This window comes from Brachionichthys hirsutus, chromosome 13 (assembly GCF_040956055.1).
Source record: "Brachionichthys hirsutus isolate HB-005 chromosome 13, CSIRO-AGI_Bhir_v1, whole genome shotgun sequence".
Classification (NCBI taxonomy): domain Eukaryota; kingdom Metazoa; phylum Chordata; class Actinopteri; order Lophiiformes; family Brachionichthyidae; genus Brachionichthys; species Brachionichthys hirsutus.
Window position 1 is genome coordinate 6576627 of NC_090909.1, and position 71033 is coordinate 6647659.

The 71033-nt window shown below is 42.2% G+C and overlaps 5 protein-coding genes across 5 annotated transcripts; 2 read left to right on the top strand and 3 right to left on the bottom strand.

Moving 5' to 3' along the window:
* The first annotated feature begins 14306 nt into the window (after positions 1 to 14306).
* Positions 14307 to 17014, top strand: nrsn1l (neurensin 1-like). The gene is made up of 3 exons (XM_068747681.1): positions 14307 to 14366; positions 15008 to 15157; positions 16610 to 17014. Exons 1-3 carry the CDS (start codon positions 14307 to 14309, stop codon positions 17012 to 17014), a joined length of 615 nt encoding a protein of 204 aa, XP_068603782.1.
* A 12123-nt stretch (positions 17015 to 29137) lies between these two features.
* lpcat1 (lysophosphatidylcholine acyltransferase 1) lies at positions 29138 to 40592 on the bottom strand. The gene is made up of 14 exons (XM_068747213.1): positions 40506 to 40592; positions 35405 to 35544; positions 34848 to 35062; positions 34599 to 34711; positions 34460 to 34520; positions 33693 to 33751; positions 32909 to 32943; positions 32652 to 32706; positions 32431 to 32513; positions 32177 to 32302; positions 31306 to 31459; positions 30399 to 30497; positions 30181 to 30322; positions 29138 to 29352 (listed from the first exon to the last, which is right to left on the bottom strand). Exons 1-14 carry the CDS (start codon positions 40590 to 40592, stop codon positions 29219 to 29221), a joined length of 1503 nt encoding a protein of 500 aa, XP_068603314.1. The 3' UTR covers positions 29138 to 29218.
* Positions 40593 to 43920: 3328 nt separating this feature from the next.
* On the top strand, positions 43921 to 45386 carry ndufs6 (NADH:ubiquinone oxidoreductase subunit S6). Its single transcript, XM_068747369.1, has 4 exons — positions 43921 to 44079; positions 44369 to 44422; positions 44745 to 44867; positions 45264 to 45386. Exons 1-4 carry the CDS (start codon positions 43942 to 43944, stop codon positions 45330 to 45332), a joined length of 384 nt encoding a protein of 127 aa, XP_068603470.1. The 5' UTR covers positions 43921 to 43941; the 3' UTR covers positions 45333 to 45386.
* A 5780-nt stretch (positions 45387 to 51166) lies between these two features.
* On the bottom strand, positions 51167 to 53677 carry irx4b (iroquois homeobox 4b). The gene is made up of 6 exons (XM_068747646.1): positions 53633 to 53677; positions 53216 to 53404; positions 52807 to 52907; positions 52270 to 52426; positions 51839 to 51992; positions 51167 to 51744 (listed from the first exon to the last, which is right to left on the bottom strand). Exons 1-6 carry the CDS (start codon positions 53675 to 53677, stop codon positions 51167 to 51169), a joined length of 1224 nt encoding a protein of 407 aa, XP_068603747.1.
* Positions 53678 to 65924: 12247 nt separating this feature from the next.
* irx1b (iroquois homeobox 1b) lies at positions 65925 to 69212 on the bottom strand. Its single transcript, XM_068747202.1, has 5 exons — positions 68976 to 69212; positions 67986 to 68228; positions 66851 to 67655; positions 66591 to 66651; positions 65925 to 65973 (listed from the first exon to the last, which is right to left on the bottom strand). Exons 1-5 carry the CDS (start codon positions 69210 to 69212, stop codon positions 65925 to 65927), a joined length of 1395 nt encoding a protein of 464 aa, XP_068603303.1.
* Positions 69213 to 71033: the final 1821 nt, after the last annotated feature.

Genomic DNA, 71033 nt, shown 5'->3' on the forward strand with positions numbered 1-71033 from the left:
AAATAACAAAAAAAAAACTTACTGACGCTCTGTATGTTTTTTATGCTGCACAGATAAAAGGGGATAATTCTTATCGAACTCTGAGCTAGGAAGCAAGTTTGCAGATGTTCAACCTGTCCTTTGTTACAGATGGAGAATCACTTCAAGATTTTCATATTTATCAGTAAGACTGTTGGGCTATGTTTGCTTGTGCTTTCCAAATTAGCAAATACATTCGGTAATAAGCAACTGCTCCTCCTAGAGTCATTTCTAATTGGCTTTATTGTGAGTCTATTCCCAAGCAGGCACAGAATTAGAGGATCTTATCATAACTGAGCGCTTCAGAACTGCTGAAATCGGATATATCAGCTTCTATCAGCAGACACTTGGAAGGATTAGTCTCTGACTATAATTTTATATATTGACGGTCTTCTATATTTGACATACTGAGCAGTATGCCCTTGCATTACATTAATCATAATGTAAGCTTACCTCATAGAGAGATTTAGCTCTCTGATAATGGCTGCATACACACTCACAGCTCCCTGCATTCAATACTTCCCCCCTAGATGCCGCGACTTGTGCGGCCCATCAATCAGTGTGAGATGGCAGCTATGGCTAATGCCCCCTTTTTATTTGAGCATGTTTCATAGTTTACCTTTACATGATTGGGTTAAGCTCAGCATACAGCATACGTTGCTCTGCTTTCACTGCCTTTTTTTATTTTATTTTTTATAGTAAGAGCTGCAATATACTGTTTCCACCTGTGACATAAACAGAGTCAATATTAGATACTGATCAATGTAAGTGCACCTTATGGGATCGAATTATGTTACTGTTATTAAAGCCTAAACATGAAGCTAAATGTCACCTGAGAGCAAAATGCAATATGTGGATTTACTCTAAGTGATTTGCCACAACATCTGTGCATATGTATGTTAACAACTTTGACAGCCACGCTGCATAATTGGCAGATATGGGTTTACTTAGTTATTCAGCGATAATTAGGATAGCTCTCTGTCTCTTTCTCTCACAAACACTCACACGCATCCATATTGTGCAGATGTTCAACAGAAACGGCGATTTAAGCCCATCGGTTTCATCTATCTTCGGTATGACACGCACCCATCCATCTATCTGAGAGGAATCATCATCATCATCTTCATCAGCAGAATAGGTGACTTAACGGGAAAGCGTGGCACACGTTTCACTCCGGAGCTGTGAACTTTAATTGACCTCTCCGTTCAGTTTGGATCTATCATTTTAACTGAGGCGATCTGGAGATGTCAGCCCTGAACATCCGTCATGAGAACTGCTGAGCCCTGACGCACACGGAACCTGAGACGAAAGAGTCCGACCTGATAGAGCAGAAGCCTTTAAACATGATATGTGCCACAATCCAGCTCTTTCCACCACGTAAATCAAACATACACGACTTTGCTTCGACTTTCACAACCTTACACACACACAAAAAAAATACATATGGAAATATAATATTCCTCTGCCATACCCTGTGTTAAATTTCACTCTACATTTGAATAGTTCCCTCCATTCTAGCAGATCTATTTCTTTATTGAACCCCCCCCCCCCTCTGTTCTGGCTGCTGTATCTCTCCATATAGAAAGGTTAAACACACCTAAGCGAAGGCAGTGTGACTGATGCTGAGGCTGTTTCTAAATGTTAATGACACCCTCCGGGCAGGGAGCCGTGCGCCATGGTATCCTACTGTAGACTTATAGCATGGCGGTTATGCTATACTGGCTCCATCTGTGCACGCAGACATGAGACTGTGTGTGCCAGCGCTGACACACACACACACACACACACACACCAGGGACAGCCGCTGTACAGCTGGCACGCAGCCACGAGTCCTTACACTGAGTGGACAGGGAGAGAAATCAATCAAACATGGTTTGTCAGGCCCCTCAATCCATTATGGCAGGGAGAGTGGTGGGGCTTGAGTAAACAGGGATGACAAGGAGACACAATTAGCACAAATTCAGGCTGCAGTTAGAAGCAAGCTTTGGGATTTGGTCGTCCCGCTCGGCCTAGATTGGCCCACCTCGGCTTAGCTCCATCAACAGGCTCAACTCGTAGCTTTATTGCCGGTAATTCACTAGCTCTCGGTGTTTTATGCCCTCTCTCTTTACGGCCTAAGCAGGACAGATCCATTTAAATAAACACTAGCGCTGCAGAATGATGGCTGAGGTGTTTAAAGGCACTGATGCAGGACTGGCACATTCACTGCATCACAGCAGGGACCATGATGGCATGTCAGGCCAATGTAGTGCACAAATATGAGCTCAGACGAAGGAGAGCACCGTCAAACACGATGCAATACACTGATTTCTGCACAGGAGTTGTTCGCTCAAGATTTTTCTCCCTCCCTGCAAAAATTAATCGAAAGATGGACTGCATTCAAAGTCAAAGCGGAGTGGAACTGATTTAGAAACAACATGCACAGAGCTCACTGTGTGAGTAAGTGTGTGGCCATTACTCATACGTAAACTCATTACATTGGCCTAATAGCTCCGTCTCACGGCTGCGCGTGCCTGCCTATATGGAATGAGCATTAGAGTGGCCCACGTATATGGAACACGGAGCTGAAGTTCATTCATTCTTCTCTATGGTATGGATCAGACAGATAATTAACTGCAGAGACATGAAGTCATTGTTCAGTTAGAGCTATGGGCTCGGCCTAATGAGAGCTCGCACTGGAGCGGCGAGGAGAGAAAAGGGTTTAAATTTCATGGAAGTGCCTGCTAATGTCTGAATGGCCTAACTTTTTGCAGTGAATGACACATCTTATAGTTCCTGTGCTACATCATTACCGACTATTGAGCAAACGTGAGTTCACATGCATAATAAAACTGGAGCTTCAAGCATTTACTGTGAAAAGCATTTTCATTTTCATTCATGGATTTTCCAATGAGAGGGGAAATTCTCAGGGTTTTAAATGAAATAATTAAACATATTTGTTGAAAGATCGTGGCATAATTGAAGGTTTATTTAAATCATTTTTTTCCTTCTGTGAAATAAGCATGCCAGCACCAGAATCATGAATTGCTAAGAAACACACTTGGAAAGCAGAATTGAAATTATGTTTGTCATTGGGTTTTTGTTTTTAAACAGAAGCTGATTTGAAGCTGCGTCCGATAATTGAGGCTCAGTATCTCAGCGCTTTAGCGGAAGAGAACTTTGTGTCTCGGTCAGAACCCATCTTTTATACACAGTGCACTTTACAGAGCGCGTGTGAGAGAAGAAAGAGGAAAAACAGCCAGTAAAAAATGGGATGCATTCGACAATGTTCTTCCTTAAATGGAAATTACATTTCTTAGAGTTGAACAAATTCCCTTATTAAAGTCAAATTTACGTCCCTCTGCTTGGGTGTGTCTGGGACTCCTACTCAAGGCCCGGCTTGTGGTTGGCCTGAGCCGTAAATCCTAAACAAAGAATGTTTTAATGCACTTCAGTGCGGGACCCTGGAACCCCTGTCTGTGAGACTGCTGAGGGAGGGTCCCAAATGACAGAACTTCCAGGAGCGGCCTTGTAAGAAAACAACTGAGAAGTTTCTCGCGTCATTCCAAGCACTAAAGGGAAACTCTTGCAGTGCACGGAGGACCATCTGTTTATTTGGTGTGGCTGCACGAAGAGTCTCAAAATCCATGATTGTACGTCTCAGAGTGCATGGCTGCTACACGCAATCTGTCCCTATGGGATAGCATGCACGTGCATGGGTCTCAGTGGAATAGATAATGTATATAAATGTGGCGTTGGGGATATGGGGCCAAACGGCCCGACCTTTGCCGACAACGCCACTTTAGGACTTGCAACCTAAAGATCTATTTTTTTGTTCCTTTGGTCCCCAGCTCATTTTAGCGGGCGTTCCCAACCACAGGTCCGCTCACAGTGACGACCAGCACGGCATTCAACAATTCAAAATATTTATTTAACACTCTAAAAACACTTCCTTAAAAACACTCTGCAAACAAAAGAAAAGGAGAGACAAGGCAGTGACAGTCTACGGCCAACCTGCCCTCGACGGGGAAAACACAAAGACAGGAACGAAGGAGGGGAAACACCTATATACGCCCCCCCCAATCAGTGGCAAATGGGCCACAGGTGCTCCCTCCCACACCTGCCTGCTTAATTACATCGCAACCATCCGGTTACATATATATATACTGTATGTGTGTGCGTGTGTTAGAATATTTATGAGAGGGAAAACGCAGAAACTAAAAGCATCAAATAACAGAAAACCCCATACTTTTACACAAATGCTCTCATCCTATTGGTCGGATTATTCTCCACACGATGCACAGAGACGATATGGAACAAGAGAAAGATTATTCAAGATAACATGTATGTCTCTGTGGGAGTCCTGAGGAAAGTGAGTGACAGCTGCAGAACAAAATGTGATGAAATGGTTGCTTCACGCCATCTGATTGCCATTTCTATACCCGGCATCCTCACATCTATGATTCATATAGATGCATGGAGGATTTCTTCAAAGCTCTCACGTGTTTATTAGTCCATAACATCTGACGTCTTCGTGTTTACGCTCCCAAGCCACATTTGACATTTTCTCGATATGATGAATCATTAATGATGACCTCAATAGGCTTTCACATCTTTGGCCCACACAGATCAATAAAGTGGTTAGGGGAGTAGGTCAGCGGTTCTCCAGAGGTGGCTGTCAGTGTTGTGCATTTTGTGTGTGTTTTTGAGTGTGGCTCCAAACAGTTGCACCCAGCAAGCGACTGTAAAATGTTGGTGCTAATTGGCGGCCAAGTGCGGCCCTGTCTCCAGCGTGACACTCTGGGGCTAGCAGAACTGTGGCTGGTTTTCCATGTTTTTTTTTTTCCCACAAGCAATCCTTGCCTGCAAGCTGTGGGAGTTCCATCCATTATTGATCTGATCCAAGGATGAAAGCAGGAAAGCTCAGTGGGAACTGCGCATCTTTGGCCCCACACAGACTAAAAAAACACCACACACAACCTTGACCACCAGATCTGTTTGCTAAGAGACAATATCTTTTTTTTTTAATTCATATCAAAACTCAGATGAAAAACACAGCAAAAGTAAATTAGCCATTTTTCTGTGAAATGAATTTGTCACGGTGTAAACCATTACTCACCACTAACATTTGGAGGCGCAGTCCACGCTGTGCTTATTTTGTACCCAGATGATGACATTGTGTTATGCTTTACTTTGCCAGCCTTGGCAACAGCTCAGCTCAGCGCTGTTCAATGATTCAGCTGTGTAGAGTTGACCTCGACCTCACCTTGGCAATACTCCCCAACCAAATGGACGTCTGGCAGTCACAACGCACACTGGATATGCAGACATGTGTGCTCGCCAGTGATAACACACACCGACTCAGAGAAGTACACACACTGGCGCGCACACACATTCTGGTAAAGGTTACAATGCTGCTTGAAACAAAGGGGCAGATGGTTGACAATGATACAATGCCAGTTCTGGCACGGTGGATAAAAAATGCATTTGCATGTGCATGTGTGTGCGTGTGCGTGTGTGTGTGCGTGTGTGTGTGTGCGTGTGTGTCCAAACCCCAGTGAACTACTGTATAGTGGTTACAAATATGAATCTGAAGGATCATAGCTATATTAAGTTTGAATACACCGGCTGAAGCCCCTCCCCTCTGACTCCACCACCTGATTCCTCCACGCCATGTCATTGGCATATTCGATGGCCATCCACTCTCATCCATCCTGGGTCGTTAGCGTTGTCTGGCACAGCTAATCATCATCTCCTCTGGTTCGAGTTAACCAAAGAGGAGACCATCACCAGAATGAGAATAAATATGCATGTCTCACTGTGGCATAATATCCTCCCCAATGATGTTTGAACCTCCTGACCTGAGGTAATCGGCAGTAATGACACGGCCACGCAGAACAGGGATACATTTGATCAGTGGACGATGGAGTTTGATGGGCTTCCGACACCTCTGGGCGCTGCACATCAGGTGAAGCCCAAACTATGACCGCTGCATCCGGCACACATACACACCGACTGTTCCTCATGACAGACAGCTCGCTTCACCCTCAGGCATGTAGGTATGACATCATTCGATTAATAATTGAGCAATTAATTATGACCTATTAGACTGATGAATTAGATTAGATAGAGGAGAGTCATGTGATAATATTACACCAGGATACATTAATGATTTCTTGGGGCGGGTACAGGGGTTGAATTTATATATGCCAGTTTAGAATGACATCCAGCCGTTCTCTAATTATATCAATGATAAATGCTGTTATTGATTTAATTACTCCGACATGTTACTGTAATATCACACTGTTGTTATTTGATTACACTAAAACTCAGGGTTCTATATAGTAAGATTCTGATGTCTCGCAAAATGTGACAGCAGACGCCATTCTATGAAAGTTTAATATTGATGACACACTTAGCCTCGAAACCACTGATGCGTTCAAGGTATCTCAGAAGTAGCTGCGTGATTTGAAACATTTATGTAGTTGCTCCTTCATGCTGGAAAGACAAGGAAACTTCTAGCGACAAACATGGCGATTTAGCTTTGATCTCCACAAGAATGGCAGATTTAAACAAAACAAAATGACATCGTAGAAATTGTTATTAGAGTAATGACTTCCCATGAAATAATTAAATTAGTTTTATGTTGTCCTCTTGTTTTATTTGTGACAACAGTCAAATTTGACTTGGTAAGTCAACTCCTCAACGTGTGAACACCCGCACTGTCGCTTCACGAAAATCCTCCTCGAGCTCTGAGTGAAGCAGCTGCATCGACAAAACACATCGACTTTAAATATGTATGCTGCTGCTATTCAATAGTGAGCGGAGGATTTGAGAAACAAAGGAACCTGCCCTGAAACGCTGGAGCTGACAGAGAGCCCTGTGCTGCATTCTACCGACATCTAGTGCCTGATATAAGAACGGAGCTACCGCCCTGCATCTGACCCTGCCACGGTGTTTATCGGCGTAACCCAGGGACACGCAAGACGTTACCCACTTCCTCATACATCAGTGTTGTCTTATTGATCTGCCCGATTTGACCTTGAATGATCAGGCAAAGTGGAAGCGGCTGGTTGGAATGAAAGCCATCCATTCCCGTTGTCTGCTCGCTCGCCCTGTAATGACTTGAGGGGAGACGGGGAGGCAAAGGAGCCCATTGAGATGGACCCCCTGAACCAGTCAGCTCTGCAGTGGCCTTATGTCGTGGACAGACTCTCTTCCAGGCGCAGTCTGCTCCTGCTGAAGGAGGAGAAGTGGGTCAGTCCGTAGGAGGCGAGAGACGAGATGGATGGATGGATAGATAGATAGATATGAGTAGTCCCTTGTCTGAATATGGAATGGAGTGAGTTAAAATGGTAATCACTGGCTGAGTGATGAAATCCATCCTCTGGGGGTGAAAGATAAAGAGGAGCCATGCTTCAGGGTTTTAAGGAGGAGCATTTAATTTGCTTGTGTTTCATCCTCTTACATGTAGAATCTAACAGGATTTGTGAAACATTTTAGCCTGCAGCTGGAACATGACTAGAGCTGTTAATAATGATGATTTTATCTCATCTCATCGAGAACCGCTTCCATGACTCCTGAAAGCTGCATGTATTGTAAAGATTCCTGTCCAGTGTGAATTTCTATCCATGATAAAAAACATAAAAATAAAAGATCTGGGGCATTACACGCTATGAAATCGCATCTTTATCTCACGGATATTTAATTGACAGCCATGGACTCTTTTGCAGATTAAAAACTATCTACATGATCTTATAAATGATTGGTCAAAATTAGCTCCCGCCACATCTGCACATGAAGCAATCCGAGTCAACGAGCCAGTCTTGCATACCAGTGTGTGTCTAAAGCCTGACGTTGCGTATTTGTCTTTGCTCAGAGAGCGTCTGCTCTCCTTTGATAAGATTTTGCATCATGTTCAAACAAGACCCGTTCTTATTCTGATTCATTCCCACAGACACCACCCTGCTGCAAGCAAATACTGGAGCCCCAAATTTGTGTCAATCCACAGCAGAAAACCAGTCGCAGAAAGATTCAGTAAAACACGGCACTGCTGCTGACCATTCATCATTTTAATAGGGGTCGGCATGATTTTTGACTTAATGAGATTTTCTCAGGATAATTCTAATTGTAGCCTTCAAAATGCTGCGTCCTCAATCACACATCTGCAACAGGAAGCCATTAGAATATCGTATAATAGCAAGGCATTCAGCCTGAAGGAGACATTAATGTTTGATAGTTTAAGAATGTGCTGCTCATGTTTGAATGAAGTAGCGCCAAATTAATGTTAACAAGTGTTCAACCACTGACGACAAAAAAAAAGACTATATCACTAGATTGGACCCAGGGCATAGCAAACAATGTCACATGAGCGTCACATAATCCCAAATTAGGTAATACAGCCTAATTTCCATGAAGCCTCTTTCTAGCATTTGGAATCATGTGTTTATCAACATTGGTTTATGATTAATCAATTAAGAGGCTATACTTCATAATGTGACTCTAAATGTGGTATCGGTGCCGTGTCTGCACCTGTGCTCAAAATCTATTTTGTAATCTCCCAGAACCTGATTTTGAATCCAGTAAATTCGTTCGTAATTCACTGAAGGCATGTCATCATGAGAACAAATGATTATACAAACAAATGTGGGTGATGATATAACCTAATAGCAGCGATAGCAACTTCAAATAATCATCCTAATAATGATCAGTGACTGAGTTGAAGGATTTTTAAATAATCTGGATCCTGCCAAGGCATGGTCAGACGATGACATCTTTATTTCTGCCTCTCCTCTCCTTCTGGCTTCTGCTGTCTGGAATGAAAATTACGATGAATTCTGCACGCATACTTCTTACAATATTTTCAAAAAGAGACTTTTCCCTACTGACAAGTGCAGGCGAAGAAAGCCCAGAATGAGAATAAACTTAAAAAGGTTTTATAGCTCATGCTGAACATTAACGAGCACTGCAGCCATGCAAGAGCACATCAACACACACTCACACACTGCTCCGGCTCTTCATCATAGGATGTGACACCTGACGGCCCATTAGCTCACAAAGTGCTATTATATTCTATGAATTCCTCTCCTTATAGAATATTTAGACTGTGTGTTTCCCTCGGCTTGTCAACATGGGATGCATTATTCATGTTAATGTGCCATTATCTGACGCTCTGCATGATGTAACGCAATCGCTGCCTGCCACCCCACCCACCAGCAGATCTAGTGACCTTCTGAACTGTGCGCTACCGTCACCCTGCCTATAGCACTGCAGCAGCTCTGCTTCATATAAAACACACAGAGGGAGAGGGATTGTGCCTTATGCAGAGACTTTATTATGCAATTAAAATGTGTGCGTTCTAAAAGCGTAGCTACACTGAAGATAAAAGGGAAAAAAGACTTGAGGTTTAACCACAACCATATCTGTGCATCTGCAATACGTGCTTTTATGAAAGGAGGTAGAAAGCAGCAGCGTGAATTTAACCAGCATTTAATGATGCAATTAAAAAGGTATTCCTGTATTTGAGATAGGCTGGCGTATCCTGATGATATGCTGGAGTTTCAGAGAGATATGACACAAAGAAGAAAAAGAGGAACTTTGACTTAACAAGCATTTGGTGCTATTAAAAGATAACTCAAAGCCTGGTTTCATTCAAGACAATGATAGAAAGGTTTTAAGTTGTAATGTGCTTTTTATAAATCCACATGCATGGTATGAGACAGATAGAAGAGTGTAAAATAGACTCAAATATATGTGTGTGTGTGTGTTTGTTTCATTTATTTTACAAACCGCCTTTACCGGGGCGTGGGGCGTGCTGGAGCCTATCCCAGCAGTCAGCGGGCGAGAGGCAGGATACACCCTGGACAAGCCGCCAGTTCCTCGCAGGTTCCACACATAGACAGACAATCATTCACACACACTCACAGGCAATTTACTGCAAACAACTCACCTAATTTGCATGTTTTTGGTGGTGGGATGAAGCCGGAGAACCTGGAGAGAACCCACTTAGACACAGGGAGAACATGAGAACTCCTCACAGAAAGGCCGCAAGTCGGATTCGAACCTGTGACCTTCTTGTACCACCGTGTTGCCCTTAAAAGGCAGAAAAATGACCTCCTATATGTTATTTGGAGTTAGATTACTAATAAAGGCGCACATAAAAGTTTTTGTCTAGTTCGGAAAGAATAACCTGAAGATGTTTCCTGGGGTTGACCTTTTGTAATGTGGAAGTTCACTCTCAACACTTGCAGCCACTTGAATTTGAATGGCCTCCATAATAGCCTCAAAGCAAAACATATTGGAAAGCTTCCCCAATTTGACCAAGGCAGTGCTGTTCTCGCCACAGATCTTTGTTAATTGTTCTGTTCATTTAGCACCTCCTTAATATAAATACATGTTTAGCAGCTTTACAGTGAGGAGAATAAATGTCTCACAAGGAAGGACTGTGTGATCAGCTGACTGCGCACAGAGTATTCACAAGAGAATTCACAATTGGCACCATGCATCTACACTAGCATTTTGAGAATGACTTGTGAATTTCAATATTGACTACAAGAGACTGAAAGGAACAATTGATGGCCTGGCTCTGTACAAAGCTAAGAAATGTACATTTACTTGCACCAAAAACAATAATTAGCATGTCACGTGTTCGTTAAACCAGTAAGATACAGCATGTAGGAAAGCTTGTAGCTGGTGTGAACATAATTATTGTCAGGTTTCACAGTAGCTTTCTGTTTAAGCTTTCTTTCATGCTAAACAGAAATATCATGTTTCCCTCTGCAAGAAACTGAGCGAGCATATTTTTCATTTTCATTCTTTTTTTTTTCACATTTTCACTGTATTCCAATTCTTAAGTGGAAGTTTCAAAATGAAGTAAAAAAAAATAATAATATATCTCTCAAGCATCACTGCACTGAACTGCCAGCTTGTCAAAAACAGTCCTCCCAGATAACGAGCACCATCCTTACCCTGGATTAGGTTGGACAGGTGTAGAAAAGGAAAGACTGAAACTGGCGTCTGTCATCAAACCTAAATATTGTGGCTTTGGAAAATATTTCCACCCTTTCTGTTTGACAAGCCAATAAATGAAAGGCTTTTCAGAAATAATTAACATGATGGGTTGGATGCTCCACTGTATTGACAGTGGTTTATAGTCTGGTGTGGGTTGATGCACAGGTAATTTTTAAGATACCAGACAAGTACAATGCATAATTTATCACACCACATAATAACCCTAGCAAGCGAGTGAATAAGGAAGTAATAAGGGCACCAAGGCGTGCAGCTGAAATAACTGATAATGCTTTACAATGGCTTCCAAATAGAGCAGATAAAAAAAAAGTCCTGTTTGCATATCATCTTAAAGGGAAGTGTAATTATCTGTCAGCCAATCAACACCTAGCACTCACTTCCTGCGACTGACCTTGCTGGACTCGTAACCATGGAAATGATTTCCTCTTTCTGATAGCGCTATGCTTCAAAAACACCAGTGAGTGTGAGAGAGTACAACAAATAGAAATGTCTTTCTTACAACGGGGCACCTTGGAAACTGTCTAATCCTGCCTTTTATGTCTGTATAATAAATATGCAAGGATGATGAGTCTCTCTCTCTGTCTCACACACACACACACACACACTCACACACGCACACACACACAGTACAGATCTATGTTCTGCCTAGAAGCAAGCAAACAAACTTTTCGCACACACAGTTGGGTAAATATGTGAAAATGACAGTATTTGCTTTCTTTTCATTTGGGATGTGTTTTGACAGTCTGCATAAATAATGCATCTACAGAAGACATTGAAATATTTAAAGAACAAGAATGGAGCGTATCTGTGTTTTTGTGTGTGTGTGTGCAAGGTTGTTTATTGTTACACCGGTTTAGCTGCGAATCATGCCTTGAAGTGAGTCGGCGCTTTAATGAGCGCTGCTGCAAGCAGAGGCAGAATTGTTCCTGTAGTTTGCCTTCTCTCAAGGCATTATCAGGCAGTAACAGTTGGTGAAAGCAGCAGTCATATTAAGTAGACTGTTCCATCAAACTGACATTTGATGGACACTTCAGAGACTCCAAAATTGCACAAAAACATACCTTACATTTCAATAATCATCTCATTGTTGGTGAAAACTTAAAATGACTCAGCCAGGGAATAGAAGGACTATTGCACTCAACATGTAGAAGATGCATTTGGATTTATTTATCCTGAAATGAGACACTGAGAGTTAGGGTTCTTCACTTTATTGACATGGTGCAACCACTAAGCACTTATCATTTTTGTGATCACCGGGCAAAGACACATTTAGACACAGAGACACAGGGGGAACATCTAAACTAAATATAGAAAGACAAAAAATATGGGATTTGAACAAAAAGCCTTCTTCTTATTGCAATGCAACAATTTTTGCCATCATATTGCCCAAACATGCCACCTATTTATTTTTTTTTGAAATTCCAAGAGCATGTTGTATCCAGTTTGTGCTCATTATGAAAACCGTCAGAGTAAATAATTTTAAAACTTTATTGATAAAAATTCTAAAATAACAACTGGATTGTATGGAAAAGTGCAATAGAAAAATAATCAAGCTGAAAAAAAAAGTTGGATGGAGACATAAGAACTAAACATGTCCTACAAATGAGCACAGTGGGACCACAAATGTCATGACAAATATTTACGTGTTGTTGGACAATGAGTGGATCTCATCCACTCATTGGTTATCTTAGTAGTTATCTTAAGTAATAAAGTAGATGTTGTCCTCTTTAATCAGCATCATATACATATATATTTCTCTCGGTCTTCACGCATGCGCAGTGTGCTCGTCGTTCAGCTGATTCACATCAGATCAGAAGCAGCGCAGGAGATCAACCGGTCCGACAGGTGCATGGATGCCCAGTGAGAAAGCGGCCGCTACCATCCACAGGGTAAGACTGAGCCCCCCCCCCGAGGTCTCGTCGGCGGGGGAGACAGGAGGAGGATGCGGGAGCGGCAAGGTGCGAGGCTGGTGGGGGGGGGGGGGGGGGGGGGGGGGGGGGAGGCGCGACGGGGTTAAGCGTGAAACGGGGCTGCGTGGCCGCGACGCTTCACTGACGTCCAGTACCGGCGATCACTTTCTGTCTGCGCTAGATTGGAATAACCACCATGAGTATATGTCGTCCGGGATTCTATAATAATAATAATAATACACGACATATCATATCTCATCAGTTGGCTGCAGGAGGGAACCGGTGAAGTCATAGACCCGACATTAGTTGGAGCTCCTGCAGGGTGTTCTTAATATAAATTAAATGTTTGAAACTTTTCATTCCTGAACAGGGTTCAACCCGGATTGAAGCCGTGTGAGTCTGGAAGAAAGTTTGGGACGAATTTGACAGAACTGCTATGAACTTTCTGAAGCTGAGCACTCAGGACTTGTTTAAATTCATGTGGTGTGAACAAACAATGTTTTGTTGTTGTTTGTGTTATATTGTTAATTTGTAATGATTAACTGTAACTTAATCAGAAACGACACCAAAAACATTGTACTTGCATTTTCCCCGTATAGTAATTATTGTGGCCGCTTTAAGCATTGGTTGCAGCAGTAATCATCCTCCTCATGGACTCATACGACCTACTGATGTCACACAGATGTTCCTGGTTCTTCTTTTTTTTTCTTCTTCTCCCCTCTAAATCTGTCAGTGGGATTTAGGTCACAGGGCTCATCATCGTCCATTTGTTCCCTGAAATTGGACAGACTTTGGGAAGCACACTCTCTGTGAAGTACACGATTTGGACTTGGATGATCTTAAATTACCTCCGCAGCAGATACATAAGAAATTATATTCTCTTTTGTGACATGTATCAATTCTCAGAGATGGTCCTTTTGCAGACATCTTTTTTCCAGTGCACCTCCCTATACGGATGCTCTCTCATCAGGCTTTGATTCACAGTCAGGTTAAACATACTTTTTTTTTTTAACACAGGCTGAGCTCAGGCATTCATGGCTGCCTGGACAGAAGGAATGGAATCAGGAGAATAACTCACCCGTGACTCACCCGTGGGCGGTAATACAGCCACCACAGGGCCACGGCAGCCATGCATCGTTCACATGTGGCAACAATAACTGGGGCAATCTGGCAATGCAGGCTGAGATTTATATTCAGTCTCTGAAGCCTCTTATTGAGGGAAATTCATATTCAGCAGATAAACAGTGTTTCTGGTACAGCGACCTATAGGAGCTAATGTGAACACACATCAATCTATCTGAATATATATTACCTAGCTCTATGCTTATATGAGTGTCTGTTACTGCAGGTGCACAAGGTGTGTGTGGTGTGATGGCGCTGCGCTCTGAGGCCTGCATCATTTCTTCAGGAGGAGAATCCTCCGGGAGTGAGGTGAGCTTTATTTTGCCGGGTGATGATTAAGATTTATTGCATTTTTTTTATGGCATCTTGGCAACACTAACAATACATTTTTCATGCTGTCACGGCTTTAAAATAAACGACACTATAAATGAAGTCCCTCCAGGATCACCATGAGCATCAATGTTGTGTGTATTAAGCATTAGCCCTACAGTGGAGGCAAACAGGACCCAATAAAGCCTAGACTTTAACCCCGATGCACATTGTTTTACTTTGATTTTGTATATTTACTTCCACAACAGTGCAACATGTAAACCAATCGCCTGCTTTGTAAGGTCGTTCAGGTGAAGTGAACTTGTGTTTTGTGAAAAGTGTGACGTTTCACACCAGAAACAAACAGAAGCAATCATTACAATAATATATATATATATCTGTTATATTTTTATGCATGCAGTCATCAAAGAAGATATATTATTACCGGGTGCTTAAAACAAAGCGTAATGAGTACGTGCACATATACCCTGTATGTCTTCACTCATTCAAACCGGTCTCGGTCCTCAGCGGCTCTGTGAATGAGATTACATTTGCTGAGCTGTAATCTGATGTGCAACCTCTACAAACCTGAGAGATTCAGCCTAATGTCATCAGTTAAAATGCGTGCATCATCCTCCCAGGCAGGTTCAAGCTGTCTTCAGTTTGGGGTCCGTTCCTATCTGCACCAGTTCTACGAGGAGTGTTCGTCCTCCGTGTTGGAGAGAGACTCGGAGGACCGGGGATTAGAGAGGCGGAGGGCGACGCTGTGGTGGGGTTCGGCCGTGTGGAAGGTAAAGGAGCGGCAGCCTTCGGTCTGTTATCATTATTTACTGACACTTAATCTGAGTTTGTGGATGTTATAGCTTCTTAAATCAAAAGTTGTTGAGCCACATTTTATGAATGTTTTATCATGTTAAATGTTTTAAATATTCACATGTAATTGATTTACTTTTTTAAAGACACTGTAATATGTTCTGGTTGCAGTGCACAGCCTCTGGTAGTTTTGGACTTGTATGGTTAGGAGGGATATTGTTCATTTCCTTTTATTTGCTCTTGAGCTTAAATTCTGTTCAAATTTATATCATTGATGTAGATAATTAGCATTTTTGTGTGAAATATAAAGAAAATGTGAAATATAAAGAAAATGTTATAATAATGATTTATCAATATAATAATATTTAGAAAGAAAACGGCATTTTATCATATCTGATGTCATTCATATTTCAATGCCTTCAGTATGGCAATCCAAACACTTAGAGAGAAAGATTCAGAGTGTGCTCAAACAAACAATCACATTTCTATCAAATATTTGCATCGTTTTTAAACAAGAGCATCATCGTAACCATAGAAACGCTCACATATAATGATTGGGCCTTAAATGCCACACCTACCAACTACAAGAGGAGCGGGAAAGAGACCGTCGCTGTTGGCAGGGGAACACCAAGAATGCGTATCACATTCAATATTTAATGATGCTGTGTTTGTGACATAATTCCCACATGGATGGAAAAATCCTCCGGCTCTTGGGGAAGGGATTTCAGCATTTCTTGACAGTGGACATAAAACAAAAGGAGACACAGATTTATCTAATGCATAATTTTCTGTTGCTGGAAGGCCTCATATTCATTAATCATCATTGGTGAACAATAACTGGCCTTTATTTTATTTCTGAGTCATTTGCAATCTAATTATAACACTGTTCCTACTCTACGGCTGACTTGAACAGGATTCATTACTCATCCCTTCCTCTGCAACTACATCAATCACTGTAACTTATTAAAGTCCATTGTGGGCTGACTGTGTTTGTAAAAGCTTTAAGTGCACGCTATTTTAACAATACGTAAATATTCACTTTTTTTTGTGTTAGCCATTTCTGTGTTTCCCCAAATTCTGATCTTAAGGATATATTTCCTTTGTGTTCTGGAAGAGCGCACGGTGTCTTCTACTGATTAGTTTCTCCTGCCAACAATGAGCTTCCCCCGGCATAAAAACGCTCTCATATACTTATTGTACACACAGTGCCTTTCCAATTGGCTTCTCTGCATGATGAACTGCAGGCAGTGGTGTGGTGATATTTGTAAAGGTGAGGGATTGCATATAGGCCCCCCTGCCCATTTGGCAATTTGGAATTTTTGCATTACAAACAACAAAATGACCTTTCTTACGAGTGCTGAGGAAAGATTACTGCAACCACCATGATATAAATTACCAATTAATGTTTCTATCTCTGTCTCCCCCCCCAGGTGTCCTTGGCCTTGGGTCTCCTCATGCTAACTGCTGGTATTGTTGGCCTGTCAGTGGGTTACTCCACCCCTCATAAAATAGAGTCATTTGGAGAGGGAGATCTGTTCTTTGTGGACACCGAGGCCATCAGCTTCAACAGGGGGCTGCACATGAGCACTGGGGCTGGCACTGCACTCTCCTGCCTCGGTTCAGCCCTTGTGGTGATGGGAGTTGCCGTTTGGGTCTTCCCAAAGTCCAACTTAAAAGAAACACTGTTCCACTTAGGGGGGGAAGGAGAACGGAGGGGGGAGCTGGGGTCAAAGTGGAAGATTCATCGGGACTTGATCTCCGAGCCCCCAGGAATGGAGGCGGGGAAAATACCATCCACAGTGTCCAAAGTGGAAACTGTGCAGCCAACTTCTTAAAAAAGGGATTCCTGCTGATTTGTGTAGTCGTTGGTTCTAATCCCAAGGCATCATTTACCTGCTCTTATGATTGGTTTTGGACGTGTTTTAATTTATTACCAACCGTCCGTACGGTCATATGAGAATTTGCTTTGTAAGACGGATGGTGTAGTTAGATATTAAAATCACACAAACACACACACACACACACACACATGCACCAGGATTTAAATCAGCAAAATGAACCAATCCAATGGATCCACAGCGAAAGTAGGATTCAGAACTGCTGCGATCAACACATGCCCAGTCACACGTACTCGCATTCATCCACTCACATCCACACACATGCACAAATTCGTGCTCCATTGAAAATATCACCTATTTTCTCCCCACTGTAATCTGCTTTCCTAATTGCCTGCAATCTGTGTCTCCAGGCAACAGTCAGGCTTGAAGTGCTCTATTTCCAACTCCGAACAAACGCTGATTGGTGTGAAAATAAGGAGAGGGGAAGTGTGGGGCCAATCAGATTGTTTGTTTACATCCAGCAGCGACTAAGCGATGAAGAAGAGGCGAACACCTTGCACTGGCACCTCAGCAGCCACTTGAGTTGGATTTTATTTAAATTGATTTGAAAAAGAGAGGCTACGAGTTTGGAAAAAATGTCAATAAAAAAACTGGATGTTGTATTGATGTTTCTTTGTTCTATTGCGTTATTGGCTCTGGTGAAGATAATTGAATAAAATGAGGATGAAGCGTCGTTGGAGCAAAATAAATGACCAAAATAAAATTGTGATTTGCATATCTAAATGTGTTAAAGCTGTGTTAATGTTTCATTATTGGGTTCCACTGCCACATGAATATTGCAAAGCTGTTTTAACCCACAGTAAGTGAGCATTTTAATATGCACTGAACACACAGCAAGATAAAGAGCTGCTGCTAAAATACAGGAAATAAACAGTGAATGCAAGAAGATGACTTTATACTAGTGAACTCATCTTTCCAAGAAACAAGATCATTCCACTTGTAAAGAAATCATAACATGATTTCATTTTAGTTTTTAAAGCAGCTCAGGTATTAAACTAATTAAAATGTTCACCTGATGATTGCATAAAACGAACAGTTAAGGCATCCCTATAGATTTACAGCATGAATGTGTATTCATAAATTGGTTCATGAGACATGCAGTGAAAACTACTCAACTGAGAAAAGGATCATTTACGGTATGTCAGTGGGAATTGTCGGCTTTATGAATATCTATGGATGACCTTCAGGGATTTTACTGGATATTTGTTAAAATGGCAGCTTAACGTGAGTTCTGTCCTTGTCCTTGGACCTAACAAAGATAAAACATGTTTTTGGACATGATATGTTCGACAATTATTATTCAGAACTTCTGTAAATTTGAACATAACTAGCATCAAAGGGTGCAGAACCATCAATAAGTAATACATACTAAGCAGTTAATAATTCTCAATTAGTGATCAAATATAATCAGATAATTTACCATATACCATTTGTGAGATGTAACAAGTGAGATGTCGTTAAGGATACACACACGAGTGTGTGTGTGTGTGTGTGACTTCATTGTGTTACTATGGGGAGTCACAGCTGTGAGTGTGACTCATCTTATCTAATCACCTAATGTTCACTTTAAGACGTCTCACACTTCTCCAAAATGCATATGCACACTTGCTCAAGGTCACAACTTCACCTCAGTGTTCTTTGCATTAGAGTGTGTATTAATTCCTAATTTGACCTTTATTTAACCAGGTAAGTTAATTGAGAATTACAGTAATTATCTTTTTAAAAAATGACCTGGTCCTAAGTCGCATGTTTTCAGTGGTGGGAGGAAGCCGGAGAACCCGGAGAGAACCCACGCAGACACGGGGAGAACATGAACTTGAAACTCTTTTCAAGTTGTGGTTGAAACAACATTACAGATGATACGCACATTGCATGTTATATTCAGGGGTTCAAAGTGTTATATTTTGTATTGCAAATTGCAGTACAATTATTATATGCTCATACATAGACTTTCTTCCTTTCTTGCTTTTCTTTCCTCCTCCTGTGGCAAAATCGTCCAATCAGTGCTGCAAATTACTGCCGTCACGCAAACTATCTTCGATCTACGTTGTCAAGATATCCCGTGCACACTCTGAGCACATGTCTCCATGGCTGATTTAAACGCGTTGGCTTAATAGCAAGTGTGTGTAAGTGCAAAATGAGATAGAAAAGGGGAAGCTGTGGCAGAGATTCCTGTGAAGATGGAGGCTGATACGCTCCAGCGGATGCAAAGCCCAGAGTGTGAGTCACGCTGCTGTGGGACAGAGCCGTGGAGGATTGGTCTCCAGTCTGCACGGCTGATTGGCAGAGCCATCGTCCCAGTATCTGTGTGTGAATGCTGGGAGTCTAACTGATATGATACTGTAACGCCGCTTCAGCTGGGGAGAGCAGACAGGAATGTGGAGCATCTCCCCGCCACTGAGTGTGTACTCTTTGGATAAAAGCAGCTCTGCTGCAGTCATTAATCTGTCGTTTTGTTCATGATTAATAAACCATTTATTTAGCCAGAGCCAGGAAAGGTCGACAAAGATACAACAACCAAAAAAAACAAAAGGATTCAGCCTGAGAAAAATGGCACAAACATCATTGAGTACAAAACAACACAATTAAGCTAATGTGCATTGAATCACTGCACTTATTAAAAATCACATTTTTAAAGGAAACCATCTTAAAGTCTTTGTAAACAACAGCTGTTTTGTCGGCCAATTCCCTCAAACGATAATGTAAATGATGTGACACCACATTTGCATGTTTATAGCAGTGGAGCCTCATTTTAGGTCAGTGGCAGGTAAAAAAAAAAAGAGAATTTCAAGTAAACGACGAGTTCATGATTACAGGCAAATGCTGATGTTTGAAATAAAACGAGGAAGGTAAATATCGGCATTACATTTCATGCCAATTCTTCCAGTTGTTTAAATGTTTTAGCCTCGACAGCGGTAGACGAGTGACATTATCATCTATAGAGCTATGATCAAATGATTAGGTAGAATTAAATATGACCACTACCACATACCCCTATGCACATTCTATAATTACCTTTATTTATTGACTGTTCAGATGAATGAAAAGGTCCAAACCTGACATTTGTTTATAGACATGTGCTTGAAAGTCCCCATTTCCTCTTCTCATCGTCATTAAAGTCAGAACTCCTACATTAGATCACACCCGAGGTGTTTCGTGCCGCTACGCTACACATATGGATCGTAAAGGGAACTCTGGCAATCACCATTCACATCCCCAACGCTGGATGAGGTTGCGTTTATCGTCCGACCATCATTCACTCTGCTGCTGCTACCTGCTACTCTCTCATGTGATTCTCGCTGCCTCCTTATTACCGTACTTAAAATGGCATCTGTTGCCTTCTGCATTTATGTGTCTCTTGCTATCTTTGTGATTTGCATCTGCTCCTCCGTCTTCTGTTTCCCGCTTTGGATGATGTTTATGTGCTCCCCCGCACCCCCCCCCCAAAAAACAACTTGTGGTGCTTGGATCTATTTGAGGAGCAACAATGAAGTAACTTACCACATTCAAAGCAATTTAAAATGTGTTTAACATGTGCAAAACAGCAAAAGCAAGATGCTGCAATCTTGGGGAATTTAGTAAAAGATGTCAATGTACTTATTGAAAAGCAAATGACAGACAGACGTGCGGCCATTGTGAAGTGCTGCAGGGAATATGAGACATGGACCAGAGGAAAAGAATGTCATTAGAGACAGAAGAGCAAAGGGAGACTCGCTAACATTCTCATTTGTCATTAGGTGCCTTCAGGCTGAAATGAACTAAACATGCACGGAGCTCCATTACAAGTGAAGCAACAGCAGGCGATCACATCGCCAATGAGCTCATCCGAATTCCAGAGCTTGTAACGGTTGACCACACACACATACAGTATATCCCACATCACGACATGAAGAGATGGGGGGAGTTTTCTTTCCTTCCACAAACACAACTCAACCTAGGCATTTGAAATGGGCAAAATGTTATCCGGGCAGCCCATCACCGTGAAATACTCATCTACCGTCCACATACTGTACGTGTGCAGAAAGTTCACGGTGTGCATAGCAATATGGAGACAGCCGTGGCTTCTCCACTATCATTTTACCCTAAGAGCTCTTCCACTATTGCGCTCCAGCATTCAAAGCGCAACGCGTTAGTCAGCATCAGCGGTCACACGCACTCGCTGTTCATTCGAGATAAAGATCTCTGCAGTCTACCATCAATAAACCTTCACTCAGCTGACGTTTGAGGCTCTGAAGATGAAAGGAGATCCAGCGTGCAGACGGACACCCAGTTTCATCAGCCACGCATCTCATTGCAAGAGCAGGCGCGATCGCGTCTTGGAAAAAGGAAGCAGAGCTGTTCAGATGTAATGCAGAGTAAAAAGTTGATTTCAAAGACGTTATCGAACCCGATAGCAGAATAAATAAACATAAACTCTGATCTTCATTTAGAAACCTGACCGGCTAATTGAAGAAACAAACATTAATTTAGAGCAAATGGATGTTGATTACTTCCAAGTTCCGCTGCACTGAACAGTGTGAGGTTAAACTTTAATTACCTCCTGGTGGAGGATATATTTTTGCTGCTGTTGCTTATCTTGTTACTCTAAAGATATTTGTGTGTGTGTGTGTGTGTGTGTGTGTGTGTGTGTGTGTGTAGGTGTGTGTGTGTGTGTGTGTGTGGATTGGATTTGAAGGTGAAAGACTACCAATTTACAGGGCCAAATTTTACAAGATGAATCATTGTAGTTGCGAACTTCATGGATAATGTTTGGACAACCCCACAAGATACAGAACACTTCAATTCATCATTTGGATCCAAATATTATTCGAGACCTGTTGATCCAGAGTAATTAATTGTGCAGGACTCGTGCAAATCATTCTACAGTGAGATAAATAAAAATAAAAATAAAAAAAGGCAGTGCATTCTAAAACTGTCCTGATTTCTTCATCCCGCGACCGTGAAGTCGACACACACCTTTTTTTAGTTTGGGGAAATGTGGGTTTGGCTTGAGTTGGGGTTAAATGGGATCAATGCCCTAATCACGTTGGCCCCTCAAAGTCTTGCTTCAATATAAAAAAAAGAAAAAGAAAGCTTTATTTTGTCATTGAAGATTAAGATGATAGTGACTGCACATTCATTTTGCAAGACCTCTGACACAGATTCACAAAATTCTGCTGTTGTGGCATCAGCCCATGGACGCCCGCTCCTCTGGCAGCTGTATCAAGTCATTCACTGAAGAGCAGGAAATCACGTGAGGATGTGCTTCCGATGAGGCGATTTGAAGGGAAGTGAGTCTGACCAAAAAAAGTTAATTAAAGCACTTCATCACAAAGTAACATTAAACATTACATTATAATGATATAACACAATGTTTGAAGGTGTGAGGGAGACTTTAATTTCAATATTAATAACTTAATACTTCCCTTCTTTTGGCAGTTTCATCTATTGTGTAGTTCTGCCTTGGTTAAGTATTTATGTGAGGAGTGTGATAATGAGGTGGCTGAATTCAAGGCTGCAGGTACACACAAACGAGTCTCAATAAAGTGATACAGTTTACATTTAAAATACCCGATGCAGATGTTTGCCTCTAATTTCCTCCTTTATCCAGATTTATAACAGTGTGTGTCTCAATAAGCAGTATTTGCGTGATACTAATGTGCAGGCTTTGAGTACAGTATTTGATATTTAAGTAGGTAATAGGCAGGAAAGCAACTCTGTCATCCCTGACAAGAATAATGAAGGAAAAGGTGGATTGTCTCGTATTTATAGGTTATAACAGCTTGGCGGGGCTCCTCCTCTGTGTTATATTTAAATATCTCTTTTCCACAATGTCAATTTAATGTCAACTGACAGGGGAGCCCAAAACATGGCACTCACCTAATCAAAAGTTTGCATTGTGCAAAGAAGTTGCTTCTCTCTTTCCATTGTCTGGAACACATCAAGAGATTTGGCACAGTCAAACACCTCTGCATATTTGCCGTCACCATTGGTTTGTTGAGCATTAAAAATGTTAATTGGAATTTTTTTTTTTTTTTAAAGGAACGAACATATCGCATTGCCATCCCACCTCCTCCAGTCACAGGCTGTCAAAATGCAATATTCCAAATTAGATTGTATTTGGATAATCTTTTGAACTGTAATAGGTTTCCAGCCAGCAGGCATATTACTATTGGCACATCATTATTAAACAAAAGTGACACCGAACCATCACTTTGCAGGCGGCGCCAGATAAACGTTCGACAGCGTGCAAATAATATTAGTTCTGCTTCCAGAGTCACTGGCTTATCTCTGGGATGCTATATTGGGTTCATATCCCTGTCGGCTGGTGAGGGCCTTCTGACGGAAGTGTCTAAATTTATGAGTAGCCCATATGTGTGAGGTGCATGTTTGAATAGGCTGGTGCGAGTGTGTGTGTGGCGTGAGCATTAATGCTTTTATATGCAAATGTGGTGTCTGTGTGTGTGTCTGTGTGGGTGGATAGAGGCGTGTGCCTGCTTGTGGGTGTGTGTGTAAAACTGGGTACATTCATATGTAAATAGGCAGTGTATGAGAGCCTGTATATGCAGACGCGACCCATATCATGGCATAATGAGATCCGCCACTGTTGGTTACCCTCAGACAGTGGTAATTATCGCTACAGTGAAAAGGACTGACGCTGAAGGCCGGATGGACGTTCACACACCAACATTCACCCGCACACGGGCCTGACAGCCTGCTGCAGGCAAAATGACGACCTGTCCATTTAGCGGTGGGATGGGAATAGGATGCTGCTGAACTGGATATGATAAATTAGACCTGCATCCGCTTTCTAATCAGCTGCACATTACCTGCATACCTGCTTTAATATTCAGCACAAAGATAGGGGACCTTTACACTGACATTAAGTCAATGAAAACCTGATATAAATCCTTATTATAAGACAACATGGGTTACCAATAACAACAGGCAATCTGACCAGCTTTTTTGCGCTTTTATTCCACCCCATCTTGCAGCTCACTCAGGAAAGCCACATTAAATGCCACAGCATCACATTTCCCAACAGCTGCACAGTGGGCTACAGAAAAACACTGAAAACATCGCAGAGCAGGGGGCGACAGAACAATGTGTGATGTCCAGAAACTCGCAGAAGAATTCAGCGTCACGGTTTCTGGGAAATGATTGAATTTAATGAATAAAACATTTTATAAAGAAGTTAGTCAATTTAATCTAAATGGAAACCAAACCAACAATAATATGAAGTATTATCCAAACCCTATACTGTATCGTCCTATGGACCATAAAATGCTGTATGTGTATATACACACATACATATTTAGTAGTATTTATAATTACAACATGTACACAATGCTCCAGCCCCCATCTGGATGCAGTGTGTTTGGATGCAGCTGGAAAATGCATTTATCCTCTTAAAAACAGGAAAGAAAAGTCAGAACTTCAATATTGAGACACAGACACTGTTTTAGAGTATCTTTTTTTTGATGATGGAAACATGGAATATTGCCAGCTTCTTCTTTCAAACAAGCTTTAGAGATTTTTGGGACCGTAAAGCTATTACACATAAACCTTCATCTTTCAAAAATCTGTCCTTGTAAAAGAAAAACAGGACATTCCAGGTGAAAATTAGATTTTTTTATTTTCAAAGCAGCGGCTCTGGTTGTAGATTGTTTATGTTGGTTGTATTGTGCTCGCAAACAAAAGAGGAAAAGCTTATATTTTTAAACACATTTTCCTTCACACTTCAGCAAAGTTTTTTTTATTTATTCATCGTTCCATAAAGAAAAATAGGTTTAAAAAACCAATTTCCGGTAGCAGGCACATTAAACTTTCGTTTGACTACAAAAAAATTTAACTCAAAGTGCATTTTATTCTCAAAGCTGTAAATGATGCAGACGATAAAGACCTCTCAGTAAATCAAAGCTGACTAAACTCCTGAAAATAAATACATATTCTTAATCTTATCGATACAAAGAAAAACATTTCTGCGTATATTTCTATCATTTGATTTTAACAATGAATGCAAATTACAGGAAGCCACTGACTGTCATAAAGGTATGAAAACCTCAAACACAGAGTGCAACGCAGTCAGCAGTAAAGATAGACAAGAAAAGTCAGCGGCATGAGGTTTATGATTTGTAGTAAATGGATGAAAACGTGTGTGTGTGTGGGGGGGGGGGGGGTACTCTCCCTCAGCAACCTCACTCAGTGTTTGCATCAGGCCCAGTGTCCCATCACCATTTATAACATTTGTCATCACAGTAATTGTCCTTGTCCTGGCGTTTCTCCTCTACAGAGCGCTGCGCTCTGATGCTGCTCGCGGGCTGGTCTACCTGATAGGCTCCACACATCCTGTTTGCACATTGAAGGGCGCGTCAGCCAAGTTCTGATTTATTTTCGTGGTACTCGCCTTGAACCTTTCAGCCACAAACTCGCTCTCCTCACATCTCTCCATCTCTGGAAACAAGTCCTTGCCTTGCCTGCTTGTCGCCACGTCCTAATGGACTCCAGACAGAGCGCTGTGTCTTTCATTGTGAAGCCATCTTGATCAAGTCCATGTTTCACTGCAACATAGAGGAAGAAACACAAAATTATGAATTATACTTGTGCGGCAATATTCACCGTGCTCATCCCATCGGCCGTCATCATGCAGCAATCAGGGAACAAGTACGTGCACATATCCATTTTCAGCAGCTTTATACTTGGGTGCGTTTTTCAAATGGCTATAAGTTGAAAGGGCCATTATAAAATCCCCAAGCCGCTCATTGAGCTTGTCAATGCTGCAAGCTTAGTGTGCTCCAAATCAAAGGGATTCCAGAAGGTAAAAACGGAGTGAAAAAAAGACACATAAATACGTCTAAAAGCTGCATTGTCTGTGGCTCTCGCCGCTTGCTGCTGTGTGGATGTAATGCAATCACTGTTCCTCAAGTAGAAAGATGCCTTTTCGTTTTTGCTGAGGAATTCTTTTTTTTACCTATGCCTTGCCTTTTAAATTTGTTTTTCGGTTATCCTACGACATAAAGAAAAGATGTTGAAAAGCAAGCAGGTTGGATGCTCACCCTGACTCACACCTACGAATTGCAGCAAATATGACATGAAGATCCATACATTATTAAGGAAGCATTGCCTTTCAGAAGTCACTCCCAGCGGAGATGGAGAATCACCCTTGTGTCCTTGTAGGAAATAAAGAAATAGATCTTCCTTCACGTAAATCAGTTCTGCAATACTTCGTGTCTCGAGGCCGATTTGTTTCCAGAACAAGGACTGTGTTGTAAATAAAGAAATTCTGTGGGGCTCATTTTGTATGTTCTGTTAATAAACTCCATGATGATGAATATGATGAAACAACTTGATACCAAGTGGCAGCAGACATGTTTATTCATCAATGCGTCATCAATCACACTCGAGTCCGAAAATACATTTCACACTGGCACCGACGACAGAAACAGAAGCAGGTGGCAAAACGCGCTCTAAATAAAGTTGAATGTTTTCAGTTTAACAGGAGACAGAAAATTACTAAATAGCTAAAATGTCTAAGTCAGCTGAACCTTTATTCAATAGAGAAGGCAGAGAGGAGGTGACAGGAAACTTGGTGAGAGTGGGAAAAATAGATCCTGCATGGCTCTGGTACCAAAATGGGTTCGGGATTAGGCTCTAACTGGTTCTAGACAGACATGAACCCACCCCAACTGCTGGGCGTGCCCTCAGACCCCCACCAGAACCTTATCTTTTTGCCAACTGTTTGAATAATGTATCCATTATTTAAAACTTTTAGGTTTTTTTATTTTATATAACATTTTATCCAATACTTCAGGCTATGTAAACTCACATGCTAATCGTAAATGCAATCATGTTCATTCTTTTTTTGATTATAAGCCATAAACTCATATAGGGTATCCCTGGAGTACGAGTACTTTTATGATTTTGGTAGGTGCTCAGACTGCAGACCCGATTTGATGCAAAAAAAAAAAACTTTATTGCTGCAACAAATTATTCTGGATCTTCAAGATTCAAGATACTTTATTATCATTATGCAAACATAATAAAATCGTGAGAAGGCCCACGGCTTAAGGCACACATCATAACATAATCAAATCACTATATTGCAACTGTTCATGCAGGCGTCCAGAACCTGGCCCAGAGTTAAAAAAAACAACAAAAAAAACAGGCTAATTTACTGGCATATCAAGAGCATCCTATACAAAAACCATTTGGACCGCTAACCCTGCAAAGTACAGGAACCACAGTTGTACTGCGATGTTCTCTGCAACCAGTCACTGGGATGAGGTTCAGATTTGTGTTTACTGTAGAAGCGGGGATTTCTTGGGTATAGTGATGGCAAGAGTAAATCACTGCGAACAAATCCCAGCCCTCATATGTGGTGGGTTGTGGGCAGATCCCTTCGAGGCAGGAGTGTCTGAGACTGCAGAGGCGCTGCTCAATGAGCAATTTATGTTCTCAACAAAGCTTCTTCTTTAGACCCCGAAGGCAGGTCTTAATTGTTAGACGTGATATCTCGACTCTCCCTCTCCTTTTTTCCCTTCCCTCCCACCCACCCTCCAGCTATTAGGAATTGGATTTGGAGCAGAACGATCCATTTAGTCCCTCTCCTCCATCTCTCCCTCTCTCCCTTTCCCTGCTTCCACACCTCCTCGGTAGGTTTCTCTCATCAAAGCACAGGCTTAATCTCTCTATTTTTACCTGAAGGAATGAACGGAAGAGATGAGGTAATGCTTTTCCCGTCCATCAGGTGGGCAGTGGTGCATAGGATCTCTGGTGTGTACAGTTTAGGGAGCTAGCGCCACCATGTGGAAAGAAGCCACGATGAAAGCAGTGTCGAAGCAAAACCTTGATGTGGTTTAATCTGTGATTACCAAGTGATAAATGAGAAACACAAATAGCCTTACACAAATATACAAACAGGGTCTACAGCTGAGTAAATAAAGCTGTAAATTATATTCATACAATGAACGGTTCATGGCACTTAACCCACTTGTTATAGGCAAAAGTCAAACAGCCCAAACACATCGAGGTGAGCGTGAACACATAGCGCCACCTGGTGGATAAAGACAGTAGATATAAAAAGAAAATCTAAAAACTATAAACTGGCTGGTTCTTGCATTTAACGGAGAAAGGAAACATGACAGGAACATCCAATCACACTTATAAAAAAAATGGGTCAGTGGAGTTTAAACCTCAGAGCAGCTGCTAATTTAGAAAAGCAACAAGACAAGCACCATTCAGACCCAGCATTCCCAAGTGTTTGGAAATGTATAAGATGCGTTCAAGAAAATAGCATATCTCCCTTTAAATGTTTTTCTTGGAAAAATACATTTAAAACAATTTTCCCTGATGTTACAAAAAAAAAAAAAAAAAACCTTTGGATAACCACATCAGAACACAAGTGGATGACTGATCCAAAAAGCTTTGTAAATGTTGGTTTCTACATCCATGGCAGCAACAGCTATTTAGTTTGGGTTAGGAAATTAGACTAACATACTGACGACTGAGTCTAGGGAATTTCTTTGGCAGTGAGTTTCTAAAATACGCTGGACTATATCTCTGAAGAATGAGCGAGAGCTGCTGCACAGCAGCAGACTCTATTTCTACTTGCATTAAACAAGCCAGCATTGACAGAGAGGTAGGGTAAGAGTTCACATCACTAGGGGATCCACTCCCACACAATCAGCAATCACCAGTTATTTGTCTGATACTGGTTGGAAAGTATTCGCATATCACCAACTTTAAGAAAGGAACAACTATTTTTTTGTTTTGGTGCATTTAGCCAGTATTTGTTACAGTTTGGTCCGCCAACATCCCAGCAGTGTATACATTTAAATACTTTCCCCGTCAGTGGTACTAAACTTCAAATCAATGTTAAGAGGTTAAAAACACCCCTCAAATTTATCAGCCAATTTCTTAAATAGTAGCAATTACGTCAAAAATAGGAAAAAAAATTATTAAAATAAATATGTTTGCAGATCAGAGAAACGTGTTTCAGAGCCAAACAAAACGCTCAGAGGAGAATTGAGATCCATCACTACTTTATAACTCTTCCATTTCTGTGTCTACAGGCACTTGAAGGCACGGAGGTGGCGAGCAAGGTGCATCACAGAGACGCCATTGCTGAAGGTAAATTGCTTTGTTGGGTTCGAGTCCATTTTTTCAGTCTTCTTTGCTGTTCTGGATGTCGCAGCTCGGAGGTTGGCCGAAAAAGCAGAACCCGCGTGGATGGTCTTTAAAATCCAGGAAATCCTGAATAGAGTACGGATGCCGCTCTATGAAATGACAAAGTTCATCTGGAAAGGTAGAAAAACAGGAAAAATTCAATTAAATGTAATTAGTTTGAATTCTTAAATAAACATGTCCGATGTATTTTTCTTTACTTTGGTCGCAGAATAAAGATTACATTTTATATTTAATGTGATTCACGTCTCCATTTGTGGAATCACTTTATTACGACCATTACAGAGAAAATAAATATTTCACTTTGCGTCCAGATGGGGAAACCTGCTGGAGTCGTATATACGTCAAAAGCAGCAACTGCACAGTCCATAGAGAAAGAGTGGATAGAAAAGCTTTGACAGTTTCTAGTAAAGGCAGATGGTGGATGTAAAGGAGCAGGAACACCAACAACATACGGTACTTTACACAAAAGCACAGACAAATCAATGGCTTCAAAATGTGGTTAAAACAGGAGCTATAATTGAAGTACAGTAGAAAATATTTGTTAGAAATAAAACCAGACAAGTGTGGAATTAAAACTGACTTGGTAGAGAATTCATTTTTGGTTTAATTTTTAAAAAGATATCTATAATTGGATAAATATACTAGAAAAGCACTGCGAGAGTGCAGACCTCCGCCAAGCAGCTCATTCCTCTTGTAATCAAAAGGTTCTAAATTGTTCTTGGCATCTTTATAGACCAACCATGAAAGTAAAAGTTAATCTAAGTTTGACTCATTTTTGAATCCATAAAAAGACTAACCAATGCTTATTTTGTGCTGATTGATGGAGGATGCTAATAGAAAAGAATAAAACGTGGCCCAGTGAAGAAATAGGAACACAATGCTAGATGCTGTCGGTCATCTCTGAAATGGTCTCACACTGAAGGTAAGGTAAGTCTTACCATATGTGATCCTTTCATTGTCAGGCCTGTCAAGCGATAAAAACAGACCCGACAGTTCCACCTCTTTCACTCCTAACATTATTTCCAAAATGGCAGCGACATCGTCTTCTTGGACTTCACCGCTCTCCTCGCTCGCATACATCTGCCCACAAACACATCTCCTTAAAGCATTGGCTGAAATCCTACAATGGACTAGAATTCTTGGTAAATGTTCTCACCTTGAAGGCCAGTTTGAGAGTCTTCATTGCCTGCGATGGACGATGAACCGTAGACAGAGCAATGACGTAAAGTCTGCCGTCTATCTGCCCATCTCCCTTCTGTGAACATAATCGCCTTAGTGAGTACAGCTACAAAGGAATCACGCTTCCATGTGAAAATGATTTTATCCATGCTGCACAAAGACATCTTCCGATTTTGGTAAACTGAGCAGTGAGATATGGAGATCATAATTTGGTGATAGAAAAACATCCACAGCTTCAAATGATGCTCTTTTTTTTTTGGTGCCACAGATTTTTCTTCACAGCATCACTGTTGCAAGAAAGGTGGAATGGAATGAGACACAGGAAGAAAATCTCAGCGACATCAGCAAGTCAACAGCATCCAAGAGAATACGAAACAAAATGTCTCGGCTTTTACTGGAATTCCTACAAACTAGCACCCTTAGTGCCTGTTCAGAAAGGGCCTTTGCTGGCCTGTGGTTTTGCTGGATGTTGGTTTCTTGTTTTAATAGTAAAATTATTTCCAGCCTCCAGCAGCAAAACTGACCTGAATCGAGTAAAGCCTCCATGCTGGATGGACTCTGCAGAAACCCTGAAGCTAAACTGCTGCTGCACAAAGACCTTTTCACCCGTGTAGCTCAGCTCGGCCTGCAGAAGCTTGAACTGGGGAATCGGTAGATTTATTTAAATGTCTTTTACCAATCAAAAAAATGCCACTGAAGCTCATGACTTGGTTGTTTCTATCAGATTCCTAAAGTTTTAGGATGTTTTGAAACACACTTCAGCCTCATTTTAAGATATTAGACCGCTCCAGATGTCATATATTCCCTGTTTGTCTGTTATTATAAGCATTTGTCTGTAGGAAAAAAAACTAATCTTATTATGCTTTCATCCCGTCTGTTTTTACCTTGTCAAAGAAGCTGTGAACTTGTGTGAGGGTATCTGTAACTGGGAGGTTGATGAACTGAGCAAAGTCTTCCAAACTCAGACCGTCTCCCTGCAACTTCCTGGCCCTCCTGCCTTGCTCCTCCAGCGCCTCCTCTGTAATGTCTGCTCTCAACCTGCCAAAGCAGGAGCACAAGAGAGAATGCATAGAGATCACACCAAGCACTAATATGCTGTATATTTCAGCAGAAATGTTAACAGTAATTGACATTACGTAGCATTTTACCCCACTACTTCACTCTACTTTGAGCTTTTAGTATACACTTAAATTTAAACTGTGCTATGAAATGAAGATTTTTGGTTGTAACAAACCATAAAACTACAAAAACAGTTGTGACGGCTTTGATAGTTTATTTTTAGGAACATGCCTAATTAAATCTAGAAGAATCCAGAATAATTCAACAATGCAAGATGCAGCGTTTTACTTTTTAGTTATTTCCATCTATCACATATTAACTATTTGAAAGACTGATTAACTTTGATAGAAGAGCCAGGCATGTAGCGAGGAAGAACCCCTTAAACTTTGCAGAGGATATCTTGTGTAATCAACAAAATAATCCCATGATGAGTACAGGTATCCAGTTAACCGACCTGGATGTTAAACCTGACTGCATTATGGTGACTCGTATTAATAATACTTAGCCTTATTTTGTGCTATATAGCAATAAATATTTAATTTATTATTATTATTACTGTGTTATGCCAGAGGAGATATCCTTCTACGTGCATTTCTAACCTGAAAAAAGCAGGTGTCAGCGTTTCTTCACCCTCAGTCTTGGATCTGACTCATTGACCACCAGCCCAACCAGTCAATCCAGTCTCCTTCAACTCACCTCAGGCGACAGACAAGCTGGTTGAACTCGAGTAGACTGCTGTAGTTACATATGGCCAGGGGCCCCCGTGATAGGACGATCGCCTGGTCTTCAAAGGACAGGTCTGTGAGCGGGACCTGCAGCGCCCTATCAGGACGGAGGGAAAGGTTTACAGGACCTTCACCTGCGTCTGCATGTCACACATCCCAAACAAGCACGTACAGACAATCCAGAACAAATAAAACATTCATGCAAATACACCAAGACACACTTACTTTGCCATGAGCCTTCTGACATTGTTAGCAAACAGAGACGGGTTTCCTTTCTCCTCCTTTGATGGAGTGTAAACTGGCAAATACTAGGTGGATACAGAGAATATCAGCACGATCCAGCTGGCCGGCCATGACATTGTGTAGGTACTCAAGAACATTCATAAAAATTGATAGACAGTAAAGATATGTGAGCTCTAGTAAAAAAAATAAATAAATACACTCACCTCTATTTCCATGGGATTATGAGGTTGGCACAGAGTGAGCCACAAGAGCTTGAAGCTGAAAGACAAAAGAGTTGCTTTGTCTGTACATAACAAGACCCGGACCGAGCAGGACTCAACGGAGATAATGGCAGGTTCCCTCCAGCACGACTGTAATATCATGTGGTAAACAGGTAGGTAGTGTTTTTACTGCATACTTAGCAGAGGGCAGTAGAAATGGTACACGTTTGTGTGTGTGTGTGTGTGTGAGGTAAACTCACGCTCCAGGGCCTCGCCACGTCCATGAAATTGTATCCTGTGAACAAAAAGGAAGAAAGTACTGAACCATTAAAGCAGCAATAATTTCTGTTTTGGCTTGAAGGCATTAGTCACAAAACCAACGTGTTGGCCATGGTGTTTTTTTAAGATGTGAGATGGTCTGGATGAGTTGTTTGGCTTAATGGATTCATGTCATTCATCCTGCTCTGAACATGAAGTGGGCGTTAGCTGAACAGGGCAGAACAACGTGACGGACTCGTTCCGTTGAAGGAGACCTTGAAAGACAGATCTTGAGCATACACACTGGGCAAAGGAATAAACTAGCAAACGAGAGTCAGATTAAGTCACAGGCAGGGCCGTTGATGGGGAGGAGGGGGGGGGGGGGGGGGGGGGGCGCAGCCTCATTTAGCTGCCAGAGTCAGCACAGTGACCAAACTGAAGCCAAATACAAATGGTGACATAAGCTTTCTAGGGAAGCAGAAAAAAAATGAGATAATATGAATTTAATAATTCATGAAAGTTTAGGAAAGGTTCTGAGAGAGAGAGAGAGAGAGAGAGATTATACCCATGTGTGAAAGAAAGAAAGAGGGATGAAATATCACTCGGTTAGAACATGAAGTCATTCAGCACAGGAGGAGCACACAGTAGCATGAAGGAACAATTACATCACAGGTGTGTGTTAGTAAATGTCGATTTGTGCTCACTTTCAATCAATGGATGAAATCAGGCCGTATTTGAACTCTTAGGTTGGTGGGTTAGGAAAGGGTTAAAACAAAGTGAGTTTACCAGTTTGTTTGGGTAGCGTAGGACCACTGGCTGTACTGGGAGCCCTGGTATGAAAGCACCTGAGAAACACAGAGGAGGGAAATTGCATTAACCAGCATTTGATTTTGACACCCTACTATGGTTCCCTCTAACAATCCCCACACATGCATATGCAGAATGCCAGGAAGTGACAGCTCTATTAACAGGAGGTAACTATAGAGCGCATTGTGCACAGGTGGCACAACACACATTAGAAACACACACACAGACACACATCCACTTTGTCGTTCTGTTGTGCTGGGAACCAGTCAAGAGATATAAACTAGAGGAGACACAGAGACTGGTAAAACAAAACAGGGAGATCAAGCTGGCTAAACACACACACACACACACGGACAGAGAGCGACTAACAAGGCTTACTAGGAATGACAGAATTGCAGACTGGAAGAAAGAGGATCAGACAGAGTCGACGGGGAACAATAGCTGACAACATAAAACACACACACCCAAAGGCTGAGACTAGAAAACAAGAAGGATTGGGTAAGAAAGACACGGAACCCAAACCACTTAGAACCACCAGATATGAAATTAATAGGCAAAGTTATCCACAACTGCAGCCGACCCCATGCATAATGATAGTATTATCAAGGACAGACAATGAAATGAACACTACATGTGATCACAGGGCCTCCCTGGCCTCAGCATGTAGAACATCTAGTGAAATGTTTCTAATACTTTCCACCAGGCTTAGTGACGCCATGAAGCAGGACGGGGAACCGAACACGTACCGGCCTTGAATAAGATGAGACCCGACCTGTTGGTGCACGTCCCCTCTGGGAAGATCATGATCTGGAACAAACAGACACACATCAGATACACATGATTCAAACTCACCGTTTCAAACTGGTTCCAATCCCCGCATGTTACCTGAGGCCACGCCCCCCCGGACTGGGCTCTCCGCTTGATCTCCGCAACCGTTTTTTTTCTGGAGTCCTGATCCGACCGACACACAAACACTGGCCTGATGTAGCTGATCAGTGCTTTTGGGAATGATGAAGAGAGGCGAGGTTTTGGACGCATGCGATGCCGAGATAGAGACATAAGAGTTGGATATGAAACGTGTTTGCTGTCATTTCAGTAAACTGCTAGCAAACAGACGCAAATGTTGCTACTCACTACCCCAGACGGGAGTGCTCCTGCTCTCCAGTTTGCCGACTATGGAGCACATGGTCATGGTGACTGGGATGGCGTCGAAGTAGGAGGAGTGTGGAGCAACAGTAAGGATGGGAACCGCAGAGGGCGGCGCCCGCTCCCCTTTCACTTTGATCCAGTGGAAACCTCCGCAAAACCACATGGCTCGCATGATCGCCCATAGACAAACCTTGACGAGCCTGTTCGAGGAGGAGCACAGACAATCCGTATTCTTTCACTTTAGACACACAGTGACCTGAGAGTATTCACTTAAAGTAGGTCCCGTTTGCAGACTTCTCCTCCGCCTTTAGCACCTCGCAACCACCAGAACTTCAACACGAGCATTCAGTTCATAGTCTGGTAATGTGCAATACCGTCTCATGTACAAAAACTCAATGTCCTCATGTGCAATGAGAACATTGAGTTGATTTTATATCCTCACGGTTATATATATATATATATTTTTTAATCTGATTTAGATTCTGATCAACGAATTCAAGTGTTGTTTAGCTCTTTATCAGTACAACATGAGCCACACACACCTCCTCCACCATGACCGTGGCTCAATGACGAACTCCGAACGTCCCAGCGAGGCGGCGAAGGCGAAAGGCCACGCCAGCAGCATGAGGAAGGACACCAGCAACAGTCGCACAGGAAACACGGTGACAGACATCAGTCCGATCTGCAGGGACAGAGAACAGGAATACAGTCAGCTACGAGCTCTGCTCTTCCTCCACACTGACACAACCTGCTCCGATACAAACAGGCTTATTTATTAGATAGAAAACTGTTAAACAAAACTGGTTGTATTGAACACATTGTACGTTTTCCTGCAGAAAACTAGAAAAGTACTCGGAGAATGCAAACCAGCACCAAGCAGCTAATTCCCGTAATTGGATTTGCACCGTGCACATGGTGATCCCGATCATCATTAAAAGGTTCTGAATTCTTCTTGCTATCTTTAGTGATTGCAAGTGAATCGGAGTTGCTGTGTATTTTTAGCTCATTTTTGAATCCGTAAATGGGTTTTCAATGTTAAAATGTTGTATTTTTTCCTGACCTCATTCTGGATCAGATCCTGAATACATTTTGCATGAAAGTGCATATTATGACTGATTTTTGGTGAATTCAATGCAGATTTTACGAGATATGATTTCTTTTTTTGGGGGGGGGGTCTATTATAAGTAAATGGGAAAATCCTGATAGGTTTTCGAATCGCTCTCAAAATGTAAATGTGATCTTAGTTAGACCAAGACGCAGCTTAAGATATTTTTTTTTTTTCTCCATCAAGAAGTTTTTTCGTGATCCTGCTAACAGACAGACAAAAACCCTCAAAAACATAACCAGCTTGGCGGAGGTAAATAAGTCAGCCTGACCTACAAGGTCAGCGAGGAGGAGCACATTCCATCTCAGCCTTCAGGGAACAACGGCCAACACTCACTCAGACACACTCGAATTACACTCAACATTACAAACAGCTATGGATTAATACTCGTCATCTACTGCTGATGGAGAAACGATGGGGAGAAGCACATTAGATGGTTTTGAATCTTAACATCTGAACAGATGTCATCATAGAAAGTGAATAAAAAACCATTTTCTCGCTGTCCGAGATCCATCCTCATCTGACCCAACATCTTCCAAAAAAAAGAGAAAAAATGAAGTTCTTATGACAAGTAAATAATGATTTCATTATAAAGAGATTAATGGTCATTCTGTTATTTTTAATCTTGTGAAGGGGAGAGCCAAACTTGTATTTAGAGTGTGTGGTGTGATTGAGGAGCAGCTCCACTGGCCTCATTTGCCTCACTACAGGAAAGAACGGAGACATGGTTCTGTTTAATGTCATTTATATTTAATCTCCAGTAGTCTCAAACCATGTGAGTAAATATACTAATTTGCATTCGGTATATATCGATTTTTTTTAAGTGCACATATCTTCTTTCTTCATTTATTTTTATTTGGTTAATTTAAAATCCTGCAACAAATGTTTGCAAATTCAGAGGTTTTCTGACAGCGAGAGAATTGGAAATATATTTTTGCACAACAGAGGTTTTATGATCCAACAGTACGGCAGTAATATGACCATTTATAAAACTAAGTCCAGCCCGAGGTTATACAGCAGCCTTTTAAGCCTCGACACTGAAATAAAAAGCAATAAAGCCCGAGTGCCACAGTAGAGATGAGACGCCAGCTGACAGCCTTATCATGTCTGTTCTTTTACTGCATAATGACAGAGCTGGTGTGTGTGTGTGTGTGTGCGCTACACACACACACACTAAAAAGGTGAGAAAGTCATGGCCTCCAGAGTAAATTCAGGCTGTATAACTCGGTCTCCGTCTCCCGTTTGTTGAACCGTGGGTCAATCTCTTCATCCCCTACTTTCATTCGGGTCCCTCATCATCCTCCCGGCCTACCTTACAGTGATCTCCCAACCCAGAGGAATTTCTCTCCCCAGTTACCCAGCCATCAGTTTCTCAGCTACACCTCCATTCTTCATGCTGCCCCCCTCCCTCCCTCAAGCCGTTTTGTGTGACTCCTCTGGGGAGTCTCATTAAACCCCTCCCTTCCTGGCCTGTCTTTCCTGTGTGGAGGAGCTCAGGTGCACTCTGCAGGCCTGTATTAATAAATCAACAGCAATGCGAGTGATTTACGACACAAACACCTCGCCTCACCACCCCCCCTAATGCACACTGAACTCATCGTGAGCGCTCAACAAATCCATCAGGGAGCCTCCGCTGACATTTTCTCAGGAGGCGGCCCGGAGAATGATCAGGTGGGGGGTAAAGTGGAGAGAATGCTCCCGTTTAATTGGAGCACCCAGCCACCACTGATGAGACAACATTAACCATAAAGCCCCTCTTCTGCAGTGCTGGGACTGCTTGTACCACACACCTCCCCTCTATCAGCCGCCTTTGTTTCAGTGCAATAAATCGTTGTGATGCTCTGCATATTATTTCTCAAAATGTAAAAGTTTATCCTCTAAATCTCTTTTTATGGTCAAGGATGCATTTTGAAACTTTTGATTCCATGCATTCTTCTTCTACGTGAGATGATACAAAATTCCAAACAGCTGGAACAAAAGTAGGTCAGGAAGGAAGAGGTAGGCCTTTAGAAGAAAAAATACATTTTTAGGACTCAGCCCTAAATTATTACCAAATGTTAGGTCACATCAGCTATTTTCATATTAACAGAATTCATAAACACTTTGTTTTGTGTCAGTTGTTCAAAGTATTTTTTTTATTTTAATTCACTAATTTCAAATTTTACTTTACGGCTCAATACTATTTTTGTTAATCACTAATCCTTGACTGTTCAAGAAACAAAGAAGGAGAGATGTCCACAGTAGAAAAGTCCTTTTTAAATTAAAGCATAGATATATTATCTATTTTATCAATTATTGAAATTATTCATTTATTACTATGAAGATATTTTAGGGATAACTTCCATTTAAAGTTAAAAATAACACGAATAAAAGTGAAATACTTTAATAAGTTTAATAAGAATATATATATTTTTAAAAGTAAAAAGAAAATGTCTTATTGTCTCGATCAACTTGCACACAGAGTACATTCCAATGGCTTATTGGCCATTCAGTTCTGGTCAGGAGAGTCTAAAGGTCGGTCATCTCCAAACAGACAAACACAAACCGCAATTAACGCACTCAACCTTTGCTACAACTAAACACTATTGCTTCAACTCATTGCTTCTGGATATGAAGTCAGATCTTCTTACAAAGCAAAAAACATTTTAAACATCTAACTCAGTTATTTTCAGTGTTTTCATTTAAAAACAAGAAATGCTGCTTAGTGAAAACTGTAACTCTACGCTGTAATGATTCAAATACAAATTAGAAGAACTGTTTACAGGCCTAAAGTGATGCTCTAATAATTAATTTAATGCATCCAATGCTAGAATGTGGCCCAGCCCACTGCTGACTGCTCATTGCACTCTGCAGTGAGGTGGGGGGGCAATGGCTATGAGTTTATTCTATACAATGAGCCAAGGGAACTTTGCTCCACCTGGGAGACCAGCACTGCACCCGTCCGTCTGGTTTGTTGAGTTTTGGCAGGAATTTAGAACGAGCATCCGCTCACACTCAACCAGCAACAGGTGTGTGAACAGGTTTAGATACTGAAACAAAAACGACTATTTCATGAACAACTCGAGAATTAGAAGAAGGTATTCCTGAGATATCACAGTTTTTCCTCTAATACACCCAATAGTCGTGTATGGTGAGTTGGCAGTCATTCATGCACTGCGTGACGATCACAGTTCAGCAATGTGTGACTCAGCTCGAATGCGTGTCACGGTCTCAGGTCGACGGCACCCTGCTGATCATGACTGTTAGAAGTAAGGAGGAAGTATTCTGGGATGGCCAGGGGAGACGTTGTACTTATCCCTCTGATTTATTAACACACACACACACACACTCTGGGAAACACACACATTGCTGCTCCAATGGGAGGTGTGAACCTGGCACAGAAGAGCACGCCGTCCATTTTACATGAACGACCGCCGTCAATAATGACAATTAATACAATTAATAATAATATTATTATATTTACATCACCGATGTTTGTCACAGCCATCTAACCAACAATCTGCAGCGAACTCAGATGTGTACTAATGATGAGTTTCTTCCACAAAGCCACCGCTGGATTAAATGGAGAGAACTCTGAAAGCCAAACTAGCGTGTTTAGAATGAAGGCGCCTCTGGGCCGGCCCTGGAGATAAGAAAACAGAAAAACCTGATGGGGCACAGCACAGGAAGCGCGCAAGCGCCTCTGGCGCAACTGAATTTTAGCAATTTCAGAGGAGACACACTCCGAAACCACCGAGTCAATCCTGCGTAGTTCTGTAATCAAGTACAGAAACGCTTCTGGAAGAAATCTCTCTTAGACAGTACGAAAATGTGCACAAGATGTGTGTGCACATGCATGCACGTTCATTGTGTGCACGCAGCTGCACGTGCGTTTCGGTTTCAGAGACTTTTCTGGCAGGGCTGTTGGATACAGAAATGAGGGACGCTGTCCTGCAGCATGTTTGCTATTTTGACCAAAGACTGTCACAGATATTTCATATAAGTGTCTGAGAACTGCGTTAACTTGTGGGAAAAGAGTATAATATGGGATCTTTAACACACATGGCAACCCCCCCCCCCCCCCGCCCCAAGGGCTCCCAAGCCATCTTCAGAGGACTCCTGTTCTCTTATTTTGACCTTTGTCATTGACTCAGACAGAAAATAATCAAAAACAGATAGACTGAGTCCACATGAGAACAAAGCTCTAACGCATCTAAATTATATGTAATTATCTTCATTAAAATGGAACCTTCTCCTTCTTCCTGATGAACTATTCCAGAATACAGAATTAGGATTATTGTTCCTTTCACAAACTGACTGCCAGTCACGTGACGTCGACTTATTCACCCGTTAATGCCATATAGAGCACTTATTGAAGATGTGGGAACAACAAAAGTTATATTTTTTTTGACTATTAGCCCATGTTTTAGTAAAATAAAGTGTAGTTAAGTCATCAAAGTGTCAAAAATAAGGTCATCAACTTTAGTGTTAACCCTGACAAGGTGATCTAAGTTCAGCTTAACAGCAGTCAAGTTATCGACAGTTAATAAATGTTTTACCTTGAAATAATCACTCCTGGTGAATTTCAGCTCGTGGACGAAAGGGTTTCTGCTCACTCTCGAGGGCCGACTGTTGGATGACTCCATTGTTCCCGACCCGAGCGACGCGGTCCGGTATCCGGTAACGTTAACGGGGTTTGATGGCGTCGCTCTCGTCCCGTGTCCCTCTTCAGCTCTCAGTCAACTCTCTGGCGACACGAGCAGCGTCCTGCCGGGCGTGGGAGAAGGGCGGCTCACACAAACTACAAGCTAGCGGGAAAACGGAAAAGAAACGATTGGACTTCCGGTTTGGGGTTTCACAATAAAGCGCGTGTGTCGGTGCAAGCGTTAAAACTGAGCTAACAAAGTGACCTAAATCTGGCTTATTGGCTCATATGTGAAATAGGTCTTTTTTTTGGAATGTCAACAGCACAAATAAGAGGGAGTTTGATCTATTCTGATTCTTGCTGACAGCAGCATCAGGGGCGAGAGCAGATATGGCTTATCTCGACTGAGCACACTCCCGTCAATGTTTTGTCTGCAGTTTGGACAAAGTCAAAAATTGATTATTTCAGAAAATGTTGTTTCAGTGATATTTTCTGTTGTTGTGCAGATTGCTTTGTTAAATGCTAGTCCATGATACAGGTCTGTTCACAAACCTCTGCTGGAAGTGATGCCCTGAGAGTTAAAGTTGGCACGATATTCACAGATTCGGAGTAGTGTTACGTAGAGGATTTCATACGGATGCTGGGTATCAGGAACAAGTCATTTATGAAGATTAGTCTAAATTATTTAAATAAAACCATCCTGCCTATTTCTCGCATTGTTTTATTTTCAGACTTGATTCAAGATTCTTACAAGATTGTATAATCGAACGTCAGAATGATCTCCAAAGCTAACTTATATGTAGTTGTACCACCAAATTTTAAGAATAAAATTTTCCAAATTTGCGACAGAAAACGAGCGGTGCCTTTTTTTTTAAATCCTTGCGTAGCCCACTTCACGGTAATCGTGTCACCTAAGATTGCCAAACAATGTCTCCATGCTTTTATTCTGGAGAGGATTATTAGCTCTGAAAACCGCGCTCCGCGGCGTCACTCGTTTCCAGTAAGAAATTAGAGTGTTTTGCCGTAAAGTACGTTTCTCATGCGTTTCTAAAGTACTCTGAACCCGACCCGGCCAATGGAAAAAGAGCTGATCTTTCATTACATTAACCTTTTGAATACAAGTGAACACTTGAAATTATGATGATTGAAAAATGGATTTATGTTTCAAAGTTGCATGCGGTCTGTCTACAGTGTACTGTAGATCTTATCTTTTTTGTTAAAAAAGATAACTGTAAAAGGTTGGCTTTAGAGCTTATGATTTAGAGCCAATTTAAAATAGATAACACAACAGTGATCATAAAATAAGATCTGCGTGTAACCCAGGTCGGAGTCTGTTTGGCTCCCTCTTGTGGAAAACTAACATAGATGGTTCTGATACGTCCACAATCGTCATAGTTAAGTGGTACCCATGTGACTGCTATGTAATGTGCTAGCTGTGAATCAATTAAAAAGTTAGTATTAATAATATTTTTTATTGTTATGAACAACGATGTAGCACAAAAACTTGAGTTGATTATTCATCTGTAATTTAAAGCCCATCTCAAAAGCGTTTTTTTTTTTTTTACTATAATGAAAGATATGCAAATAATTTTGATACTAAATGTAGTTGGTCAAGGATATCCAATCGGCTTTCAGGGTTCTCAGTTCACAACATCCACCTTCATCAGCTCCCAGTTAAATCCTGCATCAGTATAAAACCCTCTATGTATCACCTCCATCAACCTGCGGCAGCCCCACCTGCAGGGAATTACTTCCAGGAGAGGTTTGCAATAGCCCAGCTTTGGACACCATCACCTTCTCTCCAGATTCCGTTTAGTTCTTACTTTCCTTACTCTGTAAAGTGACCAACTGACACTTGAAAGGTGAAATACAAACGAGTTAGCATTAATCCCACATTTGTTTACTTAATCATGTGTTTATTTTTTATTTTTATATATATATATATATATATGTTTCAGAGCGTTGCAAGTTTTGCAGGACAGATTATTTGCTGTAAAATCTTATACCGTTATTTTTGAGTCATTGCTGCTACAACCAAAAACAAAGTGAAAGGAAAAGAGCAAAATATATTTTTCTCCCAAAACATTTATTTTGTACCACAGTTCTTCCAAATGTGCACAATCACAATACAATCTCTTTAATATCCCTTCAATATTTTAGCCTTGCCTCTGCTTGTGTCTCGGATGTGTCTTGCAAAACACAAACAAATGTCCCCTCCGTCTAACAAAGAAACAGTCTTTGCAGCGCCTCCTCAGAGAAGACTTGGTTTTCATCCCTGCCGACTGCTCGATGCAGGGAAAACGCCGACACTGCGTCAAGAGAGATGGCCCGCACTGAGCGGTGCAGAGCCGGGATGATGACAGGGGCGGCGTGCAGGAAGCTGAGGCGAGGGTGCGAAGACACCTGGAAGCTCTAGAGACTGGAGAAGAGATCAAACGTAACCCATTCATCTGGGTCACTCGGCGAATTAGCTTGGAAGTGAGGTGCTGAAACAGGAGACGTGCCATGGTGCCAAGAGCTAAAAGAGAATAGAGTGGGGGACATTTTAGTTTTCCTTCTCAAACACCATTCCATTCACCCTGACATTGTTGGATTAAACAAAACACAATTAGGATCAAAAATACTGTGCGATTATTAAAATAAATATCGTAGACACGAATGTACTGGTGCTTAATACGACCAGGTATCAAATTAAATGTTTACAAATTATTCTGTGACGACGGACCACAATACGTGAAAACACAGTATAGAGTCTTACATGAGACATTTATAAAAGACAATATATACTGTATGTATATATTCTACCGTAGGACGGCATTGTATGCTAGCCCAGGGTATAGCATGTATCGACATATTAGCATGTTTAGCTGCTACCGCTACCACAGCATCACACCAAAGTGACCTACAGACTCGTCCCCGAATGGCAAAACGCTCTCACATATTTAGAATGTAAACAAACCTTCACGAAATTTCTTGAAGGGAAAAAAAAGCAGCTATATTGAACTTTAGGTTGGGGTTTATTCGCCACAACGCGACCGCTGCACTGTTCTTGAGCTAGGCGATACAACTGCTTCCGGTTTGTCATAATAGTAGGTGTTTTTATTCCCCCACGGCACGACTGGTCAGGAAATTTGGCATGTTGAATTTGGTCAATTATTTTCCTTATTACCTATTAATTATCCCTATAATATTTACGTGAATAGCGTAACGTGAATGTAAATATATTTAATACTCATGTAAATGTAAATCTTATGTTGAGCTATACATTGTGAACCTGACAGGCAAAATTCTGGCCATAATTTCGTATAACACGTCAACGTCATTTGGGAAAATACTCTGCTGAACTAAACATGGCGGCCACTGCGGGTAGGCTGCTGTCCTTCAGTAAAAAGGTGCTTGTTTCACCTTTGAGGCTGTCTGCTGTGCCTGCTCGTTGCTACAGCGTTGAGATTTCCAGTACCGGCGAGCCCATTACTCACACAGGCCAGGTAGGCATCAAAGGGATTCTCTTGGATTGTCACGTATTGTTTAATCTTGGTTGCCCAACATTAGCTTCGTCCCAAGGTGTCAGTTTGGCTAGTAGATCCATTGTCGGACAGCTGTCCATGGAGAGCTTTATCTTTTTACATTTTGTTTGTAGAGTAAACAGACACTTTTACATTAAAGAACATCTCGTTTTTTATGCTATTTATGAATCTAGGGGAAAATATTGTGTTCATAGGGGCTTCTATAACTAACAGCAAAGAAACGATGACAAGTATGTGCGCCTTTTCTCAGGTTTTCGATGAAAATGATCACAGGAGAGCAAGATTCGTTGTCAGGCAGAAAGAGGTAAGATTAAAATATACACGGGGTTTCATCGAAACCGGTTAACCCTGACCAAATCTTGCTTTGTTGTTGCATGCATAAATGTCGATGCAATACATTTATAAATGTGAATCACTGCAATTAGATGCATCTTCAATTTGTCACTATGTTCCTTCTGTGATATTGCGTCATACAATCAGATTTGATCACTCAGACTCATCATTACAAATGTCCAGTGATGGAAAACACAGCCCATGCTGGACAGTGTACGTAGGGGACAGTCCTCAGTCTCTAGTTTTACTGTGCTGATAAATACAGAGATCTCATTGTGTGTGTGTGTGTCAAGGTTAATAAGAACTTCGCCATCAATCTGGTGGCAGAGGAGCCAGTGAGAGATGTTGAGGCCAGGGTGGTCTCCTGTGATGGCGGTGGAGGAGCCCTGGGCCACCCCAAAGTCTACATCAACCTGGTGAGACCCTGCACATACTAATATAAAAATATATATATCATCGGATGGTGATTTGATCATTTGAAGTATATATTCACACACACACACACACACACACAGGACAAGTCACAACAGTGCATTTCAGTCATCTGTGTCATGGTTGCTCTGCACTGTTGCTTCACAACCAGCCACTACTTCGGTGTTAATCTGATTAAACTGTTTCTGGGGATTAATTGACCACGTGTTAGTTGTTCTGAATTAAACGCAGCCTCGTAGGTAGCACGGTCAGTGTCTCCCTTGGGCCGGTCCCGAGCCCGGACAAATACAGTTAAATTATTTATAACCATCTTAACAGCGCATGAAGCAGATGAGTCATTTACACTTTCTCATTCTATCATTTTCCATCTCTTTCCCCAGGATAAAGACACAAGAGTAGGCACATGTGGCTACTGCGGATTACAGTTCAAGCAGAAGCATCATCACTGAAACATTTTGTCTTGCTTTGCTTCTCTGTGATTAATAAATTATATCCGTCTGTCAGAGTGTGTTCTTATTAATGATGGTTTGTTTAGTTTCCAGGATTTTGCAATGAATCTGAAAAGTCTCCACATACAACGTGGTACTGCATGGGAAGTTTTATCTTATTCTTACTCTTTTTTTTGTGTGCGTGTCATCCTGTGAGTAGAATTTGTCCCAGATGAGGGTTTGCAGGACACAATTCAAAAACTGCAAGTAACAGAGTCACCTTGAATAATGTATTCGTAACATCATTTTTTTCAATGAAATGTACCTGCTGCGAGGGATTCAGAGTATTTCTGCCTTGATTACTGATTTATAAGGTGCAGTTCCCCACTTCGACAGGCAGAGGTCAGCAATGTCCTGTAGAATAGGTAGGTTCAGTCCCCCCCCCCCCCCCTCCCCTCCCCTCTGGAGACGATGCAGCAGAAAAACTATATTAATCTTTTCCCCTAATTGCACAAACTAAATGTGGCGTTGGGCATATGGGGCCAAACGGTCCGACCTTTGCCGACAACGCCACTTTAGGACTTTCAACCTAAAGAGCTATTTTTTCATTCCTTTGGTCCCCAGCTCATTTTAGCGGGTTTCCCCAACCACAGGTCCGCTCACAGTGACGACCAGCACGGCATTCAACAATTCAAAATATTTATTTAAGACTCTAAAACAAGCTTTCCGTTAAAAACACTGTAAGCACACAGAAGAAGAGGAGAGACAAGACAGCGACAGTCTACGGCCAACCTGCCTTTGACGGGGAAAACACAAAGACAGGAACCAGGGAGGGGAAGCACCTATATATGCCCCCCCCACCCCCCAATCAGTGGCAAATGGGCCACAGGTGCTCCCTCCCACACCTGCCTGCCTAATTACATCCCATCCGGTTACATAAAGCTTTTTGTTTTAACGATCAACTCTGACATATTTTAGTGCTATAGTAAATCTCTGAATGCTCTAACCTCTAAAAAGAAAGCTTAATGGAGTGGATAGAACAATGGTATCCGCTCCATTGTTATCATGGAACACAAGCGATATCTTGTAGTTGCAGTGCTTCCATTGATAAGCAGCCGAGATGTGTCCGGTCTCTGCTGCTCACTGCGAGGAGCGCCTCAGAATTCCTTGTGTGTTCATCCCACACAAAAGTCTTGCTCTGCCAAGCCGGGAAGGCGTCAAGAGCGAACCGGCCGGATAAGACACACTAGTGCGGAACAATACATGTTTGAAGGAGATCATATATATATATTTCATCAGGCTTATCCTCCATAGACCTCTGCATGCCAAATTGGCCTGTACTTGGCTGGGGCTCCAGACAGCGCTGGCCTGTGCTGTCCCCAGTGATGCAGCCAGTGGAACTGCATTTTCCACACCATAGAGCTCAGGTTGAGGAGAGAAGTCAGGCTGATATAATTGGCCCTGGTGACTCCTGAAAGTGAGGCTTATGCTGTAGTTAACCTCATCTATAGTCAGACCTTTTTTGGGGTGATTGAAGGGAGGCGAGGTATATTGTTGAAATGAGACAGGCGAGCGAGAGCAGCGTGTCAGAGAGCTGACGTGGTCTTGCGGTTAAGTCTGAGCAGTTCAGAGGTGGTTGGTTGGTTGGTTGACTGCCAGAGGCAAAATCTTCAGATGAAACTGAGCATATGAATTGTGCTGAATTAAACAGTGCAGCGTTTTTATGCTGGGTTTAACTGCACTGTTGAATCATCCACCGCTTCCACCCGCATCGACCAATGTGATAATTATATTCATCAAAATCATCTATGTTAATAAATGACTCCAGATTACAATGTTGGATTACACTCAATTTCAGGATGATGGCTTGAAGCTCCACGTTCGCATCATCAGAAGAGACGTTTGTTGTTTGGCTCCATTCGTTTGATTTCTGCATAATAATTGTAATATACAAAAGCGACCCGCACGGTGGAGTCATGTGTTTAAAGCTAATATAAGAGTGTAACCACACTGAAAAGCTCACGACTGAGCCACAGAGTAGATGATGGAGTTAAATGCCATTGGATTCCTTAACACTGTGCCCCTTCACAACAATCACTCACTCCACGCAAAACATCCTTCTTGGTACTGTAATTGCCCTATTAAAATATTTCCCCCTGAAGATGTGTCATAGTACAGACCCACAGGCTCATTAAGGAGCTCCCTGCAGCCAATTATCCGAACCTCCCTGTCTGGAAAGCCACTATGTGACCAAAAGGAGCTCCTGTGCGGATTGAGGAGCGGTGCATCCGCCGAACCTCACGGTGTACGAGGGAAAACAGAAAACTGACCTTTGGTCATTGTCTCAGGTCGTCTCCAGTCAGCCCCACTTTAGCGTCAGGCGACAGAGCTTCTGACCTTTACCGTGGAACTAATGACTTGTTCTTGTGCCAGGGGCTCGGAGGGTTGCCACAGGGAGTGAGACACTTCTGGCGACGTGTGACAGTTTTTGGAGTAGAGTTTACAACCCAGCACTTTGATAGCAGAAACCAAAGTGTGTGTGTGACAAGACACAAGAGACCTCAAAACCGTGTATATGTGTGTGCTTTGTGTATGTGACAGGTGATGAAAGGAAACAGGTATCAGGAGGAAGAGGATGAACCTAAAGTTGTCAATGCCTCCTGAGCAGAAACTTTAGAAGCCTATACGTTGTTCAGATAAAATGTTTACAGGGCACAAATTCATTTCTTCATTTGTTCATTTTCCTGCCGCTTTTCTGCTCTGCGAAAGCGGCTCACTGGAGTTGCTGGAGCCTATCCCAGCTTGCTATGGGCAGAGGCGGGGTACACCCCATGGATGGGTTGCAAGCACATCACGGGGCCACACACATAGACAGACAAACATGCAATTCACGTAAATTGTATGTTTTTGGAGGTGGGCGGAACCTGGAGAACCTGGAGTGTTCTTTCTGTCTTATCTGTCTCTGCAGGTAGGACTGTCATTTCTCCTGCTCTACTCATCTTCATCTTTGCCTACTGCCATATATGATACATGCATTATATCCTCATTGAGAATGCTTTTAAGAAAAAAGTTATGGACAGCCGGTTTGTACAATCAAGTTCTGTGAAATGTTCTATGCATTGGTTGGTCTGGTGTAATAGCTTGTATAAAGTCAGCATGGGTCAGAAAATGTATCCTGATCCAGTGATCCAGATAATATATGAAGACAATTTGTATTTTGAAATCATTATGATCATTATGCTGTGTCCTAGACAGGACTGACTAAATGCATGGTCCAATTGACATGCCCTTTAAAAATGATTGACTTGACTTGGAGTCTATTTGAAACACTTTGCTTTGTCTTGGACTTCTGATAAAAGACATGATACTCATTGGTCCCTAAAAGACTCAAGACTTGACTTGGACTTTTGACCACAGATGATGATGGAGATTCTTTAAATTGGGCTTGTAAAAAATGATTAGTAATGATCTCTAAGCTTCGTTGGGTTAGCTTTATCTGCGGTGGTAAGCGCTGTTGCCTCACAGCAAGAAGATCACAGGTTTGAATCCGACTTGCAGTCTTCCTGTGAGGAGATTGCATGTTCTTTTCGTGTCTGCGACAAATCATGTCGCAAACATCTAATCGTGACAGCAAGAATACCCCGTCTCTTAACCCACTCAGCACTTGGTCAACCTTTTATCTGATTACCATTGAATGTACTTCATAACCCATCCACCTCTTCTTTTGGCATCAGATTTTTCCAAAAGAATACTCAATTTTCCAATGTCCAATATATTAGATTTACACACACTGAAGAAAAGTTTGAGTATAAAAATATATTTTCTGCCAACTACAATCAGATTCTATTGGACTGCCAGTGGAAGAAAGAAAACTTCACAGAAATAAGAAGTCCAATGTCATTATTTATCATCTTAAATCTCATTTATTTATGAGGCAGAAACAGAATGAAATTCTCAGTTGAATTCATCCTAAATTATTTAATCTGAAATGGTTAATTCCATACAAAGCCCAGGCAGATCCCTGCTCTGTTCTGATAAATACTTTATTGCTCTTCCTAAATCGAAAAACAGACTGAGGAAAAAGATGGAGGGTGAAAAAAAATGATTCTTCCCTTTTTCTTTTTGTGCTTTGTTTAAGAAAGTGTCAATATATACATCTTCAGTGCAAAGTTTTTCTTTGTTAATTAAAGTTAATTTAAAAAAAAGTCAAAAGAGATTTGCAATAAAGCAGTCGGGCCTAATGATCCATTATTTGTATTTTTTTCAGTAATGTGTATTGTTATTTGTTTGTGCAAAAAAAGTCAATAAATAGAGATACTTAAAATTATCTACAAGGTTTTATGGAGCAATTTGTGCGTGTTGGATTTGTTGTCCCAGGTTGACAAAGTCAAAAGCCTAATGAAAAGGGACGCACCGCTGATTGCAGCTATATCTGGAGCCGAGGCGGAAGTGGCATCGATTTAACAATTTAGCAGCACCCTCCTCTGCGTGTTTCCATTAGTCATGGCTGAATACCATTCGCTTCCTCCCTTCTTCCCTCAAAACACACACACACGCACACGCGCACACGCAAATACTTAAAAACACATGACCAGTGCAGCAGAGGTATTTTCCACATATTCTTGAACACAGTTTACATGATCTAAATTGACACCAGCGATCGCTGCAGTGAAGAGCGGCTATAAGAGGACAGTCAGAGAACTCCTCCATGCTATGAAATACACATTTCATTTTTGTGAGTCAGTGCATGTGCAGATTATTGTGCAAGTGAACAATATTGTATATTTTTCATGTGTGTGAACTGCATAGCCTTTCTGCAAGAACTTTGTGGTGACAGTATTTTTGCTCTAAAATATCTGATAAGAACCTTTTGCACCCATTAGAGTTTTGCCTGTTGTAAGAAGGTTTGAGTCTTTCCAGATGTTAAAACATCCTCATAAATTCTTATTTGACCGTTCGTCAAATCCTGATGAAACCTTGACTGTTGCGCACCAGGTCTGTCACTTTGGCATTTTCCACATGTTGGAAGTGTTGCATCTGTTACTGCAGTGTGGAAAATGGGTGGTATTTGATTCATTTTAGAGGGTGGTGTCATTTTTCAGATTTTTCCAACTTTTTTTCCTACTTTTTGCTTTTACACTATAAAGTAAGTTGCAATAACTAACATGTCCACCTCCCTCATTTATCTACAGTAAGCAGAAACTGTTGCCAAGAAGCATATAATCAAATAGCATCAATAATCCTGTTTGCGGGATTGTACATTTATGATTCAGCACATTGTCATTGAGTTTTCACATTGTGCAAAGTCAGATGGTCGCTTTGCTTCTACGATGATTTGGGGGCTTTAACTCTCCAGCAACTCTTAGCATGTCCAATATGTTTCCAACAAGGGCATGTTCAAGAATGGTTTTTACAAGAATCAGCTGCTCACATTAAAAAGTCAGTTTGCGCCTAGTTTCCCAAGGAAAGGTTAGCTCCATTTGAAAGCTAGCTATGGCTATAAAAATCTTGCTACTGACAGTTGCCATTGTGGACAGCAAAACTGATTGCTGCTGGCTTTAAAGGGGGGACCCTACTTCAGCCATCAAGGAATCATTGTTTCCCTTTTTAGTAAGAGTTTTATCGTGAATCTTCTCCCCTTATTTCATCGTAAACTGATTAAAGGTGTGTGTTGTGTTCTGTTATGCAGATCTGAACACAGTGTGCTGTGCAAGAATGCAAAGTTTGACAGGAGATGCAACGGCAATGTGCACCTGGTGTGAGCAAGCAGACAACTGCGTCAGTCAAAGTAGCAAAATGTGTTCGATAATGTCCAGGAATCTTCATAGCATTCCATTGTCCATATGCTAGTTGGACTACAAAGATGGTGTCGACCTAAGAAGTTCAAAGGATCGTCCAGGTGTTCTGATGCCGACCATAGCATCATTCAAGCCTTTCCACACTTCAGCTGGTTTGGGCTGTTGGAGAGGAGGGCCATGGAAAACTCCATCCATCCACTCTCTCAGAGTGGCAACGGGCGATTCCTGTTGCCGCTCCACTTTGCTTAGCGCCATATTTGCCTGATACCCTGGAGAGGAAGAGCCATTCGACGACTGCATGCACGGAGGGTATTCTGGCTGCAAGCTGGCATTCAAAGACACCGCTGTGTGAGCAATGGACCAAATCTTTGGCTTCATGTCTGTGCTGCGAAAGTCTGAATTTGGATAGAAGGCATTTGGCATTTGTTTCTGAATCGATGTGAGTTTAGGGTAGTCTGGGGACAATCTCTCTTTTCCATGCAGCGTGTTTGCAAGATGCCCACGTGCAAGGTCTGAGTTTTTATTGGCACCATTGTCCTCGGAAAGAAACTGTGGTTTCCGTTCACAATCAGAACCATCTGACTCGAGCAGGTCGAAGTCCTCCAGGTCGCTCTGCAGGTCGGCACACTGTTGATCTGCAACAACGATTGATAGAATTCACATTATGTTTGTGCTAATTCGACTTTTAGAAAATCTTGAAGAATGTAAAATGTGCTGAGAGATTCTCACCGGGGCAGTTTTTGTCATTTTTAAGGGCCTTCTTTGCTTCCTCATTGTCATCGTCACATCCTCGGTCATCAGAGCTTTTAGAAGCCCGAGGTGACCATGTCACCTTATTCTCCTTCTTCAGCCTCCTGCGTGCATTTGCAAACCAAGTAGAAACCTGAACAAATCAGAAAGAAAGAAAAATAAACATACAATCATATGAACAGGAGAAAACGATATATATTACAGGGGTGAAGAGAGGATGCACAGTAATGACAAAGCACTGATAAGAAAGAAGGAGACAAGGAAAAAGTACAGAGGATTAAGAAACGCTTTGAAATAATCAAGCAAGGACAAAACAATGAACAGTTCAATGCTAGCAGGAATGGATTGGGTGAGAGCTTCACTTCAAGGTACAGCAATCCAGGTCTCTATAATATTTAGCTAAAACCTGCCTGTGTAAGGGTCATCCTGGTGATGATAGCCAGCATGATCTTCTCTCCTTTTGTGGGGTAGGGGTTCTTCTGGTGTTCCTGCAGCCAAGCCTTCAGAGTGCTGGTGGTCTCTCGGGTGGCATTTTTACGACGGGAAGCACCATCGGAACTAGAATACCTGAGCAAAATGTTGACGTTTAAAATATTTAAATATGACATCACCAAAAATACATGTTTGACTTTTGTTATGAAGAAATTCTGAGTAAGTCTTGCCTTTAAGTCATTTATTAATTATATATTGAATGGTATGGAGATTGAGACCATATTATAACATACGAAAGACCTTACACCAGTAATTTCCATTATAAATATTATACTTATAGTTTGACACTTATGTAACAAGGTGGAAAAATAACAAGTATATATATATATGCTCTTTTTTATTATGAATTCAGCAGTCCTAATAGAAGCTGTCAGATATCCATATATTGATGTTTTGAATTGGGACTAGAAACAAGAAAATGAATACGCTCAGTTAGTATGCAGAGTCTGACTTACCCATATCTATCATAGGGATACTGTCCAAAAGTATACTCATAGGGATAGTAGGACGTCTGGGATGTCCCCACGTGTACTCTATCTTTGGGATCCAGTGGTCCCTGGAAATATGGAGAAATATAATTTAAATCCACACCTAATTGGAATCTTTCAGATTCACCACTTTCAATATTATAATAATATAATATGCCTATATATTTGCATAGAAATAATCTTGCCTGACATTTACTGTTTTGCCATATGTGTTTATACTACTCAGATATTATTGAAAAATGTCTAGTCTGCATGTAAAACACTACAGGGTAACAAGTTGCTTATCAACCTTCCATCCGTCGTGCGTAATTACGCATTTTAAATAACGGGAATGACGGTAGCATAATAATAAATACAAGTCAAAAGTTATACGTACCCTGGAATAGAGCGCGGTGGCGTCGCCGGTGCCGCTGTTATAATAACCTTGACTCTTTGGGTAAGGGCCGCTGTAGACTCCGATGCCGTTGCCAGAGGCGAGCGGCTGGCTCGGGGAGCGCAGCAACGAGTGTGACGGAGGCGTCCCCGGTTCCAAGCAACCGGACAACGAGCTGGATGTCATCAGAAACTTTAAAAAAAAAGAAAATGAATCTCTTTACACTCCGTCTTTAATCTTTGATTTATTTCATTCTTGTGATTTTCTCTTAAGTTGAAAAAAGTTGAAAAACTGAGAACACTGTCGCGGATATTGTCATACTTTGTGATGAAACAATTGACATTCTCGTTGGTATTTTGGTATTTTCTACAATTTACCATTTTGTAGGACTTAATAACATGTTAGCAATATTGACTGTACCTGCGGCGCGTTGGAGTAGGAATATCCCAGCGGAGAGTAAGCCATGGCTCAAACAGAAAAGAGACAGACGCTGGAGCGCGGACCCTGGACGACATCCAACAGTGTCTGTGTCAAGGGAAGACTTCTGCCTCTGACACAAGTTTAAAACTCGTCTACTAGTCAATATTCACGTTTTAAATGAATGTAAAACCTTCTATCCTTATTCAAATAAGGAGACGCAGACATTTACGCGCCACTTTCATTTTGCGCTCCACGAAAACAGTCTTTCAAAGTATCTTCTTGACGATGTCCTCGCCGTCCCGCCTCATTCACCTCGCCGATGCAGCCTTTACCTTTGCTGTCTTACAATCCATGGAAAGTGTGTGTGTGTGTGTGAGATCAAACCATGCATCTCTCTCTGATGCGCTCTTTGGTTTTAAGGCGCGCCTGTCTGACGTCAGCTGCGTGCATGTAGCCCGGTGTTCACATCAAAACGAAGAAACTTACCTAATTAATTCTCTCCCGGGTTTATATCAACTCTCATCGAGGAGAACAGCCCGACAGTCCCCAGGCGTAATGAGAATATGATCAATTCTTTCCAAATAAACACACGTACAGCTGCCTACACACACACACACACACACATGCCCACGCAATGCTTATGCCCGGGGGGGGGGGATCAGTAACGTGATGGCTTGACACCACATCGACACAAGATGATTGATGACTACAACCTGATATTAGCATAATCGTTTTGCCCTGTAGTTTAGATAACTTGTCACCATGGAGAAATCTCCCTGTCATCCACATATTCATGAGTGGGGAAATTTCAGTTCTCCTCCCAGCAAATTAATCACAGAATAACCATTCGCTGCATTCCCTTGAGTAAGCACCTTTACCAAGTGAATGGGTTGTCATGTTTTTAATAACAAAGTCTTGAGCTGTCTAAGTGCAAACAATTCTATAATTTCTTCTCAATCCAACTTTGGATCGTAATTTTATCGCAAAAGGAAGTGAAGCGGCTGCAAGTTTAGCAGGGACGAGGATAAATGTTAGATGAGTTTGCGATAATTATACTTAACAATAATAATTTGGATAATTAGTTACTTGTACAAGAATGGGAGAAGTAGAGAATGGTGAGATAGAATGACAAGGTTAGATGGTAGCTCTTGAACTGTATTGACAACTTTTGGAAAGGAGGAAATGTTTCTAACTGAAATCCCGTCTTTATGAAATTCCGATCGCATCATATTAAGTGGTTTTATAATTATTCTGTGGTGAGAGTTTTTATTTCTACCAGATACTCAGATTAAATGAAGCTCAGTAAAGTTTATGACTGATTTGCAAACTGTGTCCCACATGTGGTTTGACTTTGATAACAGATAGCACAGTTTTCATTCATGGCTGTTTCATTGCCACCATGAATTTTTCGGCTAATTAATTGCCTTTCTTTTGTTGAAAGTAAAGCTATAGTCATTCACCCGTCGTTCCTACCCGAATAACTTTTGTACAGTCCCTAATACGGGAGCCAATTGATGGAACTGGGAAATGCATGCTGATAAAAGAATGTAGAAACCAACAAAATAAGAGTCATATGGCAAACCTTTGAAAATAAAGGTGTTATGAACTTTGTGTGGAAAGAAGGAAAAGCTCAGAAAGGCAAACTTGGGGAGCAGGAGAAATTGTTAATAGTCAGGAGATCTGAAATGGAGTGAGGGGACGAGGAGGGGTAAAAGGACAAATATTCCCAATGCAGCCAGAGTAGGGCTGGAACAACAGAGCTGCATCACCAGAAAGCATCTCCAGCCCCACAGGGGAGAGGGCATCTGTGTACCAGTGCTTGACTGACATTCCATTTGTCCCATGAAAGGTGCTCATATACTGAACACTGTCCAACTGTCGGGCCCTCATCTGTGCTCAAAGCTGGGAAATGAAGTTATCTAGCCATGCTGGCACCACACGCCTTCACACAAAACACATGCCATTCACAGAGAATGGCAACTTGTTTAGCTACTGACAAAGAACATGACCATGTTTAATGGTGGCTTCATATACTTTGTGGAGGCAATAGCTTGTATGTAAGCTACGGATGAATGAGCAGAGGAAAAGTTTGTCTTCTGAGCTTTTACTACCATCGTCCTGGGTGGAAAGAGAAAATATAAAGCATGAAGTTGGATAAATGATGTTATCTCCCTCTTTGTGAATATTCAATGTGCCACTTATATATTAATATATGGGGTGTTTATAAATTGATGGCATTCCTGCAGTATATTTTTCTTAAGGCCCTGCGTTCGTTAGACCGTGATTATATCTTTGTGATCGTGCTCCCTTAGCATCAATCATTCATTAAAAATGCTCCTCAAAAAAAAAAAAAAAAAAAAAAGTAAGTGGAAGCTACTCTCGCCATCCTGCATCCAGTGCTAGCTCTTATGCAGGCGGTTCAGTATGGTGTTAATGACAGAAGCATGTTAATGTGAGGTGGGGTGTCAGGCAGGGCAAAATGTGTTTGGGAAAGAGGGCCAAACAACTCCAATTACAAGTTCTTTCAATCATTGTGTGCCACATTTGAATATTTTCTAACTTAAAGCATGAAATTCATGCATTTTTAATCACTGTTTAACATGTAGATGCTTTTTGAGCCTTCAGCTTGGTTTCAGCTATTTCACCTTGATGAAATGTTTCAGCAAACCATGATGAGGAGCCCGAAATGAGGCGAGTTATATATGGCTATTGTGTTCATTTGGGTTAGGCCAACACCGAGTGGAGAGGAAATGGGTGCATGTTTTCTTTCCTGGTGTCACCAAGAACCAATCAGGAGGTGGTACATCCCCGCTGCCCCCCTTTCATTTTACCAGTCCATCAAAATGGAAGAGAGCACAACAATGTAAAAATAAAAATTTGCCAAGTTGTTGCTTCACACAGAAAACTGATTCAGTGATTTCAGGGGCTGCTACATTCTCAGAGCTATTGAAATTTGGGATTTAACCAGTGGACATGTGGAAACGACCCTCTTTTGTGGGCAGGTCTAACACCAGATTGTGCATCGAAATTCATTCATTCATTCATTTTCCAACCGCTTTGTCCGTTATCGGGTCGCGGGCCAAGCTGGAGCCTATCTCAACAGTCAATGGGCGAGAGGCGGGTTACACCCTGGACAAGCCGCCAGTTCGCAGGGCAACACAGAGACAATCAGCGACACACACTCGTCACCAAGCCGCCTAACCTGCATGTTTTTGATGGTGGGAGGAAGCCGGCAAACCCGGAGAGAACCCACACAGACACGGGGAGAACATGCAAACTCCTCACAGAATGGCCACAAGTCGGATTCTAACATGCGACCTCCTTGCTGTGAGGTAACAGCCCATACCACTGTGCCACCGGGCCGTTGCATAGAAACACATAATAGCAATTACCATAATTTGTTTTATTTCAAATAATAAATACATAATTTTATTAAAGATGTGCTTCAAAACGATAGGTTTAATTTGGCGCAATGTAAATGCGACAAGTAATAGTTTGGCAAAATATTATGCTCCGGTCAAAGAGTCCGCACTCAAAATAGTCCATGCTGAATAATTTATCCCAAAACAAGAAAAATAAAAATAAAAAAGCAAGAAACAGAAAAAACAGTGTTCTAACCATCAGTAAGATAAGGTCACTTTTACACTTTTCAGAATTCTCTTTAAAAAAAAGAAGTTTTTTTCTCAGAAACAAAGGAGAAGGCAGAAGTAGGACAAGCAATAAAAGGATCATGAGGAAAGAAACAACCCAGCACAACGTCACAAGAGCGATCCAGGCCCGGCCTGAGCCGCAAACAAGGCTACCGGCACAGAGTCGCTGTCTGACCACTGAGCAGCAGCCATGTTGTCTGCTGCTCCTCTGCTCCTCTGCTCCGGGCGAGAGCCTTGTGGAGGATCCGGAGCTGCTGAGTGGGATACTATAAATGCCCTGGTCGTCCCCATCAATGATGTAGGATACAGGAACAGAGACAAGGTAACCCTCTTAGCTGTTGTGCCGTGTGTGTGTGTGTGTGTGTGCAGTAAGTGGACGGAGGCCGGTTTAGGATTCAGGCAGCTCTTAAGAGTGTGTACAGTTTGTGTTGAGCCCTGAGAGGCTATTCCTCCCTATCACTTCCACTTCATTACTCCAGGAGCAGACATATATTATTCAGGTCCTCAAGCCTCAGTCCGCCGGGACCGATAGAGCCTTTAACAAACACTTTAACCCGTCGTGACGCTCTCACTGATCCTCTGTCTGTTACTTTATATGTTTGCATCTCAGCTCTCCAGCTCTGCCTTGGTTTGTGTTTATTTACACCCTCCTTCAGGTAGAGCTCTCTTTCTTTTTTTTAACCGTTTTCTGACCGTGTTTTTCTTTATCACTGGTTGCATACTATTTATTGTTTCACTGGGGTTTTCTAAAATTGGCACACATCCTTGTTGTGTGAGGTCCTACAGATTCCAACCACTGTGCAGTGCAGCTAAGAAACAAATAACACTTTCAAAACGAGCTCTTTCTCTGCTTTAAACCTGGATTTTTGGCTGCTTGGTCCTGAAGAAGCAGATTTTCTGCATGCTGATATACAGAGGGTGAATAGAAAATGGCTTATTGACATCTCTGACTCATTCTAATAAAGTTGGAATAATCTTTTTCGTCGCCTCCATTTCAGTCTCACTTTCGTTTAGCTTAGATTTTGGTCTAAACCAACTCACGTGAGGAATTTAAAACTTTAGATATGGAATACATTAATATTATATATAAGCTTTAAATATGTGTCTTTCTTCTTTTCTTTTGAAATAGCAGTATTAAAAAATTTCCCCTTACATCTTTGCCTAGATGGATTTGAAGTTGAAAAAATCCAAATATGAGCATGATGCATTTGACACTTTGGTTGATTGATACACCAAAAGGAGAAATATGTTAAGAAGAAAATATCTCATTTTTCATATTGCATGTGCCACGTTGTCAATACACAAATTAAATTTACTAAAATTCCAATGAAATCGTATATTATGTAAGATATTCAAAATCCACATTTTCACATATTAAAACACAGTCCTGGAAAACTTGCTTGCTTTGAATTTGGCAAGGGAAGCAATCAGAAAGCAGTGCATTGAAAATTCCCTTTGAGATTTCACATCTGGAATGACGTGAATGTCTCTTTGGAATAGACTTTCTAATCCTGCAGTGACGGAATACAACTAAGAACATTTGCTTTAGCCCAGTGCGTATGTAAAGTTTATTTGGTTTATAGTGTTTCCACTGTATTCTCTGCTTCTATACTCTCCTTGTATCTCTGATGGAAATACACAAGATGATTCATGACTGATGGATCATTCCCCAGCGTCTCTGAAGCAGCAGCGCTGCTTGGACCACAGGCGCCATCCTCTGGTGGTTAAGGAAACTACACCCGTACTACGCTGGATATGGCGTGTGTGTGAGAGAATGTGTGTGCGTGTGTGTGTGCGCGCGCGCCCAGCCTGAGGGCAGCCAGTGATCTCAACTTGCAAAGAGGTCGCTCACAGTTTAGTGACCAACCAATGAGGCTGCAGCAAGTCTGCTTGTGTGATTTCATGTTACTGTCTCTGAGCGGACCTCCCAGGACTTTAGGCCCCTGGCAGCCCCCCCCCCCAAACACACACACACACACAACATGCATTTTGCTTGATCTTAATCTTAACCGGTGTGTGTTTTTGGTGGATCAGCAGAAAATATTTAGATTGAACACTGCAATAATCTTTTCAGATGATAAAATTTTGTTGATATGATGATAAAATGATATGAAAACAGTCGTGATCTTTTTGTCACTAAATTCCCAAATATTTTGATCTCCAAATTCCACGTCTTTGGACCGTGTGATTGCGTGCCGTGACTGATCACATCTCGCCATGCACTCTTTACCAATGTATTAATCCACACCATAAGGTCACAAAAACGCGCGCGATGCAAACGACAGCGCGTTGGATACGATTGCAGTCGATTAAGAGCTTCTTTGTGAAGTATTGATGTTCCCCGGGGACAAGCGGGGCAATAATTTCCTCAGATTGCCCCTGTGGGAACAAGGCTGCTCGTTTTCTGAGTCCACTCCAATCATATCACTAATGGAGAGGCGGGTAAGCATCTGTGACAGTGGGAAACCAGATCACTGCTCCCCCAGTGTGTGTGTGTGTGTGTGCGGGTGTGCGTGTCTGTGTGTGTGTTTCAGATAAACAGTTGGCAGGTTTCCCTTTCCCCTGTGCACCTCCATGAACACACACACACACACACACTCATCTGCGAGACGATGCAAGCTGGACAGGGTTAATATACTCCATTAAGTTCTATTACCCGAAATGATTTGGGCAGATGAATGAGGACTCACATTTCTCTGCAAGTGTGTGTGTGCGTGTGTGTGTGTGTGTGGTTGTGTGACCCATGAGTTGTTTTTTTTGTATAGTTTCATGTTTGATCTGGGTTATATATATTGCTCACACATGTAGATATATATATATAGTTGCGATTATTTGTCGACGTGTGATTTTGTAGTGAGGAGATCTTTGGAAAGGTGACAAGCTGATTAGGTTTTTAGGTAGATTCAGTTTCCTTTTTTACAATTTACTGACATATGCATCGATAACAAAAAACAGTAAAGATGCAAACGATTGGATTATATCTGCATTTTTATATTTAGAGCTAAATACAGTACTGGTATCCTGTTTATCATCCGTCATTCTAATCCTCATAAATGTTGTATTTTGTCTGATCCTCTCTCCACATTTAACGTTTCAGTTACTTCACTGTACTTTTCTTAGTTTCTATTTATTTATTATTTTAGTCATTATTGGCTTTAAATATAAAAAGCTATTCACGTTTAATTTCACTTGCAGATATTTGGTATTAAATCACAGCACTGGACAATTTAAAAAACGGAACTGCCGGTTCAGGTTTTTGCCCATCATCCATCGTACATGCTGACATATTCCACACAGAGTAAAAAATCTGAAACATTTTCTATCCCGAGGCACGAATTGCAGAACTCGCCAAGATCACACGTGAATTACGTTTGTGCAGCTTCTCTGACTTGCTCCTAAACACCAGCGGGTCTCAATGGATGCTGAACAAAAACACAGCGAGTCCTCACAGCAGCATGCTAAGCTAAGTTGCTACACTATAACAAGCCAGTGAATAAACATCGTTTCAGCGTGTCTGAAAAGAGCTAGCGATGCGAACCCTCCCTCTGTTTTATAATCTGCTTCGTCCCTCAGATTATTGCCACGAATGGCCGGACAATGAAAGCGAGATTTATCACTCCCACCCTTTCAGAGCATTTGTATTTTCCCCGTATATTAAATTTGACTCCTGTAAAACCATTGACAATGTTTGCGATTTGTCTGTTACGGTACTGGCAGCTGCAGCACAACAATAAACGCCGGCTAAGAAGCAACTCACAACTGTGGCTCTTGTTGAATTACCCATGAGTTTTTGCTTTGTATTTAAACGCTTAATTCCACTAATCCCTATGGAGGAACAGTGAATGCCGTAAATTCCCTATGATATCTCGTCTCATCTAAACATTTGCTCACACATGTAGACATTGGATACAGAAAATTATTCTTTTGACAACATTACATCAGATTTAACCCAGTGACCCGCTTATCCCGCAATGACATGTCTCAGTTTCACTGCATTGGGGGGGTTACATTTGCATTTCAGATTACAGCCTGGCCCTAGCCGCTAGAGATACGCATGCACGCACACACACACATACACACACACATGTGCGTCAAACATTTTGTTGGTAGCTCTGTTGCTAAAACTAATTAAAGTGGGTTGTTTTGCTGCTAAATGCCAAACGTCCACATTTTAAATTCAGGGAAACCCATTAACAATTCAAGAAATATTAACTTGCTTGTTCATTAGCTCTTTCTCAAAGCCTTTTACTGTGTCAGGCCTTTTCTTTTCCGAGTCCCTCCGGGTCAAGCTCTGCAAAGCCTGCTTGGCGATCAAACACCGTCCTAACCCTCTTTTTCCTCTTCTCTCCACACACCTCTCTTGCCCTCTTTCTCTTTGCTCGGCCCTTTCTCTTGCCTCATCATTCCCCCTTCTCTCTCCTCCTGGCTCAGGTCTCGTTCAGGCTGACTGGCCCTCTCAGTAGGGCTATAGAGTCCTAACTTGTCTACATTTACCCCCTGCATTGGCTGACCAATGGGGCCGCCGCACTGAGAGTCCCTCCTTTAGCAGTCAAAGCTCTCTGTTTTCCCAACCTCTGACCCCAGGCCATGGCAACAGGGGCAGGAATGTCAGGAGTGATTGGCAGGATAAAGAGCATAGCCCCTCTCTCCCGCACAAGCGGATTTGAGACACTTTCAGCAATGAACAATGGCAGATTTGGGCTTCATTGGATCACCGACGAGCTGATGACTGTCAAAAGAGCACGTCGTCTTTACATAAGCCTGATTATCTCTGTGTGGCACAGGAGCGAAGAGACGCAGAAGGGGAAATCGCTGAAAGAGCAGGGGTGACTGGCAGGGAACTCACCCCCATGCAGAGTGCCTCCAAAAGGGGATGGATCTGCACACGAGGGCCAGGCTACGAGGCCCGGAACCCTCTTTCATCCACTGGGGGCTTTTAACAAATCTATTCAGGCGACCAGGGGCCCTCATACATGTGGCCATAATCGCAGAAGGATGGTTGAGGGTAGGAGCGTGAGTGGGAAGACACATGGAGGCAATCATTGTTCAGTCCCCAGCCGGCCCATCAAGACAGGCGAAGATGCATTGAGAAATGAAATGGAAGGAAGAACGCGTAGAGAGAACGTGTTGCAGACAGAAAAGAGCAGTGGGACAGGCAAATCAAAGACAAAGCCCCCCCGATAATCTACGACTTTAATAAGGATTAGAGCTCACCAAAGGGCCTTTATCAGAATACCAAAGTACCAATAAAGACTATTCACACTGAGAGTTTCAGGGGCTGATACAACTCTAAAAACGAGTGTTATTCAGAGGTATTAGCGATGGTTGTTCCCCCTATTTATGGCACTTTGCAGAGTAAACCAGTTCTATTTTTAAAAAAAGTTTTGGGGCCGCTTTGGTGACAAACAACCAACATGAAGCACAAACTTAAAACTCTGAAGAAGATTCCGGCAGCACCCGCCAGAAAATCATTAATCATATTTTGGATCCGCTCACTTTTTCCGCCACTCCTTTTATAACAAAACGTGTTTTGGTCACACTGTGTAACTGATTAAACGGACATTTGATGTCATTGTGAGCCCCATCATGCTAAGCTCACTGATATCAACTTTGAAAGAATAACATATTGTTTGGGTACTTGGAAGAACGGCGGCGTGATCTGGCTGGGATGAAGTGTAGAGAAAGTGAAGAGTGCATATGAGAAAGAGCGGCTGATATTCTGCTCAGCGGTGCTGATGACAGTCTGTCAGAGTTGGCAGAGGAAGTGAAAATGGCCTCAAGTGTCTGGCTTCCTTCCATGCTGTTCTCACATCAATGACAGCTCTCACTGCATCATCTCCCCCGCACCCCCCCCCCCCCCTACCCCTCTATCTCTCTCTCTCATTTGCTCTCTTTAGACTCCAGCTCCCTCTTTCCAAATCCTGTTTTCCAACTCTTTCCGTGAGAGGATGGATGTATGTCGGATTTATGAGCCGAGAAATACACTTTTACAGGGACGATATACTCTTCGTCAGATGAGTGTACTGCAAAAGTCTCAAATCCATTATTTTCCCACACGTTCTTCCGATTTTAAGCTAAAGTTCCGTGCAAGTTTTCCTGCTGACGGTTAGATGAGAAGATTGGCAACAGTCATCTCTGTACAGTAAGCACGAAGATACAGCGAGCAGATGTTAGCATAGCACAAAACCTGGAAAGATCTCGTCTGGCTAAAATATCAAGTGATATTATGTGGGAGGGGTTGGTTTGTTATAAAAAAAATCTATGTATTCCGAAAATTTAAAAGCACTATTGTTCATTGTCTAATATCATGATATTTTTCAGAAATTAAAATAGTACATCACTGTGATTAGTGAGATACTCCAGCCTGTGAGGTTTTTGCAGTGTATTTAAGTCATAGATCAATTAGTAAACTCCTCTTTAGTGCCAAATGATGAGTATTATTGACAAATTGGATCCGTTTGTTCAAGCCTTGTTAGAATTTTTTTGTAATCACATTTTCGCATGCATTGATCTCATGCATTGATCGTCTGCAGTCATTGAGACAATGACTGTATTTTTTGACGGTTCATAAAAGATACAAACGCTTCTGACAGATTTGATGTGTTGAAAAAGGCAGCCTGGTTTTAGGAGTACATTTAGGTAACTTTAGTCAAATCAGAGTCCAAGCAGAATAGAATCAGTAATTTCTCCAATATATTGAGAGAAAACTGGCCATCTTAGAAAGCAGGATGATGCTCTCGTCCCATTTAATTCTTTAAATTAAATTAAATCATCCACACACAAAAAATCCAAATAACTAAAGTTAACAATATGGTTTTTACTGCCAAAATAATGCTCTTAGGTTGGAAATTTTCAAATGAAATAATAAATGAGAATGAGAAGTTGAAAAATGTCTTACCCATCTTTACATTTGTAGGAGTTTCTGTGCCATGTTCCACAGCTAAACTCAAGGCCTGCCGTCATCTATGCTCCATAAAGTAGAACTCTGCTTTACTTTTTCTGAGAGTGAGATGGCAGCATTGAGTTAATCTCTGTGAACCCGGATGTTGTCGCTGTTGCTTTGTGTCACACTCTCAAATCACGGTCAACATCTCAAGTCACACTGCTTCGTTGAGGCAAATGATATTTAAAATTAACACAAACTTACGCTGCATTTCAGTCAGCTGTTGACATTCAGCTTAATGATGACATATTCCACATGCTGCCTTTGCAGCACATGCAACATGGCCAGTCCTGATCGAGTTTTAACCTGATTCTCAACATTAATATAAATATTGGACATGTATACGCTTCAGCTGCTGACATCCTCCGATTCAGTAAACACCTCAGTAACAGCCCATAGTCACTTGGTGATGAGCTGCGATCAGTGCTGGACTACAGACGCTAGGCCACACTTTTCAAGTGTGATCTCCAAGATTGAATTTTGTAATTAAATCCAGTTGAATATATGTGAACTTCATGCGATCCAGGCTCCACGAGAAGCCAGAGTCGACAAAGCGCATGAGGCATGACCTGCTATCGGCCTAAGCATGTTTATAAGTACAGGTTTGAGAACTATTAGCAGCCCTGAGACCCCCCACTACCCGTCTCTCTCCACGCCATCTTTGGATCTGTGAATGTCAAGGATGGCTCAGAGTGACAGACCAACCCCTCTGCCTCGCCCTCTCTCCCCTCTCATCCACTTCCCCCTGTGAGCTGCATGCCCCCATACTGGCTGCTGGCCTTTCCTGCCGTCTGATCCATATTTCAGAGGCACCAGTGGTGACACTGAGGGGGTATAATCCAACATTAAAGTGAGGAGGACTGAAAGCAGGCACAGATTCATAAGGTCCTGGATATCTTCTATTTCAGTTTCCGCTGCGTTTGCATTGGCTTCCAAGGTGCTGGCATAAGTCTCCGAGTTTTGGCGAGAGTGCAGGTTTGAATGAGGGAGAGCCGCCTTGCTAAAAAAAAAAAAGCTTACATTGCATTATTTTGCTGGCATGAAGGCTGTGAAGGCATCAATTAAAAGGTGGGCACACTGTGATCATCATTAAACAAGTGGAAGAACATGATAGGAAGGTTATGATATGTGTATTCTTCGAAATGTGTACTTATACCTTTAAAATACACAAATTTCCTGTGATCTCAGAGGAAAAAAAATGTTCAGAGGGGATAAATTGTCATTTTCAGATTAAAATGGATCTGTTAATTGAAATAATATGCTGTGAATTTGCATTATAATACTATCTCCAATAAAAGGAAGACATTAGAAAACAGCTCTTGTCCGGTAAGAGCATGGCTCTCTCCACCTGAGTGTCGTGACAAAACATGAATCATGTCTAATTATGCATGGAGAAAAAGTCTCAAATAATAAATGACTATAATGACATTTATTTAGTTCCCAAAAAAATATATTCTTTAAAGACAAATTCATATCCTGTATTTACAATTTCCAAGATTTACATTCACAACAGAAGAGGCGAGGAAAAAACAGGAACATGAGAGCGTTACGAGCAAATCTGCGACCAAAAAACAACCAACTCCTTTGCATGTAGAGGCTAAACAGTAATACTATATGATAGGTTGTCCCTTGAAAAATATCCTTCATTAAAATGTTCTCATTAAATAAAATTATTCCTTTCTTTTCTTCCCTCGTCTTCTCATGACGTTGTTGTCAGGACTCGCTGTGGCGTTGTCCCATGGAGAGGTCTGAAGTGATGGGAAAAAAAATGTAAAAGGTGAATAAACAGCAGTAAACAAACATAATGTGCTGTGTGTACGTGTGTGAGCATCCTAAAGTCTCTATTATAAATTAAAATGTTCTGTCTAAAAATCTTCTATCTTTGTTAGCCAGTTTTAACATACTTTCCTTTTTAAAAGGTCATCTAAATCAATGTTTACTATATTTATGCAAATTAAAAAAAACACGAAACGTAAATTGTTTTATGTCTTTTTACCCTCCAATGCATTCCTGATGTTGCTATCAGCGTTTTCTTTGACATACATTAGCTGAGGGGGGCGTGAATAAAGGGGCGGTAGATTATTTAAATGACACAGGTGGCGATAACTCAGCGGTGTGTGTGTGTGTGTGGGGGGGGGGGGGGGGGGGGGGGGCTCCCCCCGCAGGATATATTAGACTGCTGCCTGTCGAAGCGTTAAAGTGGGGGCCTCAGTCACATGATTAATGCGCGGATCTCTGCCCACTCAGGTGTAACAGTGTTTACCCCTGCGTTCAGGTTCATTTAGCAGAAGACGTGCAAAAAAATAATAATAATAATAATTAAGGCTGATCGTGTTTTAACGCCAAATTGACTTCACGAAGTTACCTGTCAGTGATCAGCTGGAATGAGGACTTGAGGGAATCGGGCCTTTGGTCGCTCTCCTCGTCTGTGAAAAATAAGAAATAATGGCAAATAGTTATTCGTTATAATTATCATCAAATTGCACTTGTAAAGTATGCGTACATCTTCCTGCAGGGCAATTATTTCGTTTGGATCAGTTATTCATTTTTCAGCGACCCCACTGAGGCCTGTTGAGATTAAATTCAAACGCTGCGGTATAAATTATTATTTATTTACTTCCATACCATCTTTTTTGGGGCTGAAGCTTCCCGACGACTCCACGTCACTGTCATCCTCGGTGCCCGAAGTTCCGAGGCCCGCAGCTGCTGGTCGTGCGTTATGACGCGCACCGGGCGCAGCGCCGGGAGGCGGGTTCCCGGACGGCGCCCCTGCAAGGAGCGACCTCATGTTCAAAAGCGAGTTGGCGTTCAAAAAAGCAGCGTTGGCCCAGTTGTGCAGTTTGCCGATCTGGCACGTATATATCCCATGACCCGGGAGCAACGCCGGGTGGCCGGCGGAGGCCAAAGACGCGGGGTGCGCGCGCAGGGGCGCCGCCGAAGGTCTGTGAGAGCTGTCGGGGGCCGCGGCGGTCTCAGCCAGGGACCAGATTTTGGGTTTGCCCTGCTGCGGCCTCTGGCACTCCGGTCTCCTGGGAGAATGCTCCCCTGCCAGTTTGACAACAGGCGGTCTATTGAGAGAAAGAGCCGCCTCCACTCCTCTCAGACCCTCGGAGAGAGTCCGGCTACTTTCGGAGCTCTTCGGCTCGGAGGCCTGCTCTCTGGCGGCCGGCTCTTCCTCTTCCTCTTCCTCCCCCTCGCCCTTCGCGGAGCCCTGCAGCTCTCCTGCTCGCTGCTCCTCGGATCTCTCGATGTCGACCGTTTCCAAATCGATCTCCTCCTCTTCGTCCTCGTCTTCGCTGCCGTTCTTGCCGTGCTCGTCCTCGTTGTCGCTGCTGAAGATGCGCCCGTCCCGGTCCTCGGCGCTGCGGCCCCAGGTTACCTTATTCTCCTTTTTTAGACGTCTGCGGGCGTTTGCAAACCACGTCGACACCTGAAATGAATTAGTGTTGTTGTTTTCTTCTTCTTCAATTTAATCATTACATGAGATCGTTCATTTAGCAAAATAAATGTCCAAGATTGACCTTATTTCCCCCTTAACCAATAAAGAGTCGAACATTCCCGAGACGCCCGTCTAGAAGGGGAAGTTTTATTTTTTAAATAATTGACCAGATTCACATGAGAGGAGTGGATCTAACGCACAACTGCTAAGCGTCGGGGATGAAGTATAAACAAACAAACAAAATAATAATAATAAGAAAGAGATCATTCATCATCCCTCCGCGTAACGTGATCTGACCGGACGCCGGTCAGAGCTACCCACCTGTGTGAGCGTCATCCGGGTGATGATGGCGAGCATGATCTTCTCTCCTTTAGTCGGGTAGGGGTTCTTCTGGTGCTCCTGCAGCCAGGCCTTCAGCGTGCTGGTGGTCTCCCTGGTGGCCGTCTTGGCCCTCGACGGGTCCCCGTACGGATACTGGCCGTATGGGTAAAAGCCTTGGGCGGCGTGGACGGGCAGAGAGACCGGGTGGGACGCCGGGCTGTCCTTCAGCTCATACTGGGATCCCTGCATGAGAGAGGCGACAACTTGTTGAGCGCGTTGACAATGAATTCCTCCCGTTCGGAGAATGCGTAAAAGGAAGAATGTAATCGACATTTTTTAAAGTTAATAAAAAAAAAAGATTCAATATTCTGTCACCAAATCATAAAATCTGAAATTAACGTCAATGAAGAAAAAAAACCCTGTAACGTGTGGTTTCGTTTAGACATATTTAACTATGTATTGTTTGTTTCTATTTAATTAACTGACAGCATATATAAATATGTTCCTCAGTTTCCAAACATTTAAACTATTGATTATTTATTTATTTCTTATTATTATCTAACATGTAATTGTTTAATGAATTATGCTTTTCTAAAACATAAATTGTAGATTCCATCCAAATTACTTTTAGTCATATAATTTGCACACACAAAAATGTAATGAAAATTATAAGATTTAATTTTATGATGAAAAGATGAATGCATTATATTGGGTGTAATTTTACAATGGACAAAAAAACATAACAAGTGATGGAATTCTTCACTGACAGTGGGTTTTTGACTAAATGTAGCTTTCTTTCATTAACGACTGCAACCACAAATAGTCCACATAAATAATGATAAACGATCAATCAAAATGTCTGATTGATCTCTACTGACATATCGCGCATTAACTTCCAATAAAAAACGAAGCCAGCCCGCCTAAAAGCACCGAGTCTCCCGTCAACAGCTGAGCTGCTTCGGTCTGCAGGGAACACGGATCACTTCTCACCATCTGGGATATCAGGGCGAGGTCTGTGGCTCCGCTGTACGGCAGAAAGGCACTGTAGTTATGAGCCGCCCACGGGCTCCCGTACATCCCCAGCATGGAGCCGACAGCCGCGGCGGCCGCGGAGGAGCTCACGCCGCCCTCGGTGCCTCCTTCCCGGGCAGAGGCCGGCCGCTCGCTCCCGTAAACCTCATGGGAGGCGCTGAGGAACTGGGAGTACCCCAGCTGAGGGAAAGACATGTCCGGAGAGCGCGTTCTGTAAATCTCTCTCAAAGTCAAAGCAACAGCAAAAAAAAAAAAAAAAAAAATGGGGATGGAAAAAAAAGACAAAGTAGGGATCCCAAGAAAGAAGACGACGAAGGGGGTGTCTAAATAAGCAGGGTCCCCCCTTTTAGGAACCGTCAAGCTGCACTTGCACCGACCCGGAGCCGCAGTCTGGCAGCTCGAGAGCAGAGCGATGCGCGTGGCTGAGCCGCAGGAGCTTCTGGATGTGGAGCTGACTGACTGATTGGCATCCTACTTAAGCACCAAGCTCCTCCTATGCCCGGGGCAGGCGATTAGTGCATTGGTTACCCTAGGTCGTGTGCGTGTGCGTGTGTGTGTGCGTGATCTTATTTCTGTGTCTGTACAGAAATGAAAACACAGTTGGCTTTTTGTGGTCACTATGTGTTTAACAACCCCCCCCCCCCCCCCCCTCCCAAGATAAATGGTAATAGAAACAACGTGTATCTGATAATAATAATAAGAATAGCCTTTTAAAAGTTACTGTCGTGTTTTATGTATCATTTTTTCCTGCGCGCTTTGACAGCTGATCCGCAGGGCACGCCGGGAAACTCTGGCCAGCAGATGGGCTGGAGAAGCATCTATGCTCGGCCAGATCCGAGCGGAATGTCCGCGATTATCGACGGAAATCAGTGGAGCGTGTTTTCAGGACGAGGATAAAGAAGCTGTAGAGATAATGACAGACACAGAGGAGGATAAGAGATATAGAGGAGATGTGAAACACACAAGGTGGAGTGGAGAATGACAGATGTTTGTACTCTGAGGGGCCTGAGGGTTAAAAATCACTGATGGTGCAAAGGATCATCTATAAACAGGGAAATGTGTGAGAAGATGAAAAATAATCAAATTCAAACTAAATATTAAGAGGTTACACATTCCGTATTGACAAGCTATCAAAACAGGAGCGCTGTTATAGAAACACACACACACACACACTCGCACACACTCACACACACTCTCAGGCAGTGCTAATGAGGTTGAGCACCCAGCGCCCTGCTCAGTGGCCCCGTGGCCCTCCTGGGTTCCCTCGGAGGTTAGCTGTGTAATTACTCCATCCCCATAAATACAGATTCATCATTTCACACCGGAGCCCCCGATGAGCTTGGCTGAGCCGAGAGAGGGAGAGAAAGAAGAGAGGAATGGGGTGGTGAGAGGGAGGAGCGGAGGGAGGGAGGGCGGCTGTAATGATTTAATTACAGTGTTTAAAGCCCATTCCGGCTAAGTGATGGTCTTCGCTGTCTCTTTCTCCGCTCTCTTCCTTCCTCAGCGCTGGCACCTAAAGGGCTTTACTCATGAATCTCAAAGCTGTTTTCCTAAACACATATTATGACGAGCACCGCCGCCGCCGTGTGTGTGTGAGTGTGAGAAATAGAGCGAGAGGGAGAGGATGCTTCATCTCCACGGTATTTTAAATGGCATTCATGGAGAGCGACTCGATCCTCATTGCCAAGGTAAATGGAGCCAAGGGACTCTTCATTTCAGCTCGATAAAAGAGCAATGTTAAAGACCCTCACCATTTCTCTCCCTCTCCATCCCCCCCTCTCTCTCTCTCTCTCTCTCTCTCTCCCTCCCTGTCTGTCCATCTCTTTTCTAACTTAAAATTAATGTTTTTCTCATGACAGGGGAGGGAAACGAGACATATCCACCATCTAATAGGATAATATAACCCCATTCACCACCGCCGCCACCCCTCCCTCTCTCTCTCCCTCTCTCTCTGCCTTTGTAGCTGCCTGATTTCCATAGTGTCTCTGTGGAGAGGCAGTTAATGAATTCCTCTGA

What these genes read in the sequence shown, in the direction of transcription:
- nrsn1l (XM_068747681.1), top strand. Translation starts at nt 14,307, where the DNA reads ATGGCGCTGCGCTCTGAGGCCTGCATCATTTCTTCAGGAGGAGAATCC. An exon ending in GAGAATCCTCCGGGAGTGAG is followed by an intron (nt 14,367 to 15,007) that starts GTGAGCTTTATT and finishes TCATCCTCCCAG; the next exon opens with GCAGGTTCAAGCTGTCTTCA. An exon ending in GGGGTTCGGCCGTGTGGAAG is followed by an intron (nt 15,158 to 16,609) that starts GTAAAGGAGCGG and finishes CTCCCCCCCCAG; the next exon opens with GTGTCCTTGGCCTTGGGTCT.
- lpcat1 (XM_068747213.1), bottom strand. Translation starts at nt 40,592, where the DNA reads ATGGAGTCATCCAACAGTCGGCCCTCGAGAGTGAGCAGAAACCCTTTC. An exon ending in CCGGGGGGGCGTGGCCTCAG is followed by an intron (nt 34,521 to 34,598) that starts GTAACATGCGGG and finishes TGTTTGTTCCAG; the next exon opens with ATCATGATCTTCCCAGAGGG. An exon ending in TACGCTACCCAAACAAACTG is followed by an intron (nt 32,944 to 33,692) that starts GTAAACTCACTT and finishes TTTTGTTCACAG; the next exon opens with GATACAATTTCATGGACGTG.
- ndufs6 (XM_068747369.1), top strand. Translation starts at nt 43,942, where the DNA reads ATGGCGGCCACTGCGGGTAGGCTGCTGTCCTTCAGTAAAAAGGTGCTT. An exon ending in TCGTTGTCAGGCAGAAAGAG is followed by an intron (nt 44,423 to 44,744) that starts GTAAGATTAAAA and finishes GTGTGTGTCAAG; the next exon opens with GTTAATAAGAACTTCGCCAT. An exon ending in CCAAAGTCTACATCAACCTG is followed by an intron (nt 44,868 to 45,263) that starts GTGAGACCCTGC and finishes CTCTTTCCCCAG; the next exon opens with GATAAAGACACAAGAGTAGG.
- irx4b (XM_068747646.1), bottom strand. Translation starts at nt 53,677, where the DNA reads ATGGCTTACTCTCCGCTGGGATATTCCTACTCCAACGCGCCGCAG. An exon ending in CCTACTCCAACGCGCCGCAG is followed by an intron (nt 53,405 to 53,632) that starts GTACAGTCAATA and finishes TTTTTTTTAAAG; the next exon opens with TTTCTGATGACATCCAGCTC. An exon ending in CCACCGCGCTCTATTCCAGG is followed by an intron (nt 52,908 to 53,215) that starts GTACGTATAACT and finishes CCATATTTCCAG; the next exon opens with GGACCACTGGATCCCAAAGA.
- irx1b (XM_068747202.1), bottom strand. Translation starts at nt 69,212, where the DNA reads ATGTCTTTCCCTCAGCTGGGGTACTCCCAGTTCCTCAGCGCCTCCCAT. An exon ending in CTTCAGCCCCAAAAAAGATG is followed by an intron (nt 66,652 to 66,850) that starts GTATGGAAGTAA and finishes TATTTTTCACAG; the next exon opens with ACGAGGAGAGCGACCAAAGG. An exon ending in TTCCAGCTGATCACTGACAG is followed by an intron (nt 65,974 to 66,590) that starts GTAACTTCGTGA and finishes CCATCACTTCAG; the next exon opens with ACCTCTCCATGGGACAACGC.